Source organism: Stenella coeruleoalba (genome assembly GCF_951394435.1).
Source record: "Stenella coeruleoalba genome assembly, chromosome: 15".
In the NCBI taxonomy this organism is placed as follows: Eukaryota; Metazoa; Chordata; class Mammalia; order Artiodactyla; family Delphinidae; genus Stenella; species Stenella coeruleoalba.
The window spans coordinates 16,506,622-16,577,798 of NC_137161.1; the positions used below are offsets into that span (position 1 = coordinate 16,506,622).

General features: G+C 48.6%; 2 protein-coding genes across 3 annotated transcripts; both read right to left on the reverse strand.

Moving 5' to 3' along the window:
- Positions 1-2,691: 2,691 nt before the first annotated feature.
- On the reverse strand, positions 2,692-32,091 carry L3MBTL1 (L3MBTL histone methyl-lysine binding protein 1; the record flags this gene model as incomplete). 2 transcript variants are annotated; one of them, XM_079946308.1, is made up of 21 exons in its annotated part: positions 31,870-32,091; positions 31,472-31,698; positions 30,997-31,138; positions 30,525-30,675; positions 30,258-30,393; positions 29,506-29,590; positions 21,383-21,471; positions 20,785-20,889; positions 19,790-19,925; positions 19,345-19,450; positions 17,959-18,159; positions 15,849-15,925; positions 15,236-15,321; positions 14,942-15,052; positions 14,350-14,464; positions 13,452-13,551; positions 13,073-13,270; positions 12,933-12,982; positions 8,268-8,425; positions 7,774-7,836; positions 2,692-2,826 (listed from the first exon to the last, which is right to left on the reverse strand). In XM_079946308.1, the coding sequence occupies exons 1-21, from the start codon at positions 32,003-32,005 to the stop codon at positions 2,692-2,694; spliced, it is 2,607 nt and encodes an 868-aa protein (XP_079802434.1). In that variant the 5' UTR covers positions 32,006-32,091. The 2 variants fall into 2 exon arrangements, with proteins under 2 accessions (XP_079802434.1, XP_079802435.1); XM_079946309.1 differs by lacking the exons at positions 31,472-31,698; positions 31,870-32,091 and having other exon boundaries at positions 17,959-18,110; positions 19,359-19,450; positions 30,997-31,163.
- A 14,846-nt stretch (positions 32,092-46,937) lies between these two features.
- On the reverse strand, positions 46,938-53,013 carry SRSF6 (serine and arginine rich splicing factor 6). Its single transcript, XM_079943744.1, has 6 exons — positions 52,559-53,013; positions 52,184-52,332; positions 50,767-50,891; positions 50,408-50,616; positions 50,099-50,182; positions 46,938-49,993 (listed from the first exon to the last, which is right to left on the reverse strand). Exons 1-6 carry the CDS (start codon positions 52,663-52,665, stop codon positions 49,630-49,632), a joined length of 1,038 nt encoding a protein of 345 aa, XP_079799870.1. The 5' UTR covers positions 52,666-53,013; the 3' UTR covers positions 46,938-49,629.
- Positions 53,014-71,177: the final 18,164 nt, after the last annotated feature.

Consider the following 71,177-nt stretch of genomic DNA (forward strand, 5'->3'; position numbering starts at 1 on the left):
GAGAAACAGACTCAGAGCAAATCATCCCGTTCTTCAGGTTTATTTATGTTGCTTCAATACACTGACAAAATACACCACATTTTGTTTGTCACTTTTTCTCTCTCAAGAGTCAAGAGTGACTTTATCTTTAACCAGAGGATTCTCTTAAAGAACACGCACATGTGCGTGCACACACGAACACACACGCACACACACACACTCTCTCTCTCTCACGAGGCAAGTACAAAAACATTAACTCCACCAAAGTGCATGTGAATGAAAGTGCAAACAGGCTTCATTTTTGAACTCTGCGATCATTCTCTCTGCTTCATAAATTAAACAGAAGGCGTCTCACTGCCCTAGGCCGGGGCTGGGCAAGGGCTGGGAGAGGCTGCCGGGGCCAAAGGGTATGTGGTTCCTGCCGCTGGAGAGCAGGGCGGAGGGCACAGGGCAGCGGTGCCAACTCCCTCCCCTCACCCCTCACCGCACGCGCCCAGGTCAAGGTGCAATGATCTCATTGGGGAAGGGATGGGGCGAAGCGGCAGCGGGGTCGACAGAAGGCAGATTTCTTTCCCCCTTTTTTATGATTTGGTTTCTTTCCAGAGTTTGATGTTGGCGCAGACAGTGCTGAGGCCTCCAAGTTCGGAGGCCTGGGGGCCCTTTTCTCCAAGGCCCTTGGTCCCTCCTGTCTCTCCTGTAGACAAGCATTAGGATGGTGGTGGACAGACCCACGTGGCACAGCCGTCCCAGCTGCACTCCTTAGACGCGGAGAGGCCCCACAGCACAGCTGTGTGTACTTGCTGTCTTCTCCTCACACCAGAGTCAACGAGCATCTCTCCCCAGTTTCACAAGGAGCAGACGAGGCCACGGAGCTGGTGGGTTTTACTGCCACCCAAGCAACCAAGAGAGAGAGGCTCAGCTCGCTCCACCTTACTCCTGGCCAAGGGGGCCCCAAGCCTCGTAAACCCAGCCCCCAGCCCGAGGCAGGGCCTGGCCGAGCCCTCCCAGGAAGGCAGAGCCTCTGAGGACCATCTGCGGCCCTGCGGCAGCTCAGCTGGGGGAGCTGAATGGCTGCCCTGGCCAAGCTGCCTCTGTGAGAGAAGGTTCCCTCCTGGACTGGGGCAGGGACTCAACAGAGCTTTGGGTTTCCCAAAGATAAAGCTTCATATTTTAACAATAATAGCCCTTGACATTTTCCCAGCACCGAGGCTCACGCCTGCACCCTGTCAAACACTTCCAAGACTGCCCTACACGCACCCGCACGTACACATCACATGATGGACGGGAGGGGTCTGGGGAAGGCCCCTGGCTCCACAGGAGCTTGGCGGCGGCTCCGCACCTCCATGTGTGGGGCTGGCTCTTGCCGTGGCCTCTGCCCCCGCCCCTGCAGGCTGGGAGGCGGGTTTGGCAGTGGCTCAGTGGAGGCTAGGCCCCCTCCTGGACAGAAAGGTCAAAGTCCCAGAGCCCTGGCAGGCACCTGGCTGGCAGTGCAAGACAGATGGAGAGTGGTAAGAGAGGCTTAAGGGACGTGGAGACATCAAAGATAGAATTCACCTTCTTCCCAACTCCCAACTTCAAGGGGTGTTTGTAAGACTCCCCAGGAGCAAGACATTTAAGGGACAGGTTGAAGGTGATGCCATGGGGTGTATGTGCCAGGTAGCGTGCTACATCCCCAAGGCAGGAGGCCTGGCAGGTACAGGGCCCTCACCCCCCGGGCAACACGTTGGCTGAGACCCACGGCTGCAGAGAAGGATGCTATACCCAGCTTTGAAAGCCACCATGCGTGCTGGACTGCCCTGCTCGCCCAAGGCCCGAGGCTATATGATGTACCCTGGGGCTCGCCTCAGCCACCTAGCCAGCCAGGGTGCCTCTTCTCCACACTTGACACAGAAAGGGGGTAAGGGGGACATCGTGGACCCTTAGCCTCTGCTACAGAAGTTAAACAGGTTCTAACCACCCGCTCTATGGAAACAGGACAGGGCATGGGACACTAAAATACCATGTGGTCCAGAACTGGGCGTGTTGAAGAAGGCATCCTGGCTCAGAATCCCCCACTTCCAGGCAAAAAAGAAAGGCAGCCAAAGCCTCCCAATGGATCCTATGAAGACATACCTCTGGGGCTCACCCGTCTAAGGGGGAAGAGCCAGCGGGGTCTGGCTGGGCCGTGCCCAGGAAACCAGGCAGCAGAATGTGGGCAGCAAAACCAGCAGACAGAAAGAGGGGAGGTGTCTTTTGGAATAAATACATTTTCGGCAGGGTCGCTTCCTGATAGGAGGAAAGGGAACAAGGAAGCAAGAGCACAGAGAGATGCCAAAGAGAAAAGGGCCTCAGATTGGAGGACTCCTGTTCTACCAGACTGTTCTTAACGGCTGAGAGAAAGACCCTTTGGTGATGAAACAAGTCGCTGGAGATGCGGGGCCGCCATGGGTGGGGCACCTTCAAACTTCTCCATCAGTGGCGCTCCCCCCGCCCAGTCTCACCCTCACCGGTGTGCCCGGTGGCAGATGAGCTCTAGGACTCGGGGGCTAGGACTCCATCCTCCTCAGGGCTCCTCTGCTTCCCTGGACCTTGTACAAGGCAGCCCCGGAGAGAAGGACCACCCCTGATAAGGGACAGAGGATGGCAGGGGCACGGATGGGATGTGAGGAACTCAAGCCGGGAAGGAAGCAGCAGCTGCAGAGGGAGATATTTAAGAGACCAGCCCTGAGCCGGTCACTTTAAGGTGTCGTCGGCGTTTTTGAACATGAGAATGGCGTTATAGATCTTCAAGGCTGGGCCCAGCTTGACACTCATGATCTTCACAATGTCCGCCTGTGTCAGCAAAAGGAAGGCCTCGCCGTCAATCATCTGAGGAGTTGCAGGAGGGAGGTGGAAAGCGGAGAAGGTGGAGAGGGTCACGGGGAAGGAGGGGGTGTGTGTGGGGAGTGGAGAGGGAGAAAGAAAATAGGAGTAAAGGACAGATGGGGGGAAGGGAAACAGGAGGGAGGGGGAGAGGGAGGAGAAAGGACAAGGGAGGGAGGAAGGAAAAAAGGAAGACAGCAATGGGGAGAGAGAAGGAAAGAAAGATATCCACTGGTTTCCCCACGTCCACACACACACACACACACACACATGCACGCACACGTGCTCTAGCTCTGTCTCTTTCTGCTGGCTGGTCTGGATTTCAGTATGTGTTTACATAATGTCCTCTGAGTCCTCACTGACAGCGGCTTCAAAATACCTGCTGTTGCTGTGCCCACATAAGGGTCAATCTTGGCACTGCGAATAGTAAATAAGCAGACACCGAGGGCATTCCCACGTGCTGCAGGCTGAGCGCTACCATGTTACCTATGAGCTATTCCTGAGAAGCAAGGGGCAGCGGGGAAGGAAGAGAGGAAGAGAGAAAAAGAGAGATGAAATCTGAATCTAACCAACCTCTGCACCTGACGTCCAGTTTATAAGAAACACAGGGGAGAGTGGACCTAGTTAAACGACACCACGAGGAAGCAGTGAGACAGATCTAGAAGTTCACATTCACCAAGACTGTTTCCAATGTCACACACAAAAAAAAAAATTAAAAAAAAAAAAAAAGGAGAGGAAACTATTCTAGAATAGAAGATATTTAAGAGACATAACAACCCAAACCAACTGTGTGGACCTTGCTTGGGTCCTGGCTCAAAAACACCAACTGCAAAAGATACTCTGGGCACGAGCAGAGAAATTTGAATACAGGCTGGATATTAGGTGATATAAAGGAGCTACTGTCCACTTGTTCAGTGGGATAACAAGGTTGTGGTTATGTGGAGAAAGACTTTAGTTTTTAGAGATGCGTGCTGAAGTACTCAGGGGTGAAATGTCATGATGGCCATTATCTACTTAAAACTACTTCATCTGGGACCTCCCTGGTGGCGCAGTGGTTAAGAATCCGCCTGCCAATGCAGGGGACACGGGTTCGAGCCCTGGTCCGGGAGGATCCCACGTGCCACGGAGCAACTAAGCCCATGAGCCACAACTACTGAAGCCCATGAGCCTGGAGCCCGTGCTCCACAACAAGAGAAGCCACCGCAATGAGAAGCCCATGCACCGCAACGAAGAGCAGCCCCTGCTCGCCGCAACTAGAGAAAGCCCACGTGCAGCACCAAAGACCCAATGCAGCCCTAAATAAATAAATAAAATAACCTTTCTTAAAAAAAAAACAAAAAAAAGTTGCTTCATCTAAAAATAGGTGAAGCAGGGCTTCCCTGGTGGCGCAGTGGTTGAGAGTCCGCCTGCCGATGCAGGGGACACGGGTTCATGCCTCGGTCCGGGAAGATCCCACATGCCGCGGAGCGGCTGGGCCCGTGAGCCATGGCCGCTGAGCCTGCGTGTCCGGAGCCTGTGCTCCGCAACGGGAGAGGCCATAACAGTGAGAGGCCCGCGTACCGCAAAAAAAAAAAAAAAAAAGGTGAAGCAAATAATTGTTAATTCTCCGGGATAGGGAGATGGGTAGGGAAAGGGAGGGGAGAAGCCCATTGTGGAGGAGGGAAAGAGATGCAGACAGCCAGGGCGGGAGATGGGGCTAGGGGTGGGGTATGGTGAGCACAAGGGCCTTTTCTCTCAGCGGGTGGGCCTGGCTGGGCTGTGGAGCCTCCGGGCAGGAGCGCAATGTGGCTCCTGGTCCCACCATTTGGCCTGAAGAATCCCCTCCTCTGGGTACTGGGACCCCTTTTTTGAAAAGGTATCATCCCTCCTATGCTCCCTCCTTAAGAATCATGGCAAACAAAACACTTCTATGGTGTTTCTTATATGGCCAACACTGTTCTTAAACACCTTTCGTATATTAACTGATTTAATAATTCTCACAACACCCCTCTGAAGCAGCACCAGTATTAATTACCCCCATTTTACAGGTGAGGAAACTGAGGCAGAAAGACTAAGGAATTTGCCCTCATCACATGATGCTGGGCCAGGCACACAGCAGACTTCAATAATTATTTGCCAAGTAAATTAAACAAATACATGAGAGCTACAATAAAGGTGACAAAGGGAGGACTGGGCAGACTTTTCTTAGGCCCATCAGTGCCAACCACCAGACTGAACAGACAACCCCTAAGACCATCTATCCGATATGCTCTAATTTCTCACTCATGAAGCATCCCTCTAATGAACGGTCTGCGTCCTGGCTGGGAAGAATCCTGACTCAAGTCCCTGAAAGCATCAGTTCAGCCAGAGAAAGCCCATTCCTTGGAGCACGGTCCTCCCTGGGGAAATGGATGACATGGACCAGATCCCGGAGAAGGTAATCCTCAGACCCTGCAAAGGTCCTCCTCCACCCTGAGACTCTATTTGATGCCCGTGGGCCACCAGCACACCTTCCCCGCTTTTGCCATTGCTTTTTTTGTTTCACAGATCATGCTGAACTGAGATACACAGTAGATGTTCCTGGGAGAGATAGACCTTTTCCTAAAAAGGGGAGGATGCCCAAGGATCAAACTCTGGGGTGATTCCACAGCTGGCTAAACCACTGCACTCAAAGAGCGCTGATTTGTGACCTGCTGTCACCTACAGGAAGATCTCTAATGGGTGTCACGTGCTTCTGCTCTGTCTCATTAAACACATGCGGTGAAGACTTGGTGGAAGACACAGAAAGCTTAGTTTTCAAATGTACAAGTTGTGTGAGGCTGGAAAGCCCTATGAATATCAAAGATGACAGAATCAAGATTTAAAACAATGAGACTATGAAACCAATGAGACAACATTTAATAGGGATAAATGTAAAGTTTTACATTAGGCTAAAAAAAAAAAAAACAAACAAAAAAACCCCCAGTGGTACAAGGAACACACTGGAAAATTTGGTTAGACTATAATAGATAATTGACAGAAAAGGCACTTGGGGGACTTTGATGAACTCCAAACTGGTGTGACGTGGCTGTAATAAAGCTAGTGCAAACTTAAGTTTTGCCAACAAAAACATAGGGTTCAAATATGGAGAAGGAGAAAACAATGCAAATGCCCACTAACAGAACTGTGGGATTTTCATAAAACAGAGCACTGCTCAGAAATAAAAAGGAGCTAATTGCTGGTGTACACTATAACATGCACGAACCTGCAAAACGTTACACTGAAGAGAGACAAACGCAAAAGAGTACGTGCTGTATGATTCCACTTATGTGAAGTTCAAGAACAGGTAAAACCAATTTATGGTGCTAGAAATGAGGACAGTGGTTGCCTATGAGAGCTGACGAAAGGGGCCAGGAAAGAACTTTCTGGTCCGATGGGAATGTTTTATATCTTGATTGACATGTTGGGTTCAGGGTGTATACAGTCCAGAACTGTGCTTTTAAGATGTGTGCATTTCACTCCATGCATATTTTACCTCCATTAAGAAAACAAAACATCTAGGTGTCAGTTCATAGGTTGTAACAAACGTCCCACTCTGGTGGGGATGCTGATAATGGGGGAGGTTGTGCATGTGTAGGGGGCAGGGGGTACGTGGGAACTCTCTGTACCTTCCTCTCAATTTTCCTTGAACCTAAAACTGCTCTAAAAAAAAATAAAGTCTTTTTAAAAACAAAAGCATCAGACATACAGGGGAGCAGCAGCCCAGTGTGTTCTGTGTTGGTCAGATGGCATCTGAAACTTGGGGCATAGACACATTCTGATAAGATCATCAACCAGAAGGCAAGCACCCAGAGTGGGGAGGAGTTTGGGAGCGCCACCACCCAAGGGTCAATGAAGAAACTGGCTGTGTTGGGCCCGGATAAAGAGATTCTTCCAGGGAAAGAGGAATATACTTCTTTCTCCTGGGCACCTGACTTGGAGGTGGCATCTATGGGGAGCTGAAACCACGCTCTCTTGGGTTAAGGGGGGTATGTGTATTCTTTGGAAGGAAGACCTAAACGAACTGAAAGGTCCCTTCCAATTTCAAACTCTATGAATTAGGCGAGTCACGATAAAGCTCTTTATTTGAGGACAACTACACAATGAAAGCCAGAAACACCATGGATTGAGCTCTCCCTGTATCAGGCATGTGGCTATAGTGATGTGATCTGTATATTACTCTACAGCATTGGTGGATAATAATATAGATGCTGATGATATAGTCACACTAGACATTCTGGTATAGTGATCCACTCATCATTTCCAGTGCTCACATGGCCCTGCGAGGCAGTCATCATTATACCCATTTTATCTCTATTTTTTTGGCCATGCTGCATGGCGTATGGGATCTCAGTTCTCCAATCAGGGATTGATCCTGGGCCATGACAGTGCAAGCACCAAATCCTAACCACTAGACCACCAGGGAGCTCCCCACCTCTACCTCACGAATGAGAAGATGCAGACTCAAAAGAGCTCCAACCAGCAGAACTAGGATTCAAATCCACCTGTCCACAAAACTAGTGGTCTTTCACCTACAGTTCACTGCTTCTCAACTTTGGTAAGCTTTTGGGTCTTAATTAAGTGTGTGTTAGGATCCTTGCAGTAAATGGCAATAGCTGTGCCAGTCAAAATACACTTTAATTGACTGCCATTGAGGAAGCTAAGTTTGGAAAACAAAAGTTCGAGCAGAGAGCACAATTTCTGTTGTGAATGGAATCCTGTTTCCAGGATGGTTTCCCTTCCTGAGGACGGTCTGAACAGAGGGTTTGGTTCCCAAGCTGGGCCATGGTGTGTACCAGATTTTTCCCAGAGACGTGGGTCACTATGACTGGTCCCCCTAGGTGGGACGACAGAGGGCCCTCTCTAGCTGGGGGCAGTGCTGGGGAGGGCTCCTGCATCCTGCTATCTCAACGATGGTGACCCTCCTCTGTCCCCACCCTGCGCTTTGCACCTTACCTCATCTTTGAAGAGCCGTGCTTGGTCCTCACAACCTGTCAGGGTCTGAACAAAGCCGAAGACCTTGGAAACCAAAGAAGACGTGTTGCCAAGGCGACGGGGCTTGGGAGAGGAGGGAGGAGGCCGGCCTACCCGGCCTTGGTTCCTCCTGGGCTACGGCAGTGTTGCTTTTTCTTATCAGCCTAAGAGGATCTTGCATCTCTGTGCTGCTGAGTGAGCGAGGTGGGGCCCCTTGCTCCCGAGGCCCAGGCCTGAGCCTGTCTCTCCTGCTAGACTAGCAGCACGCCCTCCTCCCCGTGCACTAGGATGGGCCTATCAGACAGTCCCTCAGTCCCCCCCAAGGCCCCCACTGAGCAGCTGGGAGGGATTGTGGACCGCAGGAGGTTGAGTCAGGAGCAGTGTGGGCCTCTGCCCGACAGGGGCCTTTCCTGAGCCCTCCTGCCAGGGTGCGGTGAGGGCAAAGCAGAGGAGGAGGAAGAGGGAGGGGTCCTCACCTCATTGATGGTCCACTTGGCGACTGTCGAGGCCGAGATGCCCGCCACTCCTGGTAGGAGCTTGCGGTGCTGCTCCCAGCACGCTGACAGTGACCGGTCGGGGTGGGCCGACAGGGCCGACATGAAGAGGGACTGGTGCATGACATCAGTGGTCAGTGCTGGAAGGCAGAGGCAGAAGCAGAGGCTGGCGGCCAAGGCCGAAGGCTAACCTGGTCTCTGAAGCCCGCTCATCCCCAAGCCACCTGAGAGACTGGCTGGCAGAGTGGGCAGGACCATGGCCCCTTTCAGATAGCCCTGCAGAGCCAAGAGGGTGATCCAGATCTCCTGACTCCTCATCCAGGGCTCGCCCCTTGGGGTAAAGTGGGTTCCTCGCGTTACAGACTGTGTAGGATGACCCCACCCCCATCCTTCTGAGGCTGCATCACCCTGGGCCCTTCGAGGATGCTCTTCTCTCCTGGATCTGCTGCAGCATCCCAGAAACACCACTAGATACCTTGCATCAAAACGGCCCCCAACATCCAAGCAACCTCAGCCCGGACATCAAAAGTCCATTCTGGGGCTTCCCTGGTGGCGCAGTGGTTGAAAGTCCGCCTGCCGATGCAGGGGACACGGGTTCATGCCCCGGTCCGGGAAGATCCCACATGCCGCGGAGTGGCTGGGCCCGTGAGCCATGGCTGCTGAGCCTGCGCATCCGGAGCCTGTGCTCCGCAACGGGAGAGGCCGCAACAGTGAGAGGCCCGCGTACCGCAAAAAAAAAAAAAAAAAAAAGTCCATTCTGCTTGTCCTCCTTTTCCTAAGTCCTTTTGGGCCCCATTCTTGCAGCCTCAGGGGGATCCTGTTTGAGAGTCAGGATCAGCCTGCCCAGCCTGACACGCACCTGCTACCTGCTGCCTCTGTCTCAAGCTCCACTCCTCCCCACTACGTCCCCAGCCGGGTCTAGTTTATTCTCTGCGCACCAGACCCCGGTCTACTCAGGCACATCTGGGGTGACCCCTGACCCACTCGGCATGTTGCCTGTCCCTCTGCTTCCTGATCTGTTCCTGGAACCCCTGGCTCCCGACTCCAGCCTCCAAGCGGCTCTTCGATTTGGTGAGTGACCCTGTTCTACCTGGCTTCCTCTTTGGCCAGGCTTGGTGGCTGTCTGCTTGAACGTCATCTACTTCTGGCCACTCTGGCAAACCTGGTCCCTACCCACCTTACCTGCCTTGGATGGGCCACATGGCCACTGTCCCATGGGGCTTGCCCTGCCTCTGCCCAGAATCCAAGACAGCTGGCTCCATCCTGTTCAGGTGGTAACTCTAGACTCTCGTGAACGCGGCCCCCCACTGCCCTCCTCTTGCAGGCCCACCCTGCTCATCACATTGTCCTTGCATCCCTCCTCTCCGCGTCAGCCTTTCACCCTGACTCCTTGCACCTCACGATCATCCTCAGAGTCCCTGGGATCCCGTTTCCAGCCCCACTGACTGTTCTTCTGTAACTCAGCCTGCCTGCGGCCTCTCTGCTCATCAGCCCAAACCCATCTGGGGTGCACCCCGGATCTCCTGTGACAGCCACTGCCACCAGCGCTTCATTTACCTGCCCTCAGGTCTGGCCTCCTGTCCACCAGGTGCCCCTCTCTGAAGCCCTGTGTCTGGTGCTCCGTGTACGCTGGCGAGGAATCTGGGAGCTGTGCTGCTCCGTATCTTTCTTCCCCAGAGCACAGGACAGGAGCTTTTGCAGACACCCGTGATATCTCATCTAACTGCAAAACATCTAGCTGCAGGTCAGAAACAGCTCCTCTTGTTCTTTTTTTTTTTTTGGCTTAAAAGCAACAGAAATGTATTCCTTACAGTACTACAGGCTGGAAGTCCCAGATCAAGGCACCAACAGATTCGATATCTGGTGAAGGTCTGCTTCCTGACCCACAGGCTGCCATCTTCTCACTGTGTCTTCACATGGCAGAAGGGGCAAGGGGTCTCTTATAAGGGCACTAATCCCATTCTCAAGGGCTCCATCCTCATGACCTAATCACCTCCCAAAGGCTCCACCCCAAATACCGTGACACTGGGGATTAGGTTTCAACATATGAATTTGGGGGGGGGATACAAACGTTCAGTCTATAGCACTATTATTATTGGAGGTTAATAACGGTGTGCTGAATAGGCACTGCGGAAAGGCAGGGGAACCACGGTGCGGGGGGCAGTGGGGTTAATGCAGTATAATAGAAAACACAAACTGGACTCAGAATCAGGAAATGGGGTTAGTTCCTTACTAACTTGCTCTTTAGTCCTGGGCAGGTCATTTAACATGGGCCTCAGTTTCTCCATCTGTAAATAAACTGGTTGGGTAAGGAAATCACTGCTGTTTCCTCATTCCTTCCAACAGCTGACATTCATGGGGCGTGAATGGCCCTGCGAACAGAGTGAGCAAAGCTGAGGCCTGTCCTCTCCAGGCGGTCTACCCCAGGGAGCTGTTTCCCAGCAAACCCACAGGGAGGAGGTCTACCCACGGATGCGTGAGAAGACTCCTCCGGAACGAAATCCAGAGTGACAAGTGTGCCCTCTGGGAGAGCCAGCTGGTGGAATGGGGAGCTCTGCCCAGAGGTCAGAGGCCTGGGCTCTGTCCCCCACCCTGTCCCTGAAGTGCTTCAGGCCTTGGGTGAGTCCTTCCCGGTCCAATCTGGGCCACAGCCTCAGTCTGTGGGAAGAGTTCTCAGGATAATTCTGAAATGAACACAGTAGGCAAGAGCCCTCTGGCAGTCAGAACATGGAAGCCAACAAGGTGTACCAGGATGGGATAGGAGAGGTGCCCACGGCAGTCCCATCTCTGAAAGTCCCCACTCTGAGGGCCGGGAGGCAGGCCAAGACCCGCCTCACTCAGGCCTGAGGCTGCGGGAATTGCCTTCTGTTTCTACCAAGAGGAAACAGTATGGAACAGCAGCAAGAGGGAGTCAGGCAAGACATCAGGACTAATGATTCCCGCAGGTTATCGAGCACTTCACATGGACCACCTCATTTAAGCCTCTCACCACCTTTTAAGATTGGCACTATTATTATTAGCATTTTACAGATGAGGAAGCTGAGGCATGTAAAAGGCATGTAAAAGGCAGTCTGCCTTGAGGCTGTGCTTTAAATCTCTGTGCTAATACGGCCCGGGTTACAGAGCCTGTTCCTGAAGAACTGGAATAGCCTGGGTCCTGCCCAGAAACTGCATTGATCCAGGTGATTTCTCAAGGTCTCTTCTTGCCTTAAAGTGATGTGCATTCAGGGAATTCCCTGGCGGTCCAGTGGTTAGGACTCTGTGCTTCCACTGCAAGGGGCCCAGGTTCGATCCCTCGTCGTCGGGGAACTAAGATCCCGTGTGCCCCCAGGCGTGGCCAAAAAAATTATCTATCTAACAAAAAAAATGATGCGCATTCAACTCAACTGAAACAAGGTTCCCAGCATCCCTGCTGTGTATCAGGACCTATGCCGGTGGCTGAAGATACAGATGAAGTCATCACGCAGTGGAGGGCTCGGTCACCTTGTCCCTCCCCTTGGAGCCATGGGCTTGAGCTGTGTCCCATGCCCCTTCAAATTGATATGTGAAAGCTCTAATCTCCAGTACCTCAGAATGCGACTGTATTTGGAGAAAGGGCCTTTAAAGAGGTGATTAAGTTAAAATGAGGCTGATAAGGTGGACCCTAATCCAATCTGTCTGGTATCCTTATAAGAAAAGGAATTTTGGAGACATGGAGAGACCCTGGGGGCACACAGGCATAGAGCGAAGACCATGTGGGACACAAGCAGGAAGGTGGCTGTCTGTATGCCAAGGAGAGAGGCCTCAGAAGAAACCAAACCTGTTGATCCTTTGCGCTTGGGCCTCCAGCCTCCAGAAGTGTGAGAAAGTACACTTCTGTTGAAGCCACCCAGTCTGTGGTACTTGGCTGTTGCTGCCAAGTTAAGACAAAGGAGGTGGAAAAGTGAACTGACGTGTGGGTCAGATAATTTACGTCTGTTGTACCAGCAGCGATAGCAGGAGAAGTCAGACCTGAGTTTGAAGCCCAGCTCAGCCCCTTATGAGGCGAATGACCTTGGGCAAATGACCTCACTCTACCAACCTCTCACTCCTCTTCTCTCAGGAGAGAATGACATCTGTGTTACAGACCACTTGTGAGAGTCAGCAACGGTATAGGAAAAGCATCTGAAATGGTGCTGGGCCCATAGTAGGTGCTCAATAAACAGCAAAGTAGCCACTATTATTTCAGGTAATTGACACCGGAAAGGCAGATATTATTTATGTTTTCAAATGAGGAAACTGAAGCTCAGAGATGTTAACTAAGTTGCTCAAGGCCACACAGCTAGAAAGCGACAGCCATGGCCTCCCTCCCTGGAAGCCTAGATTGAGAAAAGCAGAGCTGGAGGCATCATCCCACCTTACAGTGAACCAGAAGTACAGAGAGGCTCTGCGCCTTTCCTGGAAAATCACAGCAAAACCAGGGATGAAAAGGGGCTGGAATCCGAGGTCGCTCAAGGCCCTACCCAGTGGTCTTGCCACTGCTCTGTATCCCCAAGTATCTCGAATGCAGACGTGGCCTGCCTGCCAGCTTCTCCGGCTCTGGGCACCCCTGGTGACTCCTCCCACCAATTACTAAGCACTCATTGTGAACGCGGTGGAGGACACAGGAATAAATGGCCCAGGACTCACTCGGGAAATCTTCCTGTGGGATCTTCTGATACTTTGGAGGGCGTCCGATCCTGGAGAGAGAGGGACCAGGTCCATGGCAGGGAATCAGGGCCTGGGCTGGCCCAGGAGGACTCGAGGCCCTGCACCCTTGCCCTCCGCACCGGCTGTGATGGCGAGGCTTCTTCCTTAGGGAGAAGCCCGAGAAGTTCCTCTTACGGGCCAAGGCCTCCGTGTCGGACAGCTCTGCCTTCAGCCGGCTCTGGTTCCTCTCGGCCAGCGGGCAGCCCGAGAGGCAGTGGTGGGCTGTGAACTTGCCTGTGACGTGGCCAGAGCCATCACAACCAGGAGTGGGGCACTTTCTGGAGAAGAAGAAGGCTTAAGATGGGCTCAATCTGATAGTTCCCACTTAGCTCTTCCCAACCCTGGCCCCATTAGGAGAGCGGCTGGGTGGGCCCTGGTCGGCCACCCACAGTGGGTATAAAACAGACCCTCTCTGAGCAACAATGCCCGAGGGTCTCTTAGCAGGAGCCCTTCACTCACCGGTGGTGAAAGCTGTACTTGGAGGTCCTGGTCTGTGGCAGGCTTCGACAGCTGAGAGGGGGACAGCCCCCAGGGGAGGCAGAGCTGGGCTCTCTGGGTCCTGGAGGGGCAGGAAGGAAAGGGTCAGCACAGGGCCCTGGCGGTGGGGGCGGGGCTGGGAGAGGAGTCATGCAGGGCAGGGAAGGTCAGCTCCCTGACTAGGAACCAGTTCCCTGGGTGCAGGGGGCCCTGAACCAGGCTGGGACACCACTTCCTGGGTGGATATGGATGTCAGCCCCTCTTGGGGGAATGAGGGCTTGGCTCTCATATTCTCTGTGGAAACCTGCAGGCCATACTCTCTGAAAGGAGGAGAACCCTTGGGGAGAGCACCTCAGGGCCGCTGTGGGCACAGCTGCCCCGGAAAGCCACATCAGGCAGATTTGCATGTTATTCTTGTTTCTCAGTTTTACCCCCAAGACTTCGGTGACCTTTGTTAGGCTCTGCCCATGTGCAGAGAACAATCAAGAAGAATCAACACCACATTGAAACAGATGTGGGTGACCTCTAACCCCTGCCTGCTGAGGGGACCAGGATCTGATTGAGGGAGCCACACTGCCTTAGCAAACACAGCGCATGCTCGGCGTGGCTCTGCTACTCGCTGAGAGAACTCCCCAGGGGTACAACTACCTCCTAAGCATATGCTCCCAAGTGAGCTTGGCCCTTCACACCTCCAGGCTCCACACCCAGCAAACTGGGGAGGCCACAGGCACTGCTATGTGTAGCAAAGACCCCTGAGGTGGGGAGGATGAGGGGCCCCAGAGCTCACTGTGGGCATGCTATAGAAGGGGGAGGGGTGCCAGAGCTCGGGGCAGGGCCGGGCATCAGGAGGAGAGGGTCAGAGGGCCCCAGGGGTACACACGGAGAGGAGGCTGCAGGGGGTGCCCCGTCTTGGAGCACCAGCCCGCGGGGTGGATGTCAGGGTGGTCGGCATCGATCCAGAAGTCATAGGCGTGACTCCAGCCATCAAAGTGGAGCTGGGGAGGAAAGACCCTTGGAGGTCAGGTGCTCCTCGTGGAGCCCAGCTCAGCCGGGAGGTCCTCCAGGCTCCAGGAGGCTCTCCCCATCCCTGGGGCCCGTCAGAAGCAAGATCCTGGATTGGAAGAACCAAGGGGCCCACCCCACAGTAGTCTGTCTTGGCCACCACACTCCCCAAGGGTTTCACCCTTTAAGTTAGTGGCATCTCCCATCAATCCTTGGATAGGACAAGGATCATTAGGCCCATTTTATAGGCTCAGAGAGGGGACGTGACTTGTCCAGACTCACAAAAGTAAGTCACAGATGAGGCCAGACTGAGACCCAAGATCTTCGGCCTCAGGTTTAGAGCTCCCTTCCCTGCAGTGCACAGCCTCCCTCAAGTCTGGCTCATGCCATGCCCTTGACCTCAACCCAGCCTACAGGAGCCCTGCCCAACTGGCCTGTCCACTCCCCCAGCCCAAGGAGCCCAGAGCCACCTTTATCCGATGGTCCTCAACATCCTCCACGCTGGCCACACGAATTAGGGCTGGGTTCCTGCGGTCCACGGCCTCCAGTTTCATGTTGACCAGGAAGCTGTGCGGGGGTCGCTGCGGGGGGACAGCAGCCTTCAGGCCGAGGCCCAGCTCAGCAGAGCTGAATCCCCAAGAGGGGAGCCCAGGTGCTGTGCCTGGGGAAACCACAGCCAAAGGGGGAGGCCAGGGCCCCGTCCTGGCTGGCCGAGGGCTCCTCCCCTTCCCGAGCTCAGCTCGGGGCGGGGAGAGATGACTCACCACCTTGAAGGCCCAGGCGGGCACAGCAGAGGCCCCAGTTTCTTCCAGATATTTCTCCCAACAGAAGCTGTCAGGGTCTGGGTAGTCTGGAGGAGAGGATGAGTGCAATGTCTAGGCACCCAGGTGTACTGGGGGAGCTCTCCCCTCCAAGCAGGACCAGGGGCATGGAAAGGACAAAGGCCCGTGGACAGGGGGCTCCTGAGGCAGGGGGGTGCCAGGCAGAAGCAAGCACACCACCTCACAGCTCACAGGACTTTCTGGGAACCCTGGCCCCTAGCCCCCTCCTTGGCTCTGCTGCTCCAGCCCCGGTCCCATCTGAACCCCTACTGCGTGTGGGCCAGCGTAACACCCCGACAGGGAAGGATACACTTTCGTTGCTCTTGACTCCTGCTCCCTTGCTGAGAGGGGGGTCAACTAACTTTCTTCCCTTCAACCTTAACAGAGTCAGGGTTTAACAGGCCTCTGCTAAGATCAGAGGGTTCTCAACTCCCAGGCAAAGAAGCTAAGGCTCCAGGCCACATCTGTCCCCTCCCCCTGCCCCCTAAAGACCCAGCTAATGAGATACTGGTAGGGGACCAGGGAGAGGGGGGCTTGGCTCAGGCTGCAGGGTCACCTTGTGGAGGGGTGAGGGGCTTTCCTTGCTTCTGGCACCAACCCACTGGGTGGATGTAGGGGCTGCTGGGATCACACCTGAAAGGCAAGAATTATGCACTGTCCCAAGAATCAATCTTGTGAAAATGACTCTATTACCCAAAGCAATCTACAGATTCAGTGCAATCCCTATCAAATTACCAGTGGCATTTTTTACAGAACTAGAACAAAAAATCTTAAAATTTGTATGGAGACACAAAAGACCCCGAATAGCCAAAGCAGTCTTGAGGGAAAAAAAACGGAGCGGGAGGAATCAGACTCCCTGACTTCAGACTATACTACAAAGCTACAGTAATCGAGACAATATGGTACTGGCACAAAAACAGAAATATAGATCGATGGAACAGGATAGAAAGCCCAGAGATAAACCCACGCACCTATGGTCAACTAATCTATGACAAAGGAGGCAAGGATATACAATGGAGAAAAGACAGTCTCTTCAATAAGTGGTGCTGGGAAAACTGGACAGCTACATGTAAAAGAATGAAATCAGAACACTCCCTAACACAATACACAAAAATAAACTCAAAATGGATTAGAGACCTAAATGTAAGACCAGACACTATAAAACTCCTAGAGGAAAACATAGGAAGAACACTCTTTGAAGTAAATCACAGCAAGATCTTTTTTGATCCACCTCCTAGAGTAATGGAAATAAAAACAAAAATAAACAAATGGGACCTAATGAAACTTAAAAACTTTTGCAAAGCAAAGGAAACTACAAACAAGACAAAAAAAAAACCCCTCAGAATGGGAGAAAATATTTGCAAACGAATCAATGGACAAAGGATTAATCTCAAAATATATAAACAGCTCATGCAGCTCAATATTAAAAAAACAAACAACCCAATCCAAAAACGGGCAGAAGACCTAAACAGACATTTCTCCAAAGAAGACATACAGATGGCCAAAAAGCATATGAAAAGCTGCTCAGCATCATAATTATCAGAGAAATGCAAAGCAAAACTACAATGAGGTATCACCTCACACCAGTTAGAATGGGCATCAACAGAAAATCTACTACAACAAATGCTGGAGAGGGTGTGGAGAAAAGGGAACCCTCTTGCACTGTTGGTGGGAATGTAAATTGATACAGCCACTATGGAGAACAGTATGGAGGGTCCTTAAAAAACTAAAAACAGAATTACCATATGACCCAGCAATCCCACTACTGGGCATATATCCAGAGAAAACCATAATTCAAAAAGACACATGCACCCCAATGTTCACTGCAGCACTATTTACAATAGCCAGGTCATGGAAGCAACCTAAATGTCCATCAACAGACGAAGGGATAAAGATGATGTGGCACATATATACAATGGAATATTACTCAGCCATAAAAAGGAACAAAATTGGGTCATCTGTAGAGACGTGGATGGATCTAGAGACTGTCATACAGAGTGAAGTAAGTCAGAAAGAGAAAAACAAATATCGTGTATCCACGCATATATGTGGAACCTAGAAAAATGGTACAGATGAACCGGTCTGCAGGGCAGAAATAGAGAGACAGTTGTAGAGAACAAATGTATGGACACCAAGGGGGGAAAGTGGCGGGGGTGGTGGTGGTGGGATGAATTGGGAGATTGGGATTGACATGTATAAAATGGATGACTAATAAGAACCTGCTGTATAAAAAAATAAATAAAATAAAAATTAAAAAAAAGAATTATTCACTGTCCCAGAATGAAACTTCAAGGTCCTAAATCTGCTATCCTATGAGATCATGGCGACAGGGCACACCCTCATGTTACTTCTGAGTGAGAGTGAGACAGATGAGGTGAGAAAGTCAGAAAATTCCAAGAGTAACTAAAAACTCTAACAGCACCTTAATATCTCAGGGACAATCATGGGTCACAGGGGTTTGCTCATCTTAACCTTGGTACTTTTAGATGAAATATTTAATTGCCGTCATAATTAATAAGTGATGTAGATCAAATCCACAGGGCAGTCAATTGTCCCCCGAGCAATATGTCAGGGCTGGGCTGGGTCTATGTGAAGCCTCCCGTCCCCGCCATCCCCTCCCCATCCCCGTCCCCAGCCCCAGGGCCAAGTCTGGGTCCTCCCACTACCAGTAGTCATAAGTGTCATCCCAGTTGTCAAAGTGCACCAGGAAGCGGCTGTCCACCACGTCGGTCACACTGGCCACACAGATGAGGGATGGGTTCATGCGGTCCACGGCCTCCAGCTTCATGCCCACCTGGAAGCCCAGGGGTGGGGGACTCTGGGGGCAAGAAGAGGGGCTGCCACGGCCAGGCTCAGGCTGGCTTGTGCTGGCCCAGGACCCACCGGCAAAGGAAGAGGAGTAGGTTCCCTGGGGGTCATGCCTGGAGGGTGGGCAGGGAGGAGGGCGGGACAAAGAGGCTGAGAAAGAGGGTCCCTCCAGGGCAGAATCACCAACCTCAGCCCTGAGCCACTCAGGAATTTCTGGCCTCCAAGGGACTCTCAGAGGAAGCCTCACTGTGGCAGAAGATGACTGACTAACACGAGGCTACACACTCACCCAAAGAGTCTGCCAGGCTGAGCACAAGCCTCCCCTCCCCAGACGAGCCTGGCCCAGCTTGGGCTGAGGCAGGTGGGTCCGCAGAGGGGTGGCAGAGAAAGAGGAGTTGACATGTGAGGCAGGGAGCGGCGGGAGGCACCTGCCACGTGTCGGGCATGAACTCCAAAAACCATCACCTCCCTCAATTTTTACCACAGCCGTAGGGAGATGGGTATTATCACCCCCATTTTATAAATTAAGTGACTTGCCCAGGACCACAAAGCTGGCCAATGGTGGGGACAGGACTTAAACAGTTTGATTTAAAAATCTGCATCCCCCGTCACAATAGCTGGTAGAAGCCCACCGGTCACACGGGAACCTCTAAGTATGAACTCTGGGGCTGGACTGGGGCTGGGGGTACCTGCACGTTCCTGGACAGCATGGTACAGCCCCTGGCCCACGGGGACCCTGGGCTTTCCATATGGTAACAGTTGTACTGGGAGTTCCCTATATATCTCTCAAACCTTTTGCTTGGGATGAGGAGATATTTTAGTTGCGGGATAAAGTTGCCGGCTGCCTTGAACAGAGAGAAAGACAAGGGGTGAGTGTTGGAACCAAATGGGAAAGCCTCAATGTTGGTCAAAAGGAAGGAAAAAGCCACTCCCACAATACAGGCTTGGACCTGACACCAAGAACTGCAGAGAAACCCAAGCCAAAAAGAAGAATGACACCTCAGTGCCCAGGCTCAGAGGGGGATGTGCGAAGGAAAGGATTTCAGCGGTAGGGAGGAGGGAGGGAACTGGGGGAACCCCGTAATCGGCTTCCTCCTCTGGCCCTGGGCCTGCCCAGTGGGCCCCTCCCATCTGGTGAGGACCAGAGCCCAGCTGGGGGCACCAGGAGATGAGTGCTTGTCTGCTGAGTCAGAGAGCCTGGCCGGCTGCAGTGACTCTATCCTGGGAGGCAAATGTCCGCTCACTCAGGGGCACTCACGTGGCTCTGGCTCACAAACAGGTGCTTGGGGGCAGCCTGGGTTCTTGTGCTGCGCAGGTAATGGCTCCAGCTGAACTCCTCCTCCTTGTAACCTGGGCCCCTCAGGGGGGAAGAACAGAGCACCGTGCAGACAGAGGCTGGGCCATGGTGGGTGCACCCCACACTGAAGCAGCAGAATCAGGCAGGCCTGAGGACCCCACAAGCCTCGAGAACCTGCCCAGGGAACCCCTGCCGAAGCAGAACACAACCTGGGTGGACGTCCGCTCAAGGGGCAAGGGCAAAGCAGAAGCCCTGGGGCCGAGGCATAGCAGGATGAGATGCAGAGAGGCTGGCTGTGCAATGGGAACAGGGAAGGAGCTACCACCAGGAAGGGGTGGGGGCAGGTCTGGGAGGCTCACTGCCTCACTGGGACCAACCCAGCTAGGCCTTACCTTTGGGGGGTTGCAGCTTGTGCCCCGTCTTCTCGAACCAGCCAGCGGGATGAATGTCAGGGGAACTGGCATTGATCCAGAAGTCGTGGCACTCGGAATACCCATCGAAGTGCAGACGTAGGCGGTAGCCACATACCTGGCCCCACGAGGGGGAGGGAGGGAAGCAGTCGCTGCACTCCCCTTCCCTCACCTCTCCTGGCCCAGCCTGGTGTCTCAGGGGCTCTGGTGCTAGCAGACTCCCCACTCCACCTCTCCTCACCCCCAGGTTTCCCTGCATCCTGCACTTTGCCCCACACCCTCCCATCCTGCAATGAGGATGGTTCACATACTCATGAGCCCTGAGCTCTGGGCACAAGACAGGTAGATTCTAAGCACTCTCTGGCCCCTCTGAACCCTGGATAGAATCCCAAGGGCAGTGACCAAGGCTCAGGCCTACTCAGGGCCCCCAGGGACCTTTCCTTCTGCTACCTTCTCTCACTGCTCAGACCTCAGCAAGCTGATGGCGGCTCCTTGAGCACGGCGCCCTTGAACGTGGCATTCCATGCCTCAGTGCTTCCGCTCGCTTTGCCTCTTGTGCCTGGAACATCCTATTCATTCACAACTCATCTCTCGAGACTCAGCAATGGAGGCCCTTCCTCTCTGAAGCCGCTCCTGTCCCCTCAGTGCCCCCCTGCTCACACCTGTCATCTCCCCTGTGGGCTGTGGCCGTTTATCTGGCTGATTCCCACACAACGGTGAGCTCCTAAGAGGACAAGGACCTTGTTGGACTCGAGCCACCATCCCCGCTCTCAGGAGCGCTCCTCCTCAGTAACATCACCACCCCGACCCTTCGCCTGATTTCTGTCCGATGTTTAGCTTTCTGCGCCTTCCCCTCCCCTTTCTGAGGGCAGTGCAGTGCCCCCCTCATCTGAGTCCGGGCCCTCCGTGCCCCTGGCTGGCTCCTTCAAGCCATCCTGAGAGGCGTCACCAGGATGGGGGTGCCAGCCTCAGCTCACCTCAGCCACGGTGAGGATGAAGTACATGCTTGGGTGCTGAGGGTCGATGCCTTCCAACTTCATGCCCGGTTTGAAGCCATTCTTGTTATGAGTGACCACCTGGTACTGTCCATGCACAGATGGATAAGGGCTCAGCTTCCCTCCAGCCTCACCCTTGCTTAGTGCGCGCGGGGCAAAGGAACTGCCTTTGGGCTCCACCCGCCCAGCACTACCAAAGGGGTGACTTATTTGGGGGTCTTTAGTGCAGGGATCCAAAGCAGGACAGACTAGCTCCTAGGTCCCTCGAACAATGGATTTCAGGGCTCTCTCTTACCCAAGTCATGGAAAGATCAGAATTGATTAGAAAGCACCAGAATTCAAAAGTCTGCAGGCCCAGGGACGGGTGAGCCTGGGTCCCACTCCCCTATTTCTTCCCACCGAGGAAGCCCCTTACAGTGAGCCCTTTTCTACTCTGGGCCCCTAACGAGTCTTTCCACCTTCCATTGTGCAAGTCCTTTGAGGGATGTCAGACACAGAAAACACCAGAAGGCCTGAGTTTGGTGGTGAGTCCCTGGACTGGGAAGACAAGCTCCTCCTAGGAGGAAAGTATGTGACTCACGTCCTGGAAGAGGCTGACGGGGGCAGTGATGGCCTTCTGCTCCTCAAGGTAGGATTCCCACGACCAGCCTTCCTTCTTCTCCCCGGAGGCTGTGGGCAGGAGACAGACAGGCTGACCCCTGGGCTGCTCCTCAAATACCATCTTCCGACCCAACTCTACCTTAACCTCCAAAACAAACTTTTGTCTGTGATTACGAGCTGCCCTCTAGTCCCACTCAGCCATGAGGTGCCGCACACAGCGGGCTGTACCAAATTCTGTCCGCCCCGTCCCACCCCAGCCCACTGTCAGCAAAAGCACTTCGGATTCGGGAGCGACTAACAGAGGTTAGAGTCTCAACCACAGAGGGACGAAGCTGCGTGGCAAATCCTGAGCCGGAGGACTTAATCACAGCAACACCTAAGCTCACCGGGAAAGAAGAGGAAAAAGAGAGATGGGAGGAAAACATGCAATGACGAAGAAACAGAAGAGACCACACAGAAAGAAGAAACCCCCTTTTCCCGATTCTTCTTCCTCTGAGCACTGACTGACAGGCTCACACAGAGACAAAATGTATGTATGTGTGCTTGGCGTGCCCACAGAGTAGAGACTGATTACACACACACCCCCCAGAGTGCACACAAACACACACTCACACACACGTACTTTGGTCAGAGCCTACAGCCCTCGGAGTCTCCAGGTCCTGGGGAGGGGGAGCTGAATCTCCCTGTGGGACCTTCAATTTAGCCTGAGATGGAGTCCTGGCCTCCAACACAGAGGCGAAACATCCTTTAAAGATGGGAAAAGCTGGCAACATGTAAGGTAAGCTCCCAACGTCAGCCTGAAAAAATTTGCCACAATCAATTCATATCGCTTGGGTGAAGAGCTCCAGCTTCTTCTAGAAACTTCCGTGCCTCAATTTTGTCATCTGTCAAATGCAGATCACTTTGTCTACCAGAGAGGGTCATCAGGAAGAGCAAGTGAGAGGCTGTGAGTAAAAGATCCTTATGAGATACTGGATCCTTCCTAGGTCTCCACGAAGGCCGTCTGGTCTGGACTCTCGCTCTGCCTAGCTCTGGCTCGCTTGGCGATTGTTCTGGGTCATTCTGGTGTGGAGTGGTTTGTCACTCAGGAAGAAGCTTTTTCCTTAATTGGAACGTACGTGGCTCCTAGGAGCTGCCTAAGTTCACCAGTCACTCCACTGAATCTTGAGATCCCAACCATCTAACCCAGATGGGCCAAAGCAGGTATTTTCTTCACCAACAGATCAACTAAGCCAGGAAACTCTGAGACCTACACCGACACAGCAACCTAGAGCACTTCCAACTCCCCTTTGCTCTTCCAACTCCCCTTTGTCCAGAGTGAAACCTGGGTCGCCCCTTAGAATAGCGGTCCCCAACCTTTTCAGCACCAGGGACCGGGTTTCGTGGAAGAGTTTTTCCATGGAGGGGGGTAGGGGGGATGGTTCAGGTGGTAATGTGAGCGATGCGGGGGTAAGGGGAGCGGGAAGCAAGGGAAGCTTCGCTCGCTTGCCTGCCGTTCACCTCCTGCTCTGCAGCCCAGTTCCTAGCAGGCCGAAGACCGGACCAGGGGTCGGGGACCCCTACCTTAGAACACATCACCCACTACAGTCCCTCAAGAAACTCTCACTGTTCCCACTCGGTCCTCATCTGGACTTATAGTGTAGGGGGAGGGGCAGGGAGGAGGCTTCAGGATGCCAGACTTAGCATCACCTTGCTGTTTCTGGCCACTGGCATTCCACATCATCCTGCATAATACCTGTTTTTTCAAATCACCAGTACTATTTACCAATCCCTTTACAGCACCCAGTTCTCTGTGGATGACATCTAGCTTTTTGTCTCACTCTTCCCAAACTATAACACAAGCCAAGGAGCTGATTAGCTGTCAGATTCCTCATCTCAGGCACCTTGGCCCCGCCTTGGCTCTTTCATTCCAAGTTCATTTCTCTTTAGCCATACTCCAACATGGCCAAGCTCTAAGCCCCTCATGCCATAGTAGAGACCTCTGACATCTTCACCTGCCATCCCTCACACTCCCATCCTTACCCTCCCATCCTCCCCGCCACTTCCCTCCCTGGGCCTTTATTACCTGGATTCTCTCGTAGTCATAACGCATATTTACAGTTTACCATCGCCCGCCACTTCCTTCTACCTCAACCATTCCTTTTATCATGTAGGGGTACCTCCCATGTACCGTGTCTGGTGCCAGAAACTGGGGGTACAGGGATGGTTCAGAGACTTCATATACATGGTCCCCTTTAATCCTAACATTGTCTGGACATGATAGGCAGGGCTGGTAGTAATCCTTTTCACAGATGGGAAAAGAGATTAAATGTAATCCACTAGAGAGAGGCCTGACCACTAAACCTTTTAGTAATGACTAGACTCCCTCCCTGACCAAGCCCCCAGCCTCCTCCAGTTTCCTGCATCCTTTTTCCATGGTGAACAACTGGCTGAAACTTTAGGCAAATCCCCAAGCTCAAGTAGGTCCCAAAGCTCCCGTGCATGTTTGTATAGTTTGTGTACCATACATAGGTGCCCAGCCAAGAGGGTGAATGGGGGCTGGAATCTAGCCTGGCTCCTTGCCAGGCCACGTGGCTATGAAGACAGGTTGGCTTTTTCTAATTGGCCTGTTCCAAAGGGGCACCTGTTTATAATTTGCACAAAGGCACCATATAGGCTGGCTGTAGCACCAATCCCCTCTTGATTTCCAGAAACGTTCCTTTGCTTATTTCTGCTCCCTTAGACTAGACGCCCCTGGCTAGCACTTTCTTAGCAAGGTCAGGCTGTCCAAAACCAAACTCGCAACTTCTCTGCCAAAGCTTCTGCCCCTCTCAGTATTCTCTATCCTAGTCAACAGCACCACACCATTCATCCAGTCATGCAAGCTGGAAGCTTGGAAGGGATCCTTTACATTTCTGTTTTTACTCCCCAGGATTCTTTAGTGCCTGAGTCCTACTGATTCCAACTCCTAGCTATCTCTTGACTATATCTCCACTTCTCCATGTTCTCTGTCCTTCTTGTTTTGAACCTAGTCCTAGAGCCTCTTAATTTACTGTGCCTAAAACTCAGTCTGTTGCCAGAATATCTCTAAAATAAAAATTAGTTTGTTATTTTTTTGCTTTGAGGTCCTCAATAGCTTTGGATTTCCAATCAAAAACCAAAAATCCAAATACCTTTCCACACATACAAACCCCCTAGCGAACTAGCCTCATCCTGCATTTCCATGCCTCTGTGCCTTTGCACATGCTGATCCCTCTGTCTCAGAGATTCTGTCACCACCCTGTCCCATCCTCCTATCTTTTTCTCATCCTTCAAGACCCAGCCATATCTCTGGCACCTAGCATAGGGTTTTTTTTTTTTTTTTTCCGGTATGCGGGCCTCTCAAAGCTGGGAAAAAAAAGGAACAGAGAGAAGGCACACGTAATAATAGGAGAAATTTTAAAAGGGATATCACTACATATCCTGCAGACTTCAAAAAGATAAAGGGATATTGTGAAGAACTTTAACATTCTTTTGACGAATTCCCTTCTTAATCACCCAGTCTTAAGCCTACTTCTACACACTAATGAAATTGCTCTCTTGAGTCACCAGGGCCACAATCCAATGATCTTGTCTTATTACTCAACTCTCTTGATCTCCATGTGCTACCAACCACCTGTTCCATCTCAGCATTTCCTTCTTGCTGTACTTTCTTGGCTGTATCTTCCGCCTCTTCTACTTCCATTACCGGTTTTTCTTTCTCCCACCCTAACCCTGCTCATTAATGGTGGATCCCTAGAAATCAATATAGTACTTCCCTCCCATCTTCTCTCTGGAAGCTTCTTCAGCATGGCTTCAGCTTTTTCAGTAGAGATAATTCCCAAATGAATGGTTCTAGCCAGACCTTCCACTGGAAGGTCAACAGGAAAGACAAAAAAATGTAAAGAGAAGAACAGAGCACCATGGTTCAAGAACAACCGATGACAAGCAGTCATCAGGATGCCACCATTGGCTGGTTCTTTTCATTTTAAATTGCTACAGATACATCTCTGTATTTATCTACTTCTTATAGAGCATGGTTAGCCAATTCATAATCAGTTCATTTTAAGACAGAATGCTTAATGAAGAGCCTGTTACTTGTGTTCCAAAAGTATAAGGGATCTATGCCTGGGAATACCAGACTCAAGAGGTTGGGCTCCATAATGCTGTGCTCTACTGTTTATCCAGCCCTCAGTTTCTATGGAGTATAAATGGACTCTTTTCAAAATCTAATGAAAGCCATGGGCCACCTCCCCAGGAAAATGAGCAATTCACAGAATTTTGCATGTATATTTAAGAGGGCACTGCTGCAAGCGGCATACTGATCAATGTCTTGTACTGAATCACACACTTATATTCTCAACTTGTTCCCCAACTCTGCATGGCACTCCTTGTATTTTGATAGGAAACGTGTTTCTTATACCCAATTTGAAAACGGCAAGGATCTGAATAAATATTTCTCCAAAGAGAATATATAAATGGCCAACAAGCATAAGAAAAGATGTTCAACATCATTAGCCATCAGGGAAATGCAAATCAAAACCACAAGAAGAGGAACTTCCCCGGTGGTGCAGTGGTTAAGAATTTGCCTGCCAAAGCAGGGGACATGGTTCAAGCCCTGGTCCGGGAAGATCCCACATACCACAGAGCAAGTAAACCCGTGCACTGCAACTACTGAGCCTGTGCTCTAGAGCCTGTGAGCCACAACTACTGAGCCCACGTGCCACAACTACTGAAGCCCACGCACCTAGAGCCTGTGTTCCGCAACAAAGAGAAGCCACCGCAATGAGAAGCCCACGCAACGCAATGAAGAGTAGCCCCCACTCACCGCAACCAGAGAAAGCCTGCGTGCAACAACAAAGACCCAACACAGCCAAAAACAAACAAATAAATAAATAAATTTATTTAAAAAAAGAACACAGAAAGAGATACCACTCCATACCCACTATGATGGCTATTTGGAACACAGTCTAGCAGTTCCTTAAAAGGCTAAACATATGACCCAGCAATTCCACTCCTAGGTATATACCCAAGAGAAATGAACACTTATGTCCAGACAAAACTTGCACACAGATGTTCATATCAGCATTATTCATAATAGCCCCAAAGTGGAAACAACCCATATATATTCATCAATTGATAAATAAAGTGTGATATATCCATACAATATTGTTCAGCAATAAAAAAGAGATGGAAAAAAAAGGGATGAAGTACTGATACATGCTACACATGGATAAACCATGAAAACACTGTGCTAAGTGAAAGAAGCCAGTCACAAAGGACCACATGTTATATGATCCCATTTATATGAAATGCCCAGAATAGGCAAATCCACATATACAGAAAATAGATTGGTGGTTGCCTAGGGCTGGATGGGAATTGGTGGTTTGGGGGGAATGTCAATTAATGGGTACAGGGTTTCTCTTTGGAGTTATGAAAATGTTTTAAAATTGATTGTGATAATGGCTATACAACTCTGTGAATCAACTAAAAACCACTGAATTGTACACTTCAAATGAGTGGACTATATGGTATGTGAATTATACCTCTATAAACCTATTAAAAAGCTGTTTCTTGGCAGTTTCCTGGTGGCCTAGTGGTTAGGATTCCTAGCTTTCACTGCCATGGCCCAGTTCGATCCCTGGTTGGGGAACTGAGATCCCACAAGGCGTGCATGGTGGCAAAAAAAAAAGCTGTTTCTTGTAAAAATATGTATAAAGCACTAACTGTAAAAAAATGGATATGTTAGACATCATCAAAATGAAAACTTTCTGTTCCTCAAAAGACATCATTCAGAAGAAAACAAAAAAGCTAGCCAAAAACTGGGAGAAAATATTTGTAATATATACATCTGACAAAGGACTTGTATCCAGAATATATAAAGAATTAATAACAATTAATTCAAATAATTAAGACAATAACTCAATTCAAAATGGGTAAAAATATATGTCTAAAGTAACTACAAGGAAATAGAACAGGATGCTTGTAGCATTGCTCTGAATCTGAAAAGGCTATAACAAGTTGACCCCAAAGAGTGCCACTGCAGATACTTGACCTTGATGCGGGCAGGATGAGAGATGAAATGAGAATATCAGTAACTGTTAAAATTATCAGAATAGCTATTAACGACTATATAAATTATTAAGACTTTTGCAATGGTCTGTTAGAAAATGATGCTTCATTGGACTTCCCTGGTGGTGCAGTGGTTAAGAATCTGCCTGCCAATGTAGGGGACATGGGTTTGAGCCCTGGTCCGGGAAGATCCCACATGCCATGGAACGACTAAGCCCGCGAGCCACAACTACTGAGCCCGCATGCCACAACTACTGAAGCCTGCGCACCTAGAGCCCGTGCTCCACAACAAGAGAAGACACAGCAATGAGAAGCCCACGCACCGCAACAAAGAGTAGCCCCTGCTCGCCGCAACTAGAGAAAGCCCGCAGGCAGCAACAAAGACCCAAAGCAGCCAAAAAATAAATTTAAAAAAAGAAAATGATGCTTCACACAAAACAATTGAAAAGGTGAAGGAGATATATGGGAGAGAAGGCTGAGTGTGTGTACATGAGTTACATGGTTCTAACTCTTAAACTATTGGAACATTCCATCAGGACTAGATACGTCAGGTCTGTAGAACATGAATCCAATAGGGTAGCCATCAAACTACCAAATAGAATGTAGATAAAATACAGATTATCCACACACACAGGACATGCAAGCAGCCCTGCCACCTCCACCTCTACCCCCAGATTCTTCTCCCAAAAGATCCCAAAGATGAGTGGAAAAAGATTTTAGCCATAAGTGCAAACTTCTGTGTACTGACAAAGTTTCTTCCCTCGAAAAAAGGCGGAGGGGAGAAAATATCCGGAAACAAATGCCACACTGATGTTCACGGTTGAGATGGTGAAATGTATGAATCAAAAGATAACTTTAGACTGGTCAACAGGAGCCAGCTGAAAAAATGCTGGTTTAAGAATGTATTCCTGGGGAGGAAATTCCCTGGAGGTCCAGTGGTTAGGACTCCGTGCTCTCACTGCCGATGGCCCAGCTTCGATCCCTGGTCAGGGAACTAAGATCCCACAAGCCACACAGTGCGGCCCCAAAAAACAAAAAAAGAATGTATTTCCTTAAGAAAGATAGAGCAGTTGAGCCAACCGCAGTTAGACACTAACTCCTTCCTCTATTTAAGATTTAAGATGCCATAAACCAATGAGAGCTAAGACTTTGGCTTCTGATGTGACAGCCTCGGGTGAAAGAGAGAGCGGTGAAAATCTGGTTTGGCTAAGATGGGCAAAATATGGAATAGGCACGACAGAGTTCAGAGCCCTGGACACAGATTGCACTCTTCTGTATGGCACTGGAGCCATCAAGGCAGAATGATGCCCTAGAACTGACCTCGCTCTCTGGTTCTCCCTGGGACAGGAAAGACAGTGACTCATGCAACTGAGCCATGGTCCAAGAGGAAGCACCAACATACAACTCCTCCATTCATCCACTGAACAAACACATGTATTGAGAGTGTACTCCACACCAGCCTCTGGACTAAGGACCAGGGATACAAATGCTTAGGAGAAGAGATTCGGTTTTGAGGGAGGAAGACAGACATTGCTACCCAGTATCTAGGTGATTATAAGTGTGATAAATGTTACTTGGCTCCAGTTGGCTGTTGTCACATGGCAATGTGGAGATGCTAATGGAGAAGACCTGAGGGCCAGAGCTAACTATGAATGAACTTCGTTCCATTTTTCTTAGAACTGAAGGGTCAGAATGGGGGCCCAAATAGCAAGGTCAGACCAATGACCGGTACGGACTTGCTCACGCCACCACATGCTGCCATTAAAGGCTGCTCAAGTCTTTGGATATTGTGAGGCCTGCTCACAACTGGATGAAAGAGGATAAACAAACACATGATATAACCCCCAAGAACACACATATACTGATGCACAAACCAAAAACACCGTCTCTCTCATTCTCTCTGTCACACACGTGCTAACTTATGGTTATCTGTATATGTACAACACACCATCACAATGGTAACCCGCACTCCCAGCCTCACACTTCCGAAGGTGTATCCACACAGGAATGTAATATACACACGGGCCATCATACCAGGCTGGCTGCTGTTCCACTCCTCACTTTCTGGGGTGCTAGTGGTGGGCTGTCCCTCTGAATCCTTTCCTTCTTCTTGCTTCTCCTGTGGAAGGCAAGCCAGATCCCAGCTTCCTGTCCTCGTGGATTGGCGTGAAGCCTCAGCCTCTATTCCTGGCCCCTGCCTAGCTCTCTGGTCACATGGTGCTCTTCCCCAAACAGATGGATATTCTTCTAGGCTACCAGCAGGAACACAGCTCTGGCAGACAGTTCCTTACCACATGGGCAGAGACTCACATTAGCACACCCCCCCTAGTTACACAGCCTGACTACAATTCTCCTCATTCCCAGGTGGGGAAACTGAGGACACAAATACTTGCCCTGTGCCAATTTTGCCTGCCCAGTGGAACTTTCATGCTCTGTCTTTTCCAGCTTCTCTGCAACTAGAGCCCTGTGCTCCCTGGCCTCTGGCTCAGAGATGGGGCTCCAGTGATGAAGCTTTCCATCCGCCTGCACATCTACTTGGTTATTGATTCATGTCAATGTGACTTAGCCCTGCCACTAGACTGAGATGGGAGCTCTAGAAAAACAGGTTTATTTATTTCCCTCCAACCAAGTACAGGATCTGACTCAGGATGGGACCCCAAAATATGATGAGTGAGTCACTATGTGTCTTCTCTAGCCCAGCCCCACGATCTGGATTAATGGAGGGGATAGTGGAATTGAGGTATAGCCTCTAGCCTCCCCCTCCCCTCCCCATGCCCTCTTCCTACCATGGCCTCCGGCTCCGAATCCTCCTCAGATAGGCTCTGATATTCCCTATGCTTCCTTTTCTTCATGGGTTTGAGGAGCTCAGAAGCGCTGGTGCAGGAGTTGTTCTGGCCTGAAGAGTTCTCCACTATGACTGACCTGAGGGAGGGGCAGCCTGAGGGAAAGAACTACCCACCCCGCACCATCCACACCCTCTCCTAAGCCCTGAACAGGCGTGGGGCTTTGAGGCCCGCAGGCAGAGAAGAAGAGGTGAATTCCCTCCCCCTTACCGCTCCTGGAACAGCTGGGGGCAGCCATCATTGGAGGCCCCAGGATCTGGACCAGCGCCTTGCTGAGGCCCACACGCCTGGCATTGGCAGGTGCCATCATCCTCTGGCGGGTCCTGAGGGTTATCTCCTGGAGGGTCCTGGGGGAGGTCTTCTGCAGGGGGCCAAAAGGGTCTCAGGCCTCCCACCCATCACTTCCACACTCAGGCTCCGCCCACCTCGGAGCCCACGCTTGGCCTCCCCTTTGGTCCCCCCACCTTGGGCTCCCCTACTGGATAGCCCCATCTACTTCCCCTCCCACCCCACCCCACCGGCCCGCAGCCTTCTCCGCCCCAAGACCGACCCGTGGGCGTGGGCACACCTGCTGGCACCCGGGCCACGCCCCCTCGGGCCACGCCCCTGGCCTTGGCTCCTCAGGGAGTTCAGGGCTCCCCCTACTCCCACAGGGGCCCAGCTTCGGGCCTTGGGCTCCTACCCGGCTGTTGGGGGCCCGCATCGCCACCTCCCGCCAGGGCCTCGCCATCTTCGTACTCGGCCACGCCTTCCCGCCGCAGCTCGGGGCTTGGGGGCTGCTCCGCTCCTACCATGTTCGGCGGTGAGTATTCGCTTATCTGAAACTGGAGTGCGGAGGGTCAGAGGACCACGGCTCCTGTACTGGCCCTTGACCCACCCCTAGTCAGCATGGTCCTTCTCCAGCCGCCTCACTGCAAGCCACGCCCCCGGAACCCATTCCCCATAAGCCACGCCCCTAGGGCCCCGCAAATGTCTCGTTTGGGGAGGTCTGCACTCCAAGCCACGCCCCCAGAGTCCCACACTCCAAGTCCCACCCCCAGAATCCTCCCTCTTGGCCAGCTTCCCCACCTTCCGCCTCAGGCCCCGCCTCCAGGCCCGCAGGCCCCGCCCCACAGCTACGGCTCGCTGGACCCCCCCCAATCCTCACAGATACTGACCCGCAGGCCACTCCTAGAAGGCGGAGCCGCGGCCTCGGTCCACTCCAGGAGCCGCACTGTGCTGGCGCTGGGGCTGGCCGCCGGCCCAGCGCTTAACTGTGGCAGAACGGTGGCGGTGACAGGTACGCTGCCAGCCACTCGCTCTGAGGTGCCCACATGGATCTGCTCCCGCGGAAAGCAGGACACATCCAGGGCACTGCTGGGCAGACCAAGGGTGGCCGAGCTGGCTGCGAACAGATACACGGACAGACACGACACAGATGAGCCTGGTGGCCCTGCCCCAATCTGGCCATGCATGTGTTCAGGCAGGTGAAAAGTATCATCTCTTCCCCAGGACCCACACCTGCTTGGGCAGGTATGTGGGTGCTTCTCTTCCCCAGACCCCTGGCTATGCCCACCTGGAATGATAAAGGCAGCAGCGGGCAGGTGAGAGCCTGAACCTGGGCTGTCTCTGGCCACCAGGTGCACGCTGACCTCCCCTGTGGAGGGCCCCTTCAGTGTCCTCAGCATCTCTATTTCCGCATGCCCCTCCATCCTGGCAGGCCTACAAAAGGAACACAGCCCCCAAGGTGATCAGGGAGGTAAGAGGCCTCCTTGAGGAGGAGCTGCCCACCCATAGAGAAAAGCCTCAGTGCTGAGGGGAGTAGGGTGTTTTAGGAGCCCAGCATCAAGTTTGGCTCCTGGCTCTATCCAGGTCACTCAGGTGAGGGCTCTGGCCAGGCCCTGCACCTCCCCCAGTCTCTGTAAGATGGGCATGTGTGAGGGTGCTTTGTAAACTGATGTGCACACTCTAGGGAGTCTCGGGCAGTGTGTTTCAGGCCAAGGTTCTGTCTGGCCAGCTGTCTCATGGCACAGCCCAGGCCAAGTCCAAACTCCCCTTCTTTCTCAACCCCCACCTCCATCCCCAATAGAATCACTCCCTTCTCCCTCTGGGGATTCAGAGCCTTCAAGTACCAGATTCTCCTTCACTCATACACGTTCATTCTCCTGGGAGATGATCTTTCCTGATCGTGTTCTTTTATGCCCCCTGTCCACCACTCCCTCCAATCCCAAGCACAGAGCAGGCACTCAAACATCTGTTGCAGAAATGTATGCATCTGAAGAGCGAAGAGGTAGGGCATGAGAACGCAGGCAGTGCGTGATTTGGCTTTAATCAAGCCAGGGCAGCAGAGACATTTAATAAAGAGTTAGTTGAACAGGTAAGTTTATAAGAAAGAAGACCTAGTGACATAACAAATGTGCTTAATACCTATCATGTACTTAACTCCTAAAATGTGTCGGCCACTGTCCTAGATGCCCTCCCAGCACTGTCCAGTAGAATTTTCTGTGATGATGGAAATGTCCTATACCTATACTGTCCAACACAGTAGCCACTAGCCACATGAGTCTACTCAGCACGTGAAATGTGGCTCATATGTCTGAGGAACTGAATTTTAAATTCCGTTTAACTGTACTTAAATTTAAGTAGCTACCGGGGCTGGCCATAGCTATTGTTTAGCACAGAACAACTTTATACGTTTTCTTTTTTTTTTGGCTGCGCAGCACGTGGGATCTTAGTTCCCCAACCAGGGTTCGAACCCGCACCCCCTGCAGTGGAAGCGAGAAGTCTTAACCGCTGGACCACCAGGGAAGTCCCTACATATTCTAATTAGCCTGTCACCTCCACCTCCAAAACACATCTCAGAGTCTGACCACTTCCCCCCATCTCCATCACCACCATGCTAGTCCCAACCACCATCAGCTCTCCTTGGACTTCTGAAATTGCCTCCTAATTCATCTCCCTGCTTCCTCTCCAGCCCCTGCTACAGTCTATTCTCCACTAAGAGCAAACTTAAAAATTTTTCTTTTCTTTTTTTTTTTTTTTGCAGTACGCGGGCCTCTCACTGTTGTGGCCTCTCCCGTTGCAGAGCACAGGCTCTGGACGCGCAGGCCCAGCGGGCATGGCTCACGGGCCCAGCCGCTCCGTGGCATGTGGGATCTTCCCAGACCGGGGCACGAACCCGTGTCCCCTGCATCGGCAGGCGGACTCTCAACCACTGCACCACCAGGGAAGCCCTAAGAGCAATCTTTAACAATGTAAACCAGATCACATAATTTCCCTATCCACAATTCCCCAAGGGCTCTTGGCTGCCCTTAGAATAAAATCGAAGTGCTTTACGGTATAGAATCCAACCTCTGCCTTCCTCTCTGACCTCATCCTCCACCACCCTTCACCTTGTTCTCTACCCTTGATAGATTCTGGTTTTCTTCTATTGCGTGACAAACGTTCGCACCTCAGAGCCTTTGCCCTTGCTGTTCCTTCCACCTGGAATGCTCTTCCCCAAGCTCTGTGTTTGGCCGCCTCCTTCCCCTTCAGCAGGCCTCGGCTCAGCGGTCACGTCCCCAGAAGAGGTCTTTCCTGATCACTCAGTTTAAAGCACCACGCCCATCACCCTATCTCTTATCTCATAACTGTGTTGATTTCCTTTATGTCCATCATTATAATCAATAATGATCTTCATTTATTTATTTGTGTTTGATCAGTCGTCCCCACAGAAATATACGTTCCACAAGGGCAGAGACTTTATCTGTCTTGTCCATTGCTATATCCCTAGCACTTAGAATAGTCCCTGGCACACAGTATGTACCGTGTTGGATTTCAGTAATTTGAACTTGTTAATAAAAAGCAGTATAGGGGGGCTTCCCTGGTGGCGCAGTGGTTAAGAGTCTGCCTGCCAATGCAGGGGACACGGGTTCAAGACCCTGGTCCGGGAAGATCCCACATGCCGCAGAGCAACTAAGCCCATGCGCCACAACTACTGAGCCTGTGCTCTAGAGCCCGCGTGTCACGACTACTGAAGCCCGCACGTGTAGAGCCCGTGCTCCACAGCAAGAGAAGCCACTGCAATGAAAGGCCTGCGCATCACGACTAGGGAAAGCCCGCGTGCAGCAACGAAGACCCAACGCACCCAAAAATAAATAAATAAATAAATTTATTAAAGGAAAAAAGCAGTATAGGGAATTCCCTGGCGGTCCAGTGGTTAGGATCCATGATTCCACTGCTGGGGGCCGTGTTCAGTCCCTGATCGGGGAACAAAGGTCCCACAAGCTGGCGGTGCAGCCAAAAAAAAAAGAAAAAAGGAGTGTATGAGTAAGTGATACTTGGTTGCTTTAAGGTGTTAGCAGGGCTTGACAATGGCTTTTGGCATACAGCTTAAAGGAAAGAACATAGATGTAGGCTTAAGATAGACAAGTCAGTTTGAATCTCAGCTCCCCCTTAATACCTGTGATTCTGAGTAAGTAGCTTACCTTCCCTGAGCCTCAGTTTCCTCATGTGTAAAATGAAGGGGGTAATGGTATCTATCTTGAAGGGCTCTGATGAAGATTAAATGGAAAAAATACGGAAAGTCTTGATACCGGCAGGCCTTCAATAAATACCAATTCACTCCCTTTTAACAGAAATTTTGAGGAGCTTGGTAGCTCTAGTAACAAATAAGCTGCTTGCTGGCAAAATCAGCTTGCAATGGTTGCTATATTTCCCACCCTTCATTCCTCCCTCCTGCTGTTCTTGAGCACTGATTTATCTTCCAGCGTTTCCTCCCTAAAATACAGAGTACCTCCTATATAGTATATAGAGAGTGTATATTCAGGTAGGCAAAGGCTTGAACATATAACCTGATGAATTAAGGCAACAGTCAAACCAAGGTTTGTTCTCCCCCCTTCCCCCCCTTCAAAAAAAATGTTAAAATATAATAGCATTCCCTGAATTTCAATTCCAATTATTTTGCTTTGCACAGCTGACACAGTTGTACCATTTTAAGTTCTTTTAAATAGAGTTAACCTTTTTATTCAAAACATTGGCAGTCATTAGGAGTGAATATGGTTACTCCTGAAAGAATTCCATTTCGTCTGAAAGCCCATCATATATTTCAGGTCTATGAAGGGAGGGTGGTTGAGAGAGCTGCCCTTCTGTTCAGGTTTCTGCCCTTTTTTCAGCAGACACTGGAGGGCCAACTAGGTATCAGCATCCTTCTGTGCCCTGTGAATAGTCTCAAACAAGAGAAAGTGCTCTCATGAAGCCTACATTCTAGAAATAAGGGATAAAGTTAAGGCTGGAGTTATAATTTAAAAACCATCCTGTACGGACGGGAGGGAAAAATTATAGTACCGAGTATAAAGAAAAAGGTGGGAGGCTTGGAGCTCACCAAAATTTATAGGTTGGGAAGAGGAAGAAGATCTAGCCAAAGAGACTGAGAAGGAGCTTGCAATGAGATCAAAGGGCAACCAGAAGCATCTGGGCTGCTGGAGGGATTTCTGGAAGAAAGTTTTCTAGAAAGTGGGACTGCTCAGTGGTGTTCAATGCCACTGACAGATTAAGTCAGATGAGAGCTGAGCGTTGACCATTTTAGCAATAAAGAAATCACCAGAAATCTTGACAAGTGCCATTTCAGAGGAGCTGTGGACACAAAAACTTGATCAGAGTGGGTTCTAGAGAGAAATCATTGATTAGTTCAATATTTATTGAGCATCTACTATGTGCCAGGCACTGTTCTAGGCAATGCAGACTTGTAACGAACAAAACAGACAAAAACCTCCATTATGGAGTCTACATTCTAGTGGGGAAACTGACAGTAAGAATTGGTCCTTGTAGGGGGATGGGAGAAAAGGTAGTAGAAACAACAAGACTAACAACTCTTTCAAGGAGTTGTGACGGGAAGGAGAACATGGATGTGGGGGATGGTATTTGGAGAGTGATGAGTTCTCAGGGAAGGGGGAGTTTGTTTTGTTTTTTTGTTTTTTAAATAGAAGATGCTACAGCATGTTTGTAGTTGATGAAAATGAGCCTATAAAGGAAGAAACTGACAGAGCAGGGGAAAAAGAATAATTCTAGAAGACAATTCCTTGACAGTGCAGGAGGGGAGAGGATCCAGGGCACCTGTGATGTTTGGGACCCATCGCATGTGGCTGTGGGCTCCTGGCTAGCAGCACCAACTGTGTGTGTTTTTTTCCCCAGCTGGACCATTAACTTCTCCGAGGCCTGGAACTACCTTCTCTGTGGAACTACCTTCTCTGTGTACTTCTCCTCTACCACTACCAGCCCCCAAATTTGCAGCTCACACAGAATTTTCATAAGCTTTGTCCCTCTAGGTCCAAAAAGCAACAGAACCAGTCTGACATGGCTCCCAGGCCTGAGCCAGATGCCAGGAATCCATCCACTCCCCACTGCAGCTTGGTCACAGCTTCAGAACCCCACTTCTGTGGCCTTCTATGTGCACACGCTGATCCTTCTGCTTGGTACCTTACCAGATCCCATATGTCTGGAAAATTCCTGATCATCCTTCAAGATCCAGCTTGATACCTCTTCTGTGAAAGGCCCAGAATCCACCCCCCAAAACAAAGTTCATCGCTCCCTCTACTGTTCTCCACTACACCACAATCTAACTGTACATTAACTTGTGTCTTCCCCTGGGACAGAACAAAGCACCAAAGAGCCTGATCCAGAGCCTGCACCCACAAATAGTCAGTGAATGAATGAGAGAGAGATGGGAGTAAAGAGTGATCAATAACATAAGAAGAAACACATATTCCTGAAATCCGTAAATGGCTTAGCCATTCTTGCCTTAGGGGCTAGAATACTATTTCCTCCTCCTGTGTCTCTCAGAGCCTGGAAGAGGAGGGGATAGAGTGGGAGGCCCGGGCTACTGCGAAGGTTGTCACTGGCAGCCCTCGGCTGTCAGCTCCTCTCTGAACTGCCCTCAGCCAGGGGAAGCAAGTGCCCTCTCCGGGAAGCAGCCATCTGCTCACTAGTTGATACGGGGTAGGAAGGCCCCGCCCCCTTGCCTCAATTTGGGACATCTCTGCAGGGCCTTCTTCCCTCCAGAACTTCCCTTGGGACAGGCGGAGGCCTCTGTTAAGACTACATCAGCAGTTCACCTTCTTCCTCCGCCCAACCAACCTGCTGTCTTCACTCCCCTACAGGTGATATTCCCAAGGCCACCCCGATAAACCTACACTCAAACCTCCCTCTCAGAGTCTGTTTCCAGGGAACCCGACCTAAAACAACCGTTGGATTCCCAACCCAGATTAGTGTCTAGCACATAGCAGATGCTCAATAAATATTTATTGAGTGAATGTGTCCGTGTTTATTTTCTCTTGGACTGTCTGCCAAGGCTTCGCCCAGCCCTTGCCCGTCAAGGCCTCACATAAAACAGACCCTCAATAAACGCCCTTGCTCTAGGTGTCGGGGGTGGCGAGCTACCGCCCCAGACAGATACCCCCAACACACACTCTGAGCCTCAGCGAGCCTGAGCGTCGCAAACTTGGGGCCTCGGCCCCGCCCCCCGCTGCAGCTGCGGCCAGAACGCCGGAGGGATGGATGCGGGCTCCAGGGTACCCGCCTTCAGGGACTAGTGTAGACGGCGGCGGGCGGGGCAGTCACTGACCAGTCAGCCCCGCGGAACGGTTACTTTTTAAAACGCCAAAATGGCGGAATTCTTTTTATTCTTTCCCTTTATGGCAAAATAATAATAATAATTCAATTTTCCGTTATAAAAATTGGAAATTAACGGTAGGAAAGAGAAAGTTTGCCAAATGACCCATTTCAAGAAAACCAAAGCCCCGCCCTCTACACCCTCTCTTCTATTAATGAACAACTCTTAATTGACTGCATTTCTCTAAAAACCAAGCCGCCTCCCTCCCCACCCTCCCGATCGCCGCCAGCTGCTGGCGGACGCCTTGCCCTCAAGCCCCGCACCCGCCCAGACCCCCTTGCACTCAGGCTCCCCGAACCTACTCCTGGGTCCGTGCACCCCGCCGGAGGCGCTCTGGAGGAGCAACGCCCCGCGGCCGCAGACGCGAGAACTCGCTTTGCCAGGCGGGGCCCGGCGGCGCGGCGCCCCGCACCCGGGGTCCTACCTGCAAGGCCCGCGTGCGGCCACCCAGCGCCAAGCTGCGGTCCGAGCCCCGCGCGGCGCGCGCCTGCGCGCACAGAGGGGCGGGCCCGCCTCCCCGCAGGACGCGGAGCGCAGACCGCGCGCGGAGCCCGTTTGGGGGACGCCGGCCGGGGGCCCTCCTGCCAGGCACCGACTGCGTGGGCCTAATGTCCCCTAGCCCCGGGGTCGGATTGCTGCGCGGGCAGGGCGGGTCGAGATTCTCCCTGTCCCCCACCCCCTGCCTCACAGCTAGCAGCGCGCAGCGGGGCGCGGGGACCACGGCGCCGGAAGAGAGAGCCTGGTGGGCCTCTGAGCTCAGTGGTCAGTGACAAGACCAGGCTGCACTCCCGTACGCACCCCGGCCGGGTCGCTGCGCTATCCAACGCCTTCCCACGGCGCCTGCTTCTCACCTGAGGAAGGAGAGCCGAGGAACGTCAGAAAACCGTCTCAGGGCGCACGAAGGGCCATGCGACCAGAAGAAAGGAGCCCCCCGCGAGGTGCGGGTTCCGATCCTGGCCCTGATGGCCTAAAGGGCAGCATCAGCCGCGCCTGCGTCTGGATGACCACATTGCCATTGGCTGTTGCTGTGACCTGGGGCATATCACTTATCCTCCGGGTCCTCCATTTCTCCATTTGTAAAGACTATAAGCTACTTCATGGCGTAGGGTTTTTGTTTTGGGGTTTTTTGTTTGTGTGTTTTGTTTTGTTTTGAATAATGGGTTCCCGTGGTGGTGTTGCCTTGCGCAAATCATTGTCTGTCTGTGCTTCGATTTCCTTGGTTGATCTAACTAGTCAAATCTCCCTGTTACTGGTTCTTGTAGCACAAAATGCCTCTAAACGTACGGCAGCTGTAACTTCACATAGATTTGTGTTATTGGAGAGGTTAAGAGACTGCAAGCTCCGAGAGGGAAGGAAACACACTGGTTTGTGTATCCCCAGCACCTAGCACAGGGCTGGACACTTGAGTGGGGGCTCAATAAACGTTTGTTGACTAATGATGTACTGCATGCAGATGAAAACAGGGCAACTCTTGGTACAGTCGAGTTGTGCCCCACACCCACATTAGTGATTTAATCTAACCTCTTATTTTACAGAAAAGGATATTGAGGTCCATCTGGCCTAAGGTCATGGCCACAGGTCAGACCTCCAGGCTCCTGATTTCCAGTGCAGATGAGAAAAGAGTTCCTAATTAATTGTAGGCAAATTCCCCTAACTGTTGTGATCATCAGATTTAAATTTATGCAGACTTTATTCTGGTTGCCACACCAACGCATTACATGTGTCCTTCCTCGCTGCCGTGTCAGTTTTTAATCACAACTCGTATTATTGGGAACAGGATTACAGCAGTTGAGGATGCTGGTTGCCATAACAATGGAAGTCTCTTTATTCACACCAATATACACACCATCCACTCACTTTTCTCTCATTTCTACCCAGACTGTGCTTGTTCTAGATTCCAAAAGGTTTATTTTAGGTATTCAGAAGATTAAAGGAAAGTGACAGAACTACACAATCACATAAATTTCAATAAGGAATGAGTCTTTTAGACTAGTGGAATCTGAGCTAGTGGGACGCAGGAATAAACAATGAATGCGGGTGTGAGTTGCCGATATATTATTTTTTTCTGCTCGTTAACAGTATTTTGGTGGTCTTGATACCTTTGGTGGGCCTGCTTGCCTCCACACCTTCAGGGATGGAGAGCTCCTCCCAAGTGGATGTGTTTGGGGAAGGTTCTCCCTCTAATAGAGCCAGAGTTTGCTCCGCTGGTCCAATCTGCCCTCAGGAGAAAGTGATCAAGTCCAATTCTTCCCTCAGGAGACAGCCCCCTCTTCTACAAGTTAATAGCCCCCAGTGTCTTCTCCAAGTTAACCCCCTACCCAAGAGTGGACCCAAAGCTTTTTGAAATGTTGATGAATAGAAGCACAGAGAAAACTGTTGTGAGCAGCCCACACCTTTCTGTTCCTACAGATTTAAAATTCACCATTGGGGCGGTCCATGTATTTTATGAAATCATCCGGATGTGCCCTTTTTGTAAGTGGGAAAACACTTCTGCTTTCAGCGGTATGGCACATTTTGCTAACAGGGAGCATTTTGTAGCACAGACACCCCAAAATCCTGGATAAAATACTACAAGGAAGGGAGGAAGGAAGCAGGCAAGCCACGAAGGAAGAGAGTAAATTCATGGCTGAACTTGAAAGAAGGGCAAGTCAGCAGGAGTCAGAAACAAAGATGGAAACAGAGCAACCAGGGGGTGGCCTGATGTCTCTTGTCCTGGAGGTGGTTGGATAGGGATTTGGATTTCATCACACACATAATGATGGGAGATGGGATCTTGGGTCCATGTGGTACTGGGAGTTGAAACTGAATCCCCTGTATAAAGACTGGATACCCCTGACCTGGGGGTCCCACGGTGGAAAAGGCAGGGGAGGTGCAAGTTTCCGAATATGATTAGCTTCAGGTCCTGCTTTCCCCCTGGACATAGGTGTATGGGTGTATGTTTTCCAAAGCATCAGAAACTGACAAAATTTGTATTTGGCTTTGGGAATTGAAGCTTATATTTGCAACCACTAGGTAAATTTGTCTCAGTAAGGGCCAGAGCCTCGGCTATTTCTGTTACCCCAACCCTGCTAAATATCTGAATCTTGTTCTCAACATACTGATAGAATTCATGTCTCATGATGCTACTGAAAAACCCAATGGGTGGGTTTCCCTGGTGGCGCAGTGGTTAAGAATCCGCCTGCCAATGCAGGGGACATGGGTTCGAGCCCTGGTCCGGGAAGACCTCACATGCCATGGAGCAACTAAGCCCGTGCATCACAACTACTGAGCCTGTGCTCTAGAGCCCACGAGCCACACTACTGAGCCTGCACACCACAACTACTGAAGCCTGTGAACCTAGAGCCCATGCTCCGCAACAAGAGAAGCCACTGCGATGAGAAGCCCGCGCACCACAACGAAGAGTAGTCCCTGCTTGCTGCAACTAGAGAAAGCCCGCGTGCAGCAACGAAGACCCAACGCAGCCAAAAAAATAAAATAAATTTTAAAAAACATTTTAAAAAAAACAATGGGAAAAAAATCACTGGATTAAGCTTATTTTTTTTTTAACTTTTTGGTTGCGTTGGGTCTTCATTGCTACGTATGGGCTTTCTCTAGTTGCGGTGAGCAGGGGCTATGCTTTTGTTGTGGTGAGCTGGCTTCTCATTATGGTGGCTTCTTTTGTTGCGGAGCACGGGATCTAGGTGCGTGGGCTTCAGTAGTTGCAGCACAGACTCAGTAGTTGTGGCACGTGGGCCTAGAGCACACAGGCTTCAGTAGTTGCGGCACACTGGTTCAGCAGTTGTGGCTCACAGGCTCTAGAGCACAGGCTCAGTAGTTGTGGCACACGGGCTTAGTTGCTCCGCGGCACGTGGGATCTTTCCAGACCAGGGCTCGAACCCATGTCCCGTGCATTGGCAGGCGGATTCTTAACCACTGCACCACCAGGGAAGTCCTTACTAGTTTTTAATTGGTGCTGAACAAATGACCACAAAGTTAGTGGCTTATAACAATACAAATTAATTATCTTGTAGCTCTGGAGGTCAGAAATCCAAAATGGTGGTGCTGAACTCTTTTATCTTTTGCTTGTCCCTAGAACTCTTTCTCTCTCCTTCAAATTTAAATGATAGACTTGCTGGGTATTCTTGGTTGTAGGTTTTTTTCTTTTCATCACTTTAAATATATTATACCACTTCCTCCTGACCTGCAGTTTCTGCTGAAGAGCCAGCTGATAGCCTTACGGGTGTTCCATTCTACTTCCCTTGCTACTTTTAAGATTCTCTCTTTGCCATTTTAATTACAATGTGTTTTGGTGTGAACCTCTTGGATTGATCTTGTTTGGGATTATCTTTGCTTCCTAGACCTTGATGTCTGTGTCCTTTCCCAGGTTAGGGTAGTTTTCAACTATTATTTCTTCAAACACATTCTCTGCCCCTTTCTCTTCTTCTCAGACTTAGTACATCTGATGTTGACCCAGAGGTCTCTTGAACTATCGTCACTTTTAAAAATTCTTTTTTTCTGTTCAGCTTGGGTGATTTCCACTACTCTTTCAATTCACTGATCTGTTCCTCCATATCATCTAATCTACTGCTGATTCTTTCTAGTGTATTTTTATTCTTGCATTCCTCAGCTGTTTGGTTTTTCTTTGTATTTTCTAACTCTTTGTTAAACTCCTCCCAGGGCTCATCCATTCTTCTGCTGAGTTGGTTGCGCATCTCTATGATCGTTACCTTGAATTCTTTATTGGGTAGATTACTTATCTCCACTTTGCTTAGCTCTTCTTTTGGAGTTTTGTCTTGTTACTTTGGAACATATTCCTGTGTCTCCTTACTTTGCCTAAATCTCTATTTTTATTTCTTTGTATTAGGTAGATCAGTTACATTTCCCTTTCTTGGAAAAGTGGCCTTATTAGATGTCCTATGGGGCCCAGCAGCACACTCCCCTCTGGTCACCAGTGCTATATGCTCTAGGGGTGCCCCCATGTGGGCTCTGTGGCCCTTCTGTTGTGGCAGAACTGATTACTGTGGGTGCAGTGGTAGGTGAGGCTGAACCCTGGGCCACAGCTGGCTGTGGGGCTGGGGTGTTCTGGGACTGACGCTGGCCTGCTGGTTGGTGGGTTAGCACCTGGCACTAATGGGCCACAGGGAGGACTCCAAAATGGCGCTTGCCAGCACCAGTGACCTCATGGTAGAATGAGCTCCCCAAAATGGCTGCCACCCAGTTCTGTATGCCCCCGGGGGGAGTCTCACTTGCCTCCTGCCTCTCTGGGAAGCTCTCCAAGGTCAGCAAGTGGGTCTGACTCAGGCTTCTGAGACTAAAGCAGCAACCAGGGCTCCTGGGAGAAATGCCTGATTGCAGGTTTGGGACTAGATAGATGAGCCTGGAAATCTTATACCAGAAAGCAAAAAAACTGCTAAGATTATTAGGGTTGTTTCAAAAGAACTCAGGAAGCAACTTAAATTGACTCCCACTGATCAAAGATAGAATAAAGCAACATCAAAAAGAACTGCAGTGGGTTGAAAAAAAGTTTTAAAATCAAGGGTGTATGGATTAATGGATCTTGACAAAGATCCTGACAAAGATCAGTGGCTGCCAATATGAACAAGAGATGAATCAGAATCTTATAAAAAGCCTCCAGAATAATGGGTCTCAAATTTGAGCGTGCCCCAGATTCACCTGGAAGGCTTGTTAAAACACCTATGGCTGGGCTCCACCTACAGTTTGATTCAGTGAGTCTGGGGTGGGGCTTGAGAAAGTGCATTTCTAACAAGTTCCCAGGTGATGCCGATGTTACTGATTCAGGAACCACACTTCCAGAACCACTGCTCTAGGTTTATTAATTCACAGGGAATGCAGGGGACAGAACACGCTAAAGGATGCCACGAGAATGCAATCAGTGAAATCAAGACCAAGAAACTACTCAACAGTGACCTTCAAGAAATACATTGCAAAAACAAAAAAACTCCAAATACAGTGCAAGGAAAAAAAAACTGGAGGACCCTATAGATAAATGGGACTTAAGATGTCTTTTTAGAGGTATATATTGAACCATCTTCAGTTGAAATGTCTAGGATTTCCTTCAAAAGTATCTATAGAGAAAGTGGATAGGCATATAGATAGTTAAAGCTGGATGAGTGCACAGGAGGTCCATCACACTATTCTCTAGCCAGTGTTTGAACTTTTGTATAAAAGTAGCAGCAATATATTTAAATAGTACATGCAAGGCTGTTCATGAATGACTGGAAAGGGGTACTGACATTTCTAATACTTGGGCACCATATTCAGCAACTCTGCTTTACCTTTTTCTCACCTGGCTAGAACATTAAGGTTTGACTATTCTAATCATGGAAATTTTTATTTTATCTTTGGCTGCACCACTCGGTGTGCGGGATCTTAGTTCCCCGACCGGGGATCGAACCCGAGCCCTTGGCAGTGAAAGCACGGAGTCCTTAACCACTGTACCGCCAGGGAGTCCCCTGGAATGGTTTACAACACAGGCAGCTACTATTTCACAAGTGGCTGTGCCAGCTGCTCTGATGATCGCACCCACTGCCTACAATGTGGGAAGACACTGTTTCATAGCTGAGGACAGTTTTCTATTGCATATTCCTCTCATCTACGTAAAAGTTACCTCCAGCTCCCTTTCGGCCCTTGGCCAGGGGAACCACTGTCCTGGTTTCCACAATAACGGAGTACAAATTGATGCCATCAAAGCTCTCTGTTCAGTAACTTTGTCAGTCTCCAAAAGGATTCCTTCCCCTCCTAAAACCCAAACACCCCTTCTTTAGATCTGACCTTTAAAACAGTCTACCCCCCACAGAAAGCACCCCGACAGAATGCCAATGAACAAAACTTAAAAAATCAACGAATGTTAATAGTGGGTGACCGTTTGATAGGAACTGGGTATTGAATAGGCTCTGGTTATCTCCCACAAATTGACTATAAAGGGAAAAAGCGACTTCATAATTGATTCAGGTTATTATCACAATGCGCCACTAGGTATGATGCACTGAGGACAGTCTCATTCTTGTGATATTTCTGCCAAAAATGCAATCATGAGGAGACATCAGACAAACCAAAATTGAGAAAACTTCTACAAAATAACCACCCTTTACTCTTCAAAAATGGCAAGGTCAAGAAAGGCCAAGGACCTGTTCCAGTTTAAAAGAGACTAAATAAAATCATGACAACTAAATGCAGCAAATGATCCTGGGCCAATTGAAAAAAAAGCATAAAGGATGTTATTAGACAACTGACAAAATATAAATACTGTGGATGAGATAAGATTATATCAAAGCTATTTTCCTGGTATTGATAGGCAGACACTATAGTTATATGAGAATGTCCCTGGAAATACACAAAATTTTAGGGATAGAACAGAAAGATGTAACTTACCTTCCAGAGGGTTTAGGAAAAAACAGCGTAAATGAAACAAAATATTATTGGTGAATGGCAAAGGGTAATTTTTTGTACTATATTGCAAGTTTTCCCTAATTTTGAAATTTTATCAAAATAACTATAAAAGAAGACTGCTCATTCATGCCTCTTCAATGCTTTTCACTAAGAGGAAATGAGTATCTGAAATAGATGTTGATACTTTAGGGCTGTTAAGAACTGAACCAGGATTTAAATCCTGCCTCTGTTAACAAACATACAAATAACATACCTTTCTCAGTAATGATCTCAAAAATGGGTGCAAGTTTCTGGATGTTAACAATAAATAATATAAATTACACGTGAGAGTTTCTTAGTAGAAGGTATAATACTTAAATATCACTTGACTTTGTAAAATTCAGATGAGCTATGATCAAACTACCTGGGAAACATTAATTTTACCGGGTTTGCATCTCCAGAAAGATGCATAAGAAACTAGTAATCCTGGCTTCCTCCAAGGGGTCAAGGGTGGAATTTACTGTTTATTAACTTTTTGTATTTACCTTCTGATTTTTGAACCATGATTCCTTTCTATTCACTTTATCACTTTATTAAGTACTATGCTGGGGGCCCATCTGTGAAGTTGTTATAAGCCAGCCAAGCAAATCTAAACAAGCTATTTAGGATCTAGAAGACCAATTACACAAATGCAAATACACATCCTTTTAGTGAATGGAAGCATACATGGTGTTAGGGACACAAAGATGTATCTTGTTCAAGATGTGGTTGCTGCCTCAAAAAGCTCAATATTTTGGGACTTCCCCGGCGGTCCAGTGGTTAGGACACCTCGCTTTCACTGCCGAGGCTGTGGGTTCGATCCCTGGTTGGGAAACTGAGATCCCACAAGCCGCACAGCTTGGCCAAAAAAAAAAAGCAAGTCGCAGAACACACTCATGGTTCGAATACCTTACTGAAGCACATAGGAATTACGACTGGAGAAGTCTGGGCAAATACACTGTGTTAGAAGCAGCTACCTTAGTAAGTGGACTCTAAAAGAGCGATACTTTATATTCCAAGGACATACTACTTTTGTAATTAAAAATTAAATCAGGAACTTAACATTCCACAAGATCTGTGTACAACCACAAAACCTGGATGAAGGTAGAAAACAATGCTTTCTGAAAGCAACATAAATAAAAGTGAAATCAGGTGGGAAAAGATGACTGAGCTCCCTAGTTTATCTGAGCAATTGTCACAGAAAATGTTCAAACTGCTACAAGGTAACAATGGGTAAATTCTGTGTGAAAACTGAAGCAGGGCAATAGCAGAGACTTAGCATGTTTAGTCCTTCGTAACAGCATAGTTACTTACTATGGTACTGTTCTAAGTACTTCTCACATATTAACTTTTCATCTTCACCACCCATGAGGGGTTATCCCTACCACTTTGCGGATGACACTGAAGCCAGTTAAACCATCTACTATGTTGATCCTAACCTCATGTTTCTGAGGAGCTGAAAACAAGACCTTTTCGCATACTCAAATCAGGAATGAAACTTGCCAACGGCAACTCAAATTCAAAAAACCATCTGCCAAATATTTGGCGCTAAGTGGGAATACGCAATAAACTCAAAACAAGCCTTTCCCTCAGTGAACATTTTATTGAAGTAATAAAGCACAAAGCAGGTTAACAAAGTGGGAGAAAGAAGATACCAAGAGAAAAGATGGTAACAACACAGGAGTGGAACATTAAGTCACAGGAGCAGGAAGGACTGGAACTGGCCATAAAGGCACTATGGCATGTCCACACGCTACCACATAAAAGAAAGGGGGATCCAGTTATCATTCACTTCTAGTTTGCTCTCCACCAGGTTAATACTCCATCTAGCCACAGATGAACATGTGGCAAGTTGTAGAGACTCAGATTCTACTTCAAAGTTAGCAAGGAACTAAACATTTCACTGGTCAAGTGGGCCAGCGTTATACATACAGTGGTTTAGCACGTCCAATGATGTAGGTCCACAGGTGTGGGAGAGGAACCAGAATTTTAATAAGTTGGCCTTTGCTGCTGAATTCTTATGGATGCAGACATTTACCTACACAATTACCCACGGGGTGGGGGGGGGGAGCTAACAATGCAAACAAACCTGACTACCATGCGATGGAATATCGACACAAGAAAGCCCAGTTGAAGGATGCTGCATACTTTTAGAAAGCCTAATTTCACATTGTAGTACTCCCCTCTTTCATTTTAACAGGCTGTGGTTTTAAAAGCTTTTGTTCTTTCGCTGAAAACAAGAGAATTTCGGTCAAAGCCAATTCTTAAAAGTAACTTGTCCTTAAATGTAATTTGAAAGGCAGTGGAGGCTTGCTTCCTCATGTAAGAGTCCTAACTTTTCTTCTTTCAAACAGGCAAAACAATGAACTATAATTACAGATACCAGTTTCTTCTCTCAAAATCTGAAGCTTATATTGAAAAAAAACCCCAAACAAACCATATTTCTTATGAACATCTAAAAAAAATATATCAAAAGCATTAAAGAAAATAAGGTCTTGGAAGAAGCATCAACATTCTGGGGCACTATGTTCCTAAGATTAGGCTCTAAGATTTCATAACAGGAAGCCCAGTAATTATTAGAACAAGTCTTTTTACATGAGCAAACACTAGCAGTTACAGTGTCACTTTGGCAACTACATCTTTGACTCAACCTTTTCCACACAGTCTCAATTTGATTAGGCTTGCCTTCTGGATTATCTGAACCTACAAACCAACTCTAGATTATGATGCTTTCTAGTCCCCCCTGCAGCACAATGAGTGGTACCCACCACACCCTAACACTACCCAGCCCTTTACACCTTATATAGAGTGACAGCTCCCAGGAAGATGTTAAAGCTGAGCCATATAACCTACATCTTGATTTCAGACTAAGATTAATGAGTGCTTTTAATGAAATTACCTTATTTAAACAATCTGGAGAAAGAGATACATACATACATATATATATATATATATATATATATATATATATATATATGGTAATTCATTTCTCAAACTGCAATCTCAACTAACTAGGCTTAACGGATGTATGGACTAATTGGTAACCCAGTAACTCCTACAAATTCGCAGTATTATAAAATTTGGTTTCCACAGTATTCATTACCCTTCATGACGAAGTACAAAAGTTTAGGGTTAACCCATTTAAATTTTTTCCAAGCCAACCACATAAAGTTCTACAAGGATGATCTAACCAATTATCACAGAACCCCACTAACTAAAGGGGACTGACTGTTAGGTGGAATTTTACTTTAATCAGTAAAACTGATTTATCAAGCGATCTGTTTTAAGTGCCTGTTAAGGATCTTTCAGTAGAAAATGAAATATTTGCTTTTCCATTTTGAATAACACACCAAATTTCTGATCAAAGAAAGGTTACTTCCATTTTTACATAACAAACATTAAAGACCACGGAACCTTATTCTAACAAAACACTAATTACAATGACCACTTCCAGAAAGTGGGATTCCAGGCTAGATAAGATCCCAAGTAACAGGAACTATTTTTTGAAGAATTCAATCAATTTAAGTTTGAAAAAGGTTTCATTATTTAAAAAATCTATTAATTTAGGCAAAATTGTATAACAGATCGACTATAAAATCTTTTATTTTTAACTTAACCTGTTTAGGGGGCCAATATGACTTTGGCAAATTTGAATAACAGGACAAAATGATGTTATCCAAATTGAATAATTTATTGCTGGTCTGAGACTTGCCTTGTTTTACACTTAAGTAGAATTTACATTACTTCCACAGATAGCAGATAATCAGTATTTGAAGGAATTTAAGAGTGACCTATTCAATAAGGCAATCATCTTGGTAGCAAACTTTTATTGAAATCTTACATAACTCAAGCTTTATAAAAAGCCAACATAATTGGAAATTGGGTTCTCCCTCTAAAGCCTTAAGTGTTCAAAGCTTGAAACGGTTAATTTAAAATTAAGCAAACAAATATAACAATGACAGAAACCCCTGCAGCAGATGCTGCTGAAATACTTAAAAAAAAAATCTAAATGAGCTTAATCTTTACAAAAGTTATTTTAGCTCAAAAGCTACAAAATCAAAGTTATCTTAATTCTACAAAGGGAGAAGATCTTTGATTTCATGCCATTTCTTTAGAATCTCATCTTTTTCATCAAATTTGGCTACAAATCCAATTTTTGTATGCCCCTGTTTTCGGGAGACTCTTCTTGCAGAAGAGGCCAAGTACAAACGTGGAAGAGTAACTGCCTAAGCAAGTAGGAAAGTGTTCCGTAATAGTGTGCAAAGAATGTAGAGTTCTGGGTTAATCTCTGGAACTCGATCTGGATCGTGACCTTGACTTTGAATGAGATCTAGAATGGGATCTTGAAGCTCTTTTTGGTGGAGGGGACACAGAACGGGCCTTTGAGGGTGGAGCAGGTAGGGGTGAATTGGAACGAGACTGGCTCCTTGATCTGGACTTTGACTTTATATCACCTTTCCCATTTTCTTTGGGGGAACGAGATCGAGAACGAGACCTGCTTCGAGATTTCTCATATTCATCCTTCGATCTGCTCCGAGAGCGCGAACGGGAGCCTCGATCAGACTTAGGTTTAGATTTGCTTTTTGATCTAGATTTCCTGCCTTTTGAACGAGAACGTGATCGACCTTTGCTCCGAGACCTGGATCTAGACAATAAAAGCCAGATTTTTTTTTCAGTACCTTGCCAAACACATAAGCACTCTATAAACATAAAGTATGTAATTCAGAAAAACACTCAAGGACACATTTACCGGGAGCGACTTTTTGAGACACTTCGAGATCTACTGCGGCTGCTCCTACGACTCCTACTTCGTGACCTTCTTCTAGACCGTGACCTGTAACAAGAAACGTGACAATAAATCTTTATCTCAAGACATCTTGATGTGAATGTTTGTACAATTTATGAAAAATAGACTAACCAACAATTGCTCCAATGATGCAACAAAAGAAACTAAGAACTGACCTAATTTCAATTAAGCAGCAATTGAAGTACTGCTGACTGAATTTTTCTTTGTGGCAAATACTGTTTCCTCCCTTCTCCATATCCTTCAATAAGTTACCTTGATCTGCTTCCAGAATAAGACCGCCTGTGGCTTGTTCGTGGTTTATCTTCAATTAGTCTAATATTTCTCCCATTGATTTCCGTACCATCCAGCTTATCCAAAGCACGCTTCATGTCAGAGTAGGAGCGAAACTCAATGACGCCTTCATTTGTGCGTTCTTTGTGAGCATCCGCATAGGTTACTTCACCTGCTTGTCTCATGAAATCCTAAAAAGAGCAACAAGACTGGTCAGACCCAAAAATCTAAAGAGAAAACAACTATGCGTTAAATCCAATCCTCAGAAATGAAAGAGCAATACAAAACCCTACCTTTTAACCATTAGTCATATCTTTTTTACCTCACATCATAGCACTCACCTTTAAATCTTGCCAACTGCAACGACTAGAAAGATTTTCTACAATAAGCCTGAATTCTGTGCGTACAGGTGGTCCATATTTGTCTCTGCCAGAGGTTCTCCGACTGCTGTATCCACCTCCACCACCTTTATCACATGAAGAGAACAATTAGATGCTTTGTAGTGATAGGGATACAAGTTTTTGAAAGTTAGTACAAACATATCAACTTTTATTTACTGGAGTAGGACTTTGCTACTATATTGCTAAACCTTTGATACAGTTGTGATTTGCCATAAATTAAATTAAGGGCAAGTCAAATAGACTAAATCCAACTAAACTCTCCTACATTCTGTTAGAAAGTGACTGCTCCTTTATTCAATTTACCTCGCTAAGTTTTATTTTACAGAACATTGTAAAATATAAAACTTAACTGATTACATGCATTTCTACATTTTACAAAAATGTTTACTAGTTACACTAAGTACTTACATCACAGTGTGAGGTTTTTGGTGGTGGTTTGGCCACAAAACACGCAAGGTAACAGTCACCTAGTTCAGATTAACCAGTTTTGTCTAACCCTTGGAATCCTCACCATCACCCTGCGTCTAATGGCAAAAGGCTGCTGTCGTCATGGCTTCCGGTAAGGTCAGCCAAAGGGTCATAGGGCAAGGGTCACACAATGTATGGAAAAGCCAAGGCCAATCAGGAAAGGCAGTCATCTTAGCCTCAGTGGACACAGCCTCAGCCCCATTGGTCACTTTCAAATTGAAACATCAAGGACTTGTTAAAAAGTTTGAATTCAACATGCAACAATTTCAACATCAAACATTTAACATAACCAAAAATCCCCCCACCTCCTCCCAATAACATGCCCCAACTAGTTCAAATACAGCATAAAGCTCATTTAAATCTACTTTGTGGTAGACTACCACATTACTTTTAAAGAATATTTCCTTTGGCCCCGCCAATTTGAATAACACTAAAATCTACTCTTAAAACCCCACCCCCTTTCCCGCCCCGACCCCACCTCCACCCCAGCCTGTCCCCAAACTTCTAGGCTAAATCATTCACATTCCCAGCTAATGCACTGACAGGTAAGTAAGGGGCATGCAACAAATACAGCCATCCCTCACTTCCTCCGTAGGCAGAGCCCACGACAGTGCTGACAGGGGCCCAGCACGTCACCCCCTCCCAGCTTAGCAACCCCGCCCCCAAACACCCAAACCCTGGCTAGGCAAAACCCACCACCCAATCCCCGCGCTCCGGCGTCCCGTGTCTTCACCGGGCAGGCGTGAAGGCAGCGGGCCCCGGGGACACCCGAGTCAAACGACCCCGGCCACCACGCCTGCCCGGCTGGGAGGCCCCACCCCGGCCCCCCTAAGCCTGCGCCCGCCCCCCGGGGTCCCAAGGACGCGGAGCGCGCGGGGGTGGGACTCACTGCGGCTTCCGTAGCTGTAGCCGTCACGATCGCGGCGCGGGCCCCGGGCGTGCTCCACGATCACGCGCTCGCCGCAGAGCTCTTTGCCGTTCAGCTCGTAAACGGCGTCGTCGGCGTCGCGGGAGTCCTCGAACTCCACGAAGCCGTACCTGAGGGGCGGTGCGAGGGCGGCAGACCGGCGGGAGTCGTTAGGCCGGGGGCGCGCACGCACGCGCCCCCGCTCCCCCCGCGCGCTCCCGCAGCCCCGCGCCGCCGCCATCTTGGCGGCCCTGCCACGCGGCGCCGCGGCCTTGGCCGTCTCGTCCTTCCGATGTTGCCCTGCCGCCGCAGGCCCGGGGCGCTGCGGACGGACGTGGGCACCCAGGCCAGACTCACCCATTTTTAAGGTCTATTTCGAGAAGGCGGCCATAGCCACTGAAAAAGCGCTGGATGTCCTTCTCCCGGACGTTGTAGCTTAGGCGTCCTATGTAGACGCGCGGCATGTCCGTGGCGGGCGAGGGGCCCGAGGGCTGGCTGTCGAACGGCGGACCGCAAGGCAGAAGCCGCGGCGCGGGTGCGGGGACGGCGAGAGCCCGGACACACACCTCCCTCCGCAGCGGCGGCCGAGTCCAGCCACACAATGGTGCGCGCGCGCCTGGGCTACGCTATAAGGGCGGGCGGCTGTGGGTGGGGCCCGGCGTGTGGCGTCAGCGCGCTGCACCTACCCTCCCGCGCTTTAAGCCGGAGCGCTGGGCGCGAGGGTGACTTGCGAGTTCTTCGCCCGCCAAGTTTCGGGGAAGTGAGGTGCTACCAGCTCACCGAATTTTCTCCACACATCCTTGTAAACGTCGTATTCCGTCTCCAGCCGCTGACCTGTTTTCTAATTTGTACTTAAAATAAAAAACCGAACCGTTCCTCTGTGTGATCTCTCCAGGACGGGCGCTAGGAGAATCCCTTTTTTCATTGGTTCTCGGGGTTGTCATAATAGGCCTCCGCGGTCTCTGATTGGTCCTGGGAAACGAGGCTCGAATTTTCTCCGCGGGTCGTCCGGCTCACGCTCGGCTGGTGGGGAAGGTGCTTTCAGACACAGTCGATTAGGTACCCTTTTCCACAGCGTACGAGGTTTGCGCTCCGAGGTCGTGGGGACCCGGCCGGGCGCGCACAGCCCTGCTGGCTTCTATCCCTCTTGGTCTCAGAGCCGTCATCGTGGTCTCAGAGTCGTCATCGTGGTCTCACTTCACCGCCTCCCTGTACGTCCACCTCTCCTTCCATGGGTCTTTCTTGGAGCACTGGCACGTGGAGCCACCTATAGATTGAGGTGTATATGGCAGTCTCACGCTTGCTGTAATTGCCGACGAAAGGAGCAGGGCCAAGGCCTCTGGCCCAAGAAAGTTGAGCAAGACCTGGCAGTCCTGCCCCAGAGGTACGCTCATGTTCTCCCCACTGTGGAGAGTCCGTTGTCCCAACGCGATCCCTTCCCCCATTGGTTTGGAAGGCATCTTATCTATGTGGCAGAAACGCACATTTTGGAGTTTATCACTAGAGATGCCATTTAAAGCTGGAGAACTAGATGAAAACCACAGAGGGATAAGTTTAAGTGGAGAGCAGAAGACCCTGGAGTCCTCTGAAACTTCAGTTCAGGAAAAGGTGCTGGGAAGAAGTGACCAGAGAGGTGGGAAGGAGAGCTGGAGGGCGTGGTGTCACACAAGCTGAGGGGAAATGGCATCACGGGGATAATACTGGCTGTTTAGGTATCTCCGTATATTCCAGCTCTTCGTGAATGGGGCAACCTTGATATTCTACAGGTTCTGTTGAAAGGAGGCGATTTTGCCCCCACCAGGGGACATTTGGCAAAGTCTGGGGGTCTGTTGGCTATCATGACTAGGGGAGGGGGAGTGTTAATAACTGGCACCTGATGGTAGAGGCTACACTGTCTGTACTTAAAGTTAGGTAAGTAAAATATATAGGTGGATCTTAAAAAAGTTGTGTGTGGCATACAGTAATTAGGGAAAGAAGAATTAACGGGATAACCTTTTTTTCACTCATTGAATTGTCAATATTTTAAAGTTTGTTCAAATTCATTGTTGGAGGGGAATTCCCTGGCTGTCCAGTGGTTAGAACTCCATGCTTTCACTGCCTTAGCGCACAGGTTTGATCTCTGGTTGGGGAACCAGAGATCCCACAAGCCGCGCAAAAATTCATTGTTGGCAAGAGGTGAACCAGGAAATGCCACTCTGAACATTCCTTTTGGGAAGGTAATGGGGTGGTACTTAGAAGCATATGGGGAGTGGGGTGTCACCTCCTCTCTCCTTTCAGTTCATTTGCCCAAAGAGAAAGATGTAGCTGATGTCCTCCACACTCTCTCACCTCTCTTTCTCCAGAGCCCAGTGACTACTCCTTTTTTTTTTTTTTTTTTGGTCGCGCAGCAGCATGCAGGATCTTAGTTCCCCGACCAGGAATTGCAATCATGTCCCCTGCAGTGGAAGCACTAGACTGCCAGGGAAGTACCACCCACTGACTACTCCTAACAAAAAATTTGAATTGCCTAAGAGGAAACAGTCTCAAGTAGCATCATTGAAGGGAGTGTTGGGTCATCAGCTTTCTGTGGAGTCTTGCTGATAATCTAACTCACCTCTGTTGATATTTTGGAAGAACAACTCAAAGGAGAAATGATGGATGTACAGCATGTGGCGGTGTCTGAAGTGTCTATAAACATGGTGGCAGATAAAGGTCACTGCTCATTTGAAAGTTGTGGAGTGCTGACAGGAGTCTGTCAGAAAGAGAGGGAGAGAAGCCTCAATCTGACACAGAAGAGAGTTAATAACTTCAAATCCATAATTACCCAGATTGTAAAGTATAGTCTGGAGCAGGGCATAGTTGTGATTTTCAATCCAGTGGGTATTCTTACTTTTGGAAACCAAAAGTATTTCCCAAGCTTTGAAGTGATGTAAGCTGGATTCTGATAGGCTGTCTTATGTTTGAAAAATTTATCATTCCAGAGACTGTCAATTTGAATGGATTTTGGGAAAACATGGCAACTCAAGAGGGTGGAGTGCAATGACTGTGGCAAGCTATGGCCCCAGACCAAATCAGGCCTGCTTTCGGGTTTCGTAAATAAAATTCTGTTAGAGCACCACCACACCCTCTTACTTACCTAGTGTCTGCTCTTAAGCCACAACAGCGATATTGAGTAGCAGAGACTGCCCGCAAAGCCCAAGATATACACTAATTGGTTCTTCACAGAAAAAGTTTGCCTACCCCTGGTCCATGTTAGGGACTTTAAAGATGCCTGTGGTATGTTGTTAAGTGAGAAAGGCTAGTTTTAATATATGCATGACTCTATTCTTTTTTTTTTTTTTTTTTTTCTGTATGTGGGCCTCTCACACGGGCCCAGCCGCTCCGCGGCACGTGGGATCTTCCTCTACCGGGGCACGAACCCGTGTCCCCTGCATCGGCAGGCGGACTCTCAACCACTGCACCACCAGGGAAGCCCTGACCCTATTCTTATAAACAACGACAATCACCCCAAGCCTCAACCCTATATATGAACGTATATGTGTGTAAGGGTTGGGTTTGTGGTTGTCTTTGAGCATCCGTGGGGGTGAGTCCTACCCAATCATGTCCCCGCTAATCCTCTCCTAGCATTCCTTACTCCTCCTCCCACTTGCTTCTTACTGTGCCTTGAATGTGCCAAGCACCCACCCACCACAGGGCCTTTGCCCTGACTGTCTCCCAGTATCTGGAGCTCTCTTTTCCAATGGTTTGTTCCCTCATTTCTGGTTTCTGCTCAAAATCACCTTATCACTCCTCTAACCACTCACTTTATTTTATTTTTTCCCAGTTTTATTGAGATACTATTGACATATAACACATGTAAGTTTAAGATGTAAAATGTGATGATTTGATACATGTATATGTTGCAAAACGATTACCACAATAAGGTTAGTTAAGACCTAAATGTAAGGCCAGAAACTATCAAACTCTTAGAAGAAAACATAGGCAGAACACTCTATGACATAAATCACAGCAAGATCCTTTTTGACCCACCTCCTAGAGAAATGGAAATAAAAACAAAAATAAACAAATGGAACCTAATGAAACTTAAAAGCTTCTGCACAGCAAAGGAAATCATAAACAAGACCAAAAGACAACCCTCAGAATGGGAGAAAATATTTGCAAACGAAGCAACTGACAAAGGATTAATCTCTAAAATTCACAAGCAGCTCATGCAGCTCAATAACAAAAAAACAAACAACCCAATCCAAAAATGGGCAGAAGACCTAAATAGACATTTCTCCAAAGGAGACATACAGACTGCCAACAAACACATGAAAGAATGCGCAACATCATTAATCATTAGAGAAATGCAAATCAAAACTACAATGAGATATCATCTCACACCAGTCAGAATGGCCATCATCAAAAAATCTAGAAACAATAAATGCTGGAGAGGGTGTGGAGAAAAGGGAACACTCTTGCACTGTTGGTGGGAATGTGAATTGGTACAGCCACTATGGAGAACAGTATGGAGGTTCCTTAAAAAACTAAAAATAGAACTACTGTATGACCCAGCAATCCCACTATTGGGCATATACCCTGAAAAAAACATAACTCAAAAAAAGTCATGTACCAAAATGTTCATTGTAGCTCTATTTACAATAGCCAGGAGATGGAAGCAACCTAAGTGTCCATCATTGGATGAATAGATGAAGAAGATGTGGCACATATATACAATGCAATATTACTCAGCCATAAAAGGAAAAGAAATTGAGTTATTTGTAGTGAGGTGGATGGACCTAGAGTCTGTCATACAGAGTGAAATAAGTCAGAAAGAGAAAGACAAATACCGTATGCTAACACATATATATGGAATCTAAGGGAAAAAAATGTCATAAAGAACCTAGGGGTAAGACGGGAATAAAGACACAGACCTACTAGAGAATGGACTTGAGGACACGGGGAGGAGGAAGGGTAAGCTGGGACAAAGTGAGACAGTGGCATGGACATATATACACTACCAAATGTAAAATAGATAGCTAGTGGGAAGCAGCCGCATAGCACAGGGAGATCAGCTCGGTGCTTTGTGACCACCTAGAGGGGTGGGATAGGGAGGGTGGGAGGGAGGGAGACGCAAGAGGGAAGAGATATGGGAACATATGTATATGTATAACTGATTCACTGTTACAAAGCAGAAACTAACACACCATTGTAAAGCAATTATACGCCAATAAAGGTGTTAAAAAAAGGTACAAACTTCTAGTTATAAGATAAGCACTAGGGATGTAATACACAACATAATGAATAGAACGAACACTGCTGTGTGATATGTAGGAAAGTAGTTAAGACAGTAGATCCTGAGAGTTCTTATCACAAGGACAAAACATTTTTTTCCTTTTCTTTTTCTTTTTCTTGTACCTTTATTAGGTGATGGATACTAAATAAACTTATTATAGTAATCATTTCGCAATATATGTAAGCCAAAGCATTATGCTGTACATCTTAAACTTCTACAGTGATGTATGTCAATTATATCTCAAGAAAACTGGGGACAAATGAAGTAAATTAAAAACAAACAAAAAAATGAGGTTGGTTAACACCTCCATCTCCTCACATAGTGACAATTTTTGGGGAATGTGTGTGGTGATAATTTTTAAAGTCTACTATCTTAACAACTTTTAGGTTGTTAATACAGTATTGTTAATTATTAATTATAGTCACCATGCTGTATATGAGGTTCCCCAGAACTTATTCATTTTAGAGCTGGGAGTTTGTACCGTTTGACCTACATCTCCCAATTTCTCCCACTCCCCAGCCCCTGGCAACCAGTATTCTACTCTGTTTCTATAAGTTCGACTTTTTTGGTCTCTGTGTATAAGTGCGAACACGCAGTATTTGTCTTTTTCTGTCTGACTTACTTGGCTTAGTGTAATGCCCTCAAGGTCCACCTATGTTGTAGCAAAAGGCAGGGTTTCCTTCTTTTTTAATGGCTGAATAACATTCCATTGTGTGTGTGTATATATATCACATTCCTCACATTTTTTTTCTTTTTGGCCACGCAGTGAGGCACGTAGGATCTTAGTTCCCCGACCAGGGATTGAACCTGCGCCCCTGCAGTGGAAGTGCAGAGTCTTAACCACTGGACTGCCAGGGAGGTCCCTCCCCACGTTTTCTTTTCTTTTTTTTTTTTTTTAATTAATTAATTTTATTTATTTTTGGCTGTGTTGGGTCTTCGTTTCTCTGCGAGGGCTTTCTCTAGTTGCGCCAAGCGGGGGCCACTCTACATCGCGGTGCGCAGGCCTCTCACTATCGCGGCCTCTCTTGTTGCGGAGCACAGGCTCCAGACGCGCAGGCTCAGTAGTTGTGGCTCAAGGGCCTACTTGCTCCGTGGCATGTGGGATCTTCCCAGACCAGGGCTCGAACCCGTGTCCCCTGCATTGGCAGGCAGATTCTCAACCACTGTCCTACCAGGGAAGCCCCCGTACGTTTTCTTTATCCATTCTTTTGTTCATGAACACTTAAGTTGTTTCTATGTGTTGGCTACTGTGAATAATGCTGCAGTGAACATGAGAGTACAGTTATCTCTTTGAGACAGCACTTTCATTTCTTTTGGATATGCTGTATACCCAGAAGTGGAATTGCTGGATCACATAATAAGTCTATTTTTAATTTTTTAAAGAACCTCCACATTGTTTCCGTAGTGGCTGCACCAATTTACACTCCCACCTTCTCCCCGCATCCTCACTTTTTGATCATAGCCATTCTGACAGGTGTGAGGTGATACAGTGATCACCCACTTTAAACCAGCATCCCTCCCTGTACTTTCTTACCCTGTTGTATTTTTCTTTATCAAACTTTCACCACGTAACATGTATTTATTTACTCTCTCCCCACCCCCACTAGAGCATAAGAGTCATTAGCACGGGGATGTCGTCTGTCTCTTCACTGCTGTATCCCCAGTATGGAGGAAAGTGCCGGGCCCACAGTAAGTGCTCAGCGTGGTAACTGTTCAGAGCCCAGGAACTGAGGCTGTCCATCCAGCAGATACCCGCGCTGAAGGGCTCACTGGGACATGCTGGTGGGATGGAATCTTCCTCCTTCTGGCTTGTGCTCACCCACTCGTGTTGCCCATACACTCACCCACTCTGAGGGCTGAGAGGTGCGCAGAGATGTCCACTCCAGATCCCACACTTCCTCCACCCAAACTTATCTAGACAGAGGGAGAAGGCTGGGGTGCCTATGGAGACACCAGAATTCTCATACATTGTCAGTAGGGATGCGACTTAATACAGTTGCTTTGGAAGACTGGCTGGTAGGGTCCACTAAAGGGGAAACCTGCTAGTGCTTACCCCATGACCTAACAATCCCACACCCGACAGAACCATGTACATTTGCTCTCCTTAGGGAATGTGCTAGAAATTCATAGCAGCATAATGTGTGGCAGCCCCCAAATTGGAAATCACTCAGATGCCATCAACAGGAGAATGGACAAATTAGTTGTGGTTTATTCACACAGCAATGAGAAGGAATTACAACCATTCACAGCAAAATCAGTGGCTCTCACAACGATGTAGCCCTCTGAGCGAGATGCACGGGAATCCGTACTCTATGATTCCATGTATATGAAACTGAAAAAAACAACCAAAACTAGGCTATGGTGTTAGAAGTTAGGACCGGGAGTCTGGGGACTGACTAGAGAGGCGGCTTCTGGCGTTCTGGTCATAGTTTGTTTCTTGAGCTGGGTGCTAGTTACACAGTGTGCTGTGTTTGGGACAATTCATTAAGTCGTACGCGTATGACTTGTGCACCTTGCTGTATGTGTGTGGTACTTCAATGGAAAAATTTTTAAAAAAGTAATAAATCTCTCGCAAAGAAAATTGTAACTTACTTGACCTGGAGCCCTCTGGATCCTGCTGGGGACTAAAGGTCTACTGAGGACTTGATTCATAATTTTTGCCCATGAATGTTGATTTGAATCCATTAGTTGCTGTGTTTGCTTCCAAATGGTTTTCTGTAAGCTAATTGCTCCTTGGCTAGGAAGATGTGGCTCTGTCGCCACCTGGTGGCTATTTGTTATTACAGTGGTAGATAAATTCCACCTGCTGCCTCGTCCACGCCTCTTGAAGCTCAGTGACAAGGTCTTTGAAGGTCCCTGAATCCAAATCTTCTAATTGTCAAGCCCTTACCCAGAGGTTTTCTGGCCCTTACTTGAACACCTCCCCTGATGGAGAGTTCACTGCCTAACTGGGCAGCCAAGTCCATTCTTGGACAGCTTGCACTGTGATTAAATTCTTTGTAGAAAGTAAAAAAGTTGCTGCCTTGAACTGTCTACCGGCTGGTTCTGATTGTGCCTCCGAGGCTGTTCAGTAACCACATCTGTTTCCCACACATAGGTCTTTCAGATGTTTGGGGGCAGCACACAGACCCTCTCCCTGTTCATGCCCCCTCTTTTGGCTAAATGTCTGCAGTTTCCGCCAAATCTTTCCTGGGGCCTGCTTTCAAGTCCATTTGTCACCTTGGCTGCCGGCTGCTCGTGTGTGGAGACTCATCTGTGGTCCTCTTCAGGTGCGGCCCTAAGAGCCAAGCTCACCCCCTTGGGCTTGTCTGGACGTGCCCGTTGCTGCTGCCGCCGTACTGTTCTCTGGGCCAGTTAAGAGCTTCGGCCGCTGTTGGCATAGGTGGCGGCTGCTGTCTTATTCCTCACTCAGCCCTGCCTCTCTTGCTGTGCAGAACCAAATGGGGATTGAGAAGCTCCTGGAATACCCCGCTGTGGCAAAAAATGTCTTGTGAATGGAAGCAGGCTAGGCAGCAGGATGGAAATCCAGTGCTCATAGGCAGGTGGACTCAGAATCATTGCTCCAATTTCTGGGGCAGCCGGGAGGCAGAAGTGCCGATGAGAAAGGTCCGAGATGGCCATGTGTCAGGTGAAGAGCACGAGACCGTGGAGGAAATCTGAAAAGAATGACTACAGAACCCACAGCAGACTTCAGCCAGTGCTGTGGGCTCCAAGCCTGTCAGAGTCCCATGAGAGGCAGTGCTGGGTCCCCTCACAGATGTTCCCCGAGGCCACTGCGTGTAGGTTTCTGTTCTTCCACCTGGCACTGAGCTTGGCTTGCAGACATTTTACCCATCATTAGTTCCACATGCTGTTATTTGGAAAAATTTAAGCTGACGCTGATTGCCTCGTCAGTGCTCATGCTTATCACTACAGCTCTTACCCTGGCAGCAAAAGCTACATCGCATGGTGGCCCTCTAACGTTGTAGGGCAGAGAATTTGAGTGGAACGTGCTGGAGAGCATCCAGGGGTGTGCCCAGCGCACGAAATCCACCTCCTAGCAGAGGGAGGGGAAGTAAGTCTTTTTAAAGGCATCTTGCATGGTCTCGGCACTCTGCGAGGCTCAGGGGACGTAACCGCCGTGAAAACAGACCCAGTCAGGCCCTCCAAAAACGAGTCCCAAAGCAGTGGTCCGTGGACACTGGCCAGCATGATTTCAACTCAAAGCTATGCAGGCTCCATCCCTCAGAGCCGGGATCAGTGGGTATGGGGCAGAACCTGGGAATCTGCATGTTTAACATCCTCCTGCGTGATTGTAAAGCAGATGGTCAAGTGACCATGCTTGGGAAATACTGGTCTGGGGTCTTACGACTCAAAGCGTGGTCTGTGGACCTCCCTCCCATCAGCATTCCCTGAGAGCGTGTTAGACAGGCAGGATCTCAGACCCCATCCCAGACCTACTGAATCATAACAGGCATTTTAACAAAATTCCCGGGGCATTCGTGTGCACATTCCAGTTTGAGAAGCATTGTCAGTGCAAGGTGCAAGGGAGTCGTTCTTTTGGCCCTACTTGTGTATTATTTTGATAAGAGGAAGAGTGTATTCATGCATTACTTGGTAACTAAATGAATGAAAATCTTTGCCAAAACTGGGAAAATCTTGTCCGTGAATGTTCACAGCAGCTCTGCCTGTAATAGCTCCAAACTACAAACAGCCCAGGTGAATGGATAAACAGATTCACAAAATAGAATACTACTCAGCAATAAAAAGGAACAATGTGGATTAATGCATTATACTATGTGGAAGGAGCTGGACTCAAAAATCTACATGCTGTGTGAATTCACTTATATGATATTCTGGAAAAGGCAGAACTAAAGGGACAGGTTGTGGGGCCTGATGTTTGGAGGGGAGGATTGACTGCAGAGGGGCAGGAAGGAACTTTCTGGAGTGAGGGAAATGTTCCATGTCATGACTGTGGTGGTGTGTACACAAACGTATGCATTTACCAAAACTCATTGAAATGGATGCTTAAAATGGGTGTATTTGTACGTAGATTATATATCAATAAAAATGATTAAAAAAAAAAGACATGTAACAAGACCAAGACCATCAAGTGCTTCCTACCAACTGTACTGTTTCCAGACAGCCTAGGTTAAGCCTCTCCCCGTTGCCCTGCACCCCACCCCCCCTACCAGAGCTTCCTACTCACCCTGCCAAAAATGAGTACTGGCCCTCCAGGCCTGAAGGGAGCGCTGTGCCCTGCAGTGTCTCACTGTAATAGTCCACTAGGGGACTTTCCTGGTGGTGCAGTGGTTGAGAACTCGGAGTTCGAGCCCTGGTCCGGGAAGATACCAAATGCTGCGGAGTCCCCTGAGGACTCTGGGAGCCGGTGCAGAACACACACCTCAGACTGGCGAAGAGAATGGCCTTTGCGCAACTGAGAAGTTTCACAGCGGTACATCAGCTGGCCAGCCGTGTTGGAGGAGGGCTGCTTCCAGGAGCGTTCACGCCCTGCCACTTCCAGCTTGCCCAAGTGGCCAGCTGTCTCCTACAGCCAGAAATCAAGCCCTGGGGCAGAGAGGCGCAGGTGTCGCCAGCACTGCAACCTTGGCTGTGGGGGTGAGTGTTGAGAAGACGAAGCAGCTAGCTGGGCATCTGCCACGGGCATGTCGACTTCCTCCCCTTGCAATTCCGTTTTCAAGGTATCTTTCCCTGATAAGAATGGATTGATGTACGGTTTCTTGTGAACTGATCTGGGCGCTTTTGTCATGCAGCACACTCCAGTCCCCCCACCCCTTCCCTGCCTTCACTAGCTCCACCTTGACATGCCAACCCCAGTGATTGTTGCTCTGCCCTTCTCATAAAAAGTTCAATAATAAAACCAGTAGGAATAATTACTCGGGGCCTCAGATTTTGGGTACTAGCTGGAGAAAAACATGATACAAGGCTGGAGACCAGATGGGCTTCAGCTGTAGGAGCAGCCTGGCAGATGTCTGGAGGTGGGGAGGGTGGAGGTCAGGGGACTGGCCCAGTGGCGCAGTGCTGGTAGGGGTTGTGGGCTATTTCAAGAGTGAATGTCAGTGTTTCAAAACTTTGGCCGCCAATGTTTTGGATGTGACTTGGAGGAGTGCCTAAAAGGAAAGGGTGGAGGGCTTTGGAATTATCCAAATTTCACCTTTCTGGCAGTGTGCCAAGTCATCTTGTGCCTCTGAGCCTTATTCCTCATCTGTAGAATGGACATAACTATAGGATGAAGTTGTACAGTTGAGTTGAGCAGTAGTTAAGATGGTGCATCTGCAGTGCACAGCCCGGTAGACCAGATGTCAGCAAATGTTTTCTGTAAAGGGTGGGGCAGTGCATACTTTGGCTTTGTGGGTTAAATCTCTGTTGCACCTACTCTGATCTGCCCTTCTAAGGCTCAAGCCCCCAGGCTGACCCCTGGGGTAGGGAATGGGCAGAATGGGGAGGTTTTAATTTCTCTCTCTTAGAGGGAAGCAATGTTCCCTACTCACCTTTGTCCTCCTTTGGGCTCAGCATAGGGCCTGGTGCATAGTAGGTGCTCTGGAAAAACGGCATATGACACTGGGAAGAGAATGGCCTTCGGAGTCAAACAGACCTGGGTCCAAATCCTGTGACTAAGAAAGAAAGGAAAAAAATTAAAGAAATGTGTTAAGGAAAAAAATTATTCACCACCCTTGTTAAAAAACGGGAAAGCAGACTCAATGCAGGGGGGAAAATTGAGATAAGCGTAGGGGCTACTGCATTGGGGTTTTGTGGTAGGGAGAGAGATTTAGCTCAACTCCGAATACAATAAGGAAAACAAGTAATTTATAGCCAAAGAGCATGGTGTGTCAGGTTGACAGGTGGAAAATTATCAAGAGGAAACATCAGGAGTAAGGGGCGATTCTGGTTAAACCAACCGAAAAGGATTCTTGCTGAAGGCGGGCCAGGGGGATTTGTCATCACCTGGGGGATGGTAGAAGATGAGGAACCTGATTAAATATTGACTGTGTTCAGATATCAAGGGTGGGGAACTCTGGTGAAACCACCTTAGCAGGATTCTTGCAAAAATTGTACATATTAGCAGAGATGAACACAGAAGCTTCGAAATCAGACCCTAGCTGGGAAGAGAGTTCAGAGGTTAAAGTTTGGTCAAGGAGAGATTCTTTGTCACCTAAGCTAACATACTTCCTTTCTCTGAGCCTCTTCATCTGTAAAATGGGCGTGATAATCCTACCTACTGCATAAGGTTGTTGCAAGTGTGAATAGAGATCATGGGAAAAAGCGTGGATGCTGAAAAACTTTTTCCTAAAAAGGAAGCATAAAGTCTCCACCTTCGATGACTTTTGACTCAACCCCTTAGGCCCCCTGGATTGCGGGTCATTTCTTGTCTTTAGTCTTCACCAATAGCCCTCTCTGGCCGCTCTTGGGATCTGTGGGTGGGTGGGAGATGGAACCATGGGAGAAGAGAGGTTGTCTGTAAAGAGGGTGAGGGGGAGAGTCATGCTTCTTGTTATGAATTCAGGGCCAGGCTGGCAGTAACAGCAGACAATCAGTTTTTGCCCCAAGGGCTCAGTGTTGGCTATGAAAAATTAATGGCCAGGAAAGGTGTCTGCCAATTATTTTTCCACTCAAGGTACAGAGATTACAGAAACACAGTGGAGCCCATTTCAGATCCAGGCCTCCCAGCGCTGGCTGGCAATTACCCCCCTACTGACTTCCCTCCCGGGAGTGTGGAAGTCAGGGGTCTCTCTTTGGGGGCAGACTCAGACTTCCAAGTATATGCAGAACATTCCATGATTCCACAGAGAAGAGGGTAAGGGAAGAAAGGACACACGCGGATCTTGAAGCAGGCTCTGAGACGAGGGTTTGAGTCCATGGAGTTTACTTGGGAGGCGATCCTGGGAAACACCAGGAGGGAAGGGAAGCGAGGTGGGGAAGGGACAGAGCTTAGAGGTGTATTATCAAGCCAGTTACATGGTGGACAATGGAGCTTAATCTCACCTGGGGACTCTGGAAATGGTGTAGCATAAACACTTCAAAATTACCCCATTGGAGGGTGAAGGAGTGGGGGTATTTACACTCTTGTGGATCATTGGTTGAGGGCTGCTGCAGGGGTGTTAGTTACCCAGTGCTTCTGGCCTATTTCACTTGGTGGCCAAGACAGTCCTCAGGCAGGAAATGCAGGTGTTGGCAGCTGGCATGCCTTGAAATGGTAAGGCCTGGTGAATTCAAGCCAGGCACCCATAGAGACCTCCTGTGGTCCAGGCACTTAACATCTGCCATCTCATTTAACCTCTGCATATATCTGAGACTGAATCTTAGTTTACCTCCTCTTCTCAGTCCTACTCCTTAGGACTGGGACTAGGGTGAGAGTGAGGCCTTCGTGCCAGGCTCAACATTTAAGGGGGCACCAAAAAACATGGCCATCAAATAATATTTTAACGCAATATTTAAAAAAGAAGGAATGAAGGGGGGGGTGGGATGAATTGGGAGATTGAGGTTGACATCTATACAGTAATATGTATAAAATAGATAGCTAATAAGAGCCTACTGTATAGCACAGGGAACTCTACCTCACTTCACCATACAGTAGAAACTAACATTGTAAAACAACTATGCCCCAATTTAAAAAAAAAAAGGAATAAATGCAAAAAAAATCCACAATGAAAAAGATAACAGAATTTAAAATCTAGACAGGATCAGTAACAGTGCCAAGCCATATTGAAGCCTGAGGCAAAGGAAAAATCAGTAGTACTGATCTTGTTCATCATGGATTTTTTTTTGGCATTCATTTTGATTAAAAAAATATTGCACTAGAACATTATTTGTCTTGATTACTGAGTTTTTGGCATGCCCTTGTATCTGGTGCCCGAGGCAGTACCTCATTCGTCTCACCTTTGTCTTGGTCCCGTTGCAGCCTCTTTGTCATCCCCATCTTGGTAGGTTGCGCTCAGTCCACTCAGGGGCTCAAGCCAGAAATCTGGGCTCCTCTGTGGCCCCTCTCCTTTCCATTACTCATCTTTCAATCCTACCTCCAAGCATCTCTCAAGTCTATCCTCCTTTCTCCATCTCCTTTGCCACCACTTCTCCACAATGAGGCCCCCCTTTGTGGGCTCCCTTTGGCAGACAGGAACAGCTTCTTGGATTACCCTGTAGGCTCTGCTGTGCACTGCAACACTCATGTCAGTGTTGCCAGCAGACACAATAGCGCCTCTTTCTCTGCCCCTTTCATTTCCTTCCCTTCCCCAAGTCCTCCCACACCTGTGCAAGTCCTTACAATATGAAACATCTTATTCCCATAGCACTTGCAGAGGCTCTAATTTCTGTGACTAAATCCTGATGGCTACCCCACCTTTCTCCACCATCTTAGCTGCTCCAGGTGGGCATGGGGGTATCCTGAGGCACAGTCTCCTCTTAGAGCCTCAACAAAGCAAAACTCCCTCTGATCTGTCCTTATCCCCTTACCTACTGGGGTTGCTAGTTTCTTACCTTCCCATTTTGGGGTGAGAGAGGTGGGGGCACTAGGTCCCTGAGGCCCAGTCAGTGTCTTTCTCCTATTCGCGTTGCTTCCAAGTCTCCCTCCTTCCTTGGGTCCACCTCAAGCTCTAGAAGAGATCACCTTCTTCTCGTGGGGTGGGCACTTTCCTGACCTCTTTTCCTGAATCCCATCTCCTGATTGCTCATAATAAACTCCAGATTTAGGCTTTGCCCTTGTTATGTAAAAGGAAGATTCTGGAATTAAGAAACTCTATTTTTTTTTTCCTCCCATGGCCAGATTTTAAGACTACCGTCTCTAGACAGACTCAAAGCCAAACTATGACCTCTTTATTTCAGGTGGTGTCTGCACTCCTTTTAAGGTAATACATGCCTTTGATTGAATGGGGCGGGGGTGGGGTGGGGTGAAGGGACACATAACATCATGATTATGGGGATGCAAAATAGACGGATCCACTTGATAGTTTCAAAAACATTGTCCCCTTTACGCAGTGAAATGAGTCCCCAATTCCCAGCATCTTTGCCCCTCTCTGGGCGTTCACTGTTTCAGGAGAGTTCCAGCAAGTTCTCCTGTTTAGCATTACTTCCCCACATCAGAGCCATATTTGTCTTGGGCACATGGATGGCTTCCTTGCTCACTTATTTATGTCCTGAGTGGACAAAGTGGCTTCTTGAACCGTTGGTGGTATAATCCACACTTTGGGTGGGCATTTCCGTAAGGAAAAGAGAGACCTGGATTCCAGTCCTGGCCCTGTCTGGGTCTAAAGTCCTTGAGTGGAAAATGGTACCCTCCCCCACCATACGGGTTGTTGGAAGGACCAAACAAGATAATGTATGTAGAGTGAAGCTTTACATAGCAGCTGGCACAGACTGAGTGTACTCTTGGTATATGTTTCCTTTCCTCCTCTACCTCCCTGTCTCCTCAACTTCCTGCCATCCCCTGCCCTCTGAGCTGAGCCTCCCTGTACCAGAACTCTGGGCTTCTGTACACAGAGCTTGGTACTGGATCTGTTAACCTGCTCAGCAAAGCTTATCCAGCTCTCAAGCACTAGCCCATCCATTGCTGTTCAGTAGTGGGGTGATTAGGCATCAGTGGGCTGCAGCTCCCCAAATGACTAGTTATTATTATTTTAATTAATTTATTTCATTTATTTTATTTTTGGCTGCATTGGGTCTTCGTTGCTGCACGTGGGCTTTCTCTAGTTGAGGCGAGCGGGGGCTACTCTTCATGGCGGTGCGCGGGCTTCTCATTGCAGTGGCTTCTCTTGTTGCGGAACACGGGCTCTAGGCGTGCGGGCTCAGTAGTTGTGGCTCGCGGGCTCTAGAGCGCAGTCTCAGTAGTTGTGGCACACGGGCTTAGTTGCTCTGTGGCATGTGGGATCTTCCCAGACCAGGGCTCGAACCCATGTCCCCTTCATTGGCAGGCAGATTCTTAACCATTGCGCCACCAGGGAAGCCCCCCAAATGACTAGTTATTAATGCAACTTTGTCAGGTAAGAGGTGTGTTGGTTCCCCAGGTGTGAATGACCTTGGAGCTGAAGATTCCCCCAATGTCATTTGATTATTTGACCATTGTCATTATTGTACACACACACACACACACTCACTCATCAGTTTAGGGTCCTGGGTCTTGGCATCTAGGAATCTTGGTTCAGCAGAAGTGTTGGGTTAAGGGACATGGGTGGAGGGAGCAGAAGAGGGGCCAGACGTCCATCTAGGTACCTACAGGTCCCCCCCACTCCCAGGTCTACTCACTAGTCCAGCCCTCCTAGCCTGGGGCTTAATTTGTGTCACACCTATTCTAGCTGTTGTGCACACAAGGGTGGATGGGACAGAATCCTACAAAGCCCAGAGTGGAATGGCCCCTGCCGACCTCTTAGGTCCTGAATTTCTCCTCCCCTCTCTCCTCTGTGCTCCAGTCACAGTGACCTCCTTTTTTTTTTTTTTTGCTGTACGTGGGCCTCTCACTGCTGTGGCCTCTCCCGCTGCGGAGCACAGGCTCCGGACGCGCAGGCTCAGCGGCCATGGCTCACGGGCCCAGCTGCTCCGCGGCATGTGGGATCTTCCCGGACCGGGGCATGAACCCGTGTCCCCTGCATCAACAGGCGAACTCTCAACCACTGTGCCACCAGGGAAGCCCAGTGACCTCCTTTTGATGACTAGAATGTATCCACCACTTTTCCTCCTCAGACCCCCATCACCTGCCCTGCTAGTCTCTCCTGTTCTTCCTCCTTCTCCCCTCTCTTTCCGTGGCTGGCTTCTCATCCTCCAGGTCTTAGCTCATATCTCACGTCTTTGGGGAACTCCTCCTGGACCACCATATCTAAAGAAAGTCCCCCTAAATTTATTTTTCACAGCCCTTCACTTGCTTCTTTCACAACATCTATTTAAATTATTTTAATCATTTTTTTTTTCTGGACGCGCTGCGCAGCGTGTGGGATCTTAGTTCCTCAGCCAGCGATTGAACCTGCGCCCTTGGCAGTGAAAATGCGGAGTCCTAACCACTGGACTGCTAGGGAATTCCCTATTTTAACCCATTTTTAATTTGCTTTCCTGTCCCCTCCACCAGATTGTACACTCCATGAGAGCCATTTTTGCTTTGTTTCCTACACTATCCCCAGCACCCAGATAGTGTTGGTACTAGTAGGTGCTTAATAAATATTTGTGGAAGAGCAATCCTCACTTCCCCTTTCCATTTTATTGTCTTAAACACATTTTGCAGGCAGCCCAATGGACCACCTGGTTGACACACCTCGGAAATCATTTCTGGGGCCAAGTCTCCTTCTCATTCTTTAGAAGTGGCTGAGGTTGGATCCTCCAGCGTGTAGTGCCTGAGCCTCCATGAGGCACACGTCGCCAAGACTAACCCCAGCAGGCTGCCTTCTTTCCAGGAAGCTCCTCTCCCTACATCTGGTGAGGGAAAGTCAGGGAGTAGGAACTAGTCTTTACTGAGAACTTACAATGTGTTAGGTCTGTGAACTTGGGCAAATTCATCTCTCTGCAGTTTTCCCATCTCTAAAATGGGATTAACAGTAATACAGGATTTCTCAACTTCAGCTCTATTGACATCTGGGGCTAGATGATTCTATGCTGAGTTTTGTGTGTGTGTCTTGTGCATTGTAGAATGTTTAGCAGCATCTACCCACTAGATGCCAGTAGCAAACCCAGTTATGACAATCAAGAATGTCTCCAGATATGGCCAGCTGTATCTAGGGGGTGAAAATCCCCCCTCCCCCCACCCCATTGAGAACCACTCCAATCATATCTGCCTTATAGGATCGTTGGTAGATGAAATGATATGTCATGTTATGTGCTTATGAATATACCAGGTACAGAGTAAGGATTTAATGTCTATTTTAAAAATCTATTATTGTTATTATTAACATCATCATACCGGAGGCCACCGAGGGTTTTAGGAAAGAGAGGTACATACAAGGAAGGAGGCAGGCAGGCCCAGGAAAATCCACTTCTGTGCCAAGGGTGTGCTGGAACCATCTTGTCCCTGCTTCTAACTGTTAAATTTTCAGGAAATTTGCAAACCAGTCTTTAAACACAGCCATCCTCGAAATTGGCAATGGTAGGAGTATTTACACCGTGGGAATCAGCAAATGCTGCATAGAACTTTATTTTCCAGGAGCCGCTTGGCTACCACAGTGCTTCTTCATTAGCATATTAAATGACAAGATCTTGTCGTGGGCCTGATAACTTACATTTTGAAATGGTGGTGAACATAAATGGCATTTTGAGATACCAGCAACAACTGTAATAGGATATGAAAATACCGATGATTTCTGTTGGTGACAAAGTCACAGGTACTGATTTGTTGCCCGCATTTATAGTAGAAGGAAGTACTACAAAAAATTAGCCCCTGATGAAAGGCAAAGCTGTTATTAGAAGAAAATAACATAACAGAAGATCCATTTATTGTTGGATTTCAGGAGGATTTCTTAAAAAAGATGGAACAACCACAAAATATGATGGGAAAAATTACATTTGACCACATCAAAAATCAAGGCTCAGTTCATTGGAAGACACCATAGACAGAGAACAATGAGGGACGTATTAGGGGAAGATCATTTGCAATGTTAAAAACACAGATTAATACCTGTAACAGCACATCTCAATCCCATCATATCTGATGTTCCCTTTTTAAAATTTTTTGTAACCACCTTATATTACCCTGAAATAAAAATTTATAGATTATATTACCTACTATACAAATAATTATAATTATTGTAATGTCCT

Excerpts from the sequence above, each read along its gene's own strand:
- SRSF6 (XM_079943744.1), bottom strand. The coding sequence starts at position 52,665 with ATGCCGCGCGTCTACATAGGACGCCTAAGCTACAACGTCCGGGAGAAG. Across the intron at positions 50,892-52,183 it reads CTACAGCTACGGAAGCCGCA|GTGGTGGAGGTGGATACAGC; the intron begins GTGAGTCCCACC and ends CATGTGATAAAG. Across the intron at positions 50,183-50,407 it reads TATTCTGGAAGCAGATCAAG|GTCACGGTCTAGAAGAAGGT; the intron begins GTAACTTATTGA and ends TTCTTGTTACAG.